Raw genomic sequence first — 54994 nt, 5'->3', positions numbered from 1 at the left:
AAACAGACCTGGTAATTACATGATCTTAAAAATGTCCAAATCTTTCCAGGATGCCACATTTATACTCATTCAATCAAGTTGGTCAGAGAAGCTGAAGTGATCCAATCAGCCACACAGATTCTTTGTAAAATATTTATTTGAACTTTAGTAGTTAAATAAAGATTTTTTTGCGAGGCACATAGAGGTCTTTCTAAGAAAAGGGCAATGAACTTGTGTTCTTTCGGAAAAGACAGTTCTGTCCTTCCACACGAGAATGCTGACCAAAAATATTGTCAAGATTAATAAAAATAAGAAATGTATTTTGAGCAAAAAATACAGCATAGTAGAATGATTTCTGAGTAATGACCACTGAAAATTCAACATTGGCATCATGGGAACAAGTGACATTTTAAAGCTATTTATATTTTAGTCTTAAAAAAATCTTACTGACCCCTTTTTTCATTATCATTAATAATTTTCCAAGTCTTGGTCTTTCAAGTTTGGTCATCCATCAAAATACCTCAACTGCTTGTTTAACAATGGCGCTTTATGAATACAGCAATTTTGTAGAAAGCCAAACATTCTTTGATTTACAGTTTGGTCAAAGTCTGTGTCTCCTGTGAAACAGCGGTTCATAAGTGCTACATATGTCTGATTGTCTTCAATAGCTTCCCTCAAAGAATAAATGATCAGAAAATGATAAATTACTATACAAATGACAGTCTAGGGCGACCCACACAGTTTCCCGATTGCCCAGATTACCCATCAGTAATGCTATACTAAGAAAAAATCCTTGATGATTTCAATTATTCAAAAATTAAAGGGAATAAAAAATTAAAAAAAGTTGAAAAATCCTCAGCACAACTGAAAATACTGCTGACAGGAAGTCACAGCGTTGAGTAAATCTCCCAAATTAATCATACGCAATACAATATTTGGCCTTTGACTTAATTTTACAGAGTAAACAAGCTAACATGGGAAGAGCTGCAAATTAGATAGCTATATTGTACAACTTTATCAATGTTGCTGCATATTTGAGAAAAAAAACTGCTTGTTTGGCTTTTTACAGTTAGTGCACACTGTATATATTGCTTTGGGACATGCTTTTGACAGGCCAATAGATTTGCAACATCTCATGAGAGACATTTAATGAGAGATTTATCAAAGTACTGTGACAGCACTGTTCATATAAGAGGGAAGCCACTGATGAATGAATTCTAGTTTCTAACTGATACAAACAGACTGGTTCTCCATTCATCTTAGATGTCATGCTGAGCCACAGGACATTTGTGCCTTACTTTATCCATTCCTTCACCCCAGTTTCTGCTTCCTCCTCCTCATCCTGTACTCCACTGGTGCTCTTTTCTGGCCCAGCCATCATGGGTTTGTATGACCATAGCCACTGATCATTCCAGCCCAGAGCATCACAACCTCTGATGGGTATGAATGAAGTTCCAACAAGTGTTTTTTCTGCTCTATTTCTTTAGGATTGCCAGCTGATCAGTCACAACTAAATGGAAAGCTTCCATTGATGTTAAAGGTTCTTCATGGAACCACAGGTGACAATGAAGAATCTTTATGTTTAAGAGTGAAGGTAGGTGAGCCTCACATTTGGTTGGTTCTTATCTGGCCTGTGTAATCTTGTTGATCCAGACTTGATCTGACACCCACTCCTCTGTATTGTCCTGAGTGCCTGTTCCTCTCCACATCACCGTCCAGGCCACTGAGCAGCACCTCAAGGTCCTGAGCAGTGAACTCGCTCATACCTGTGTCACCTGCAGTGATATAAGGTGAAGAGTGCTGCGGGGTGCAGCTGAAGGACACCGTGCTCAGATGGTTCCTGTGAGTGTGCTTCAGATCCAGAAGGGGCGACTGCAGGTAAAAGCATCCAGGCTGTTGGAGCTCTGGCTGGAAGAGAGGAGGAACCTGCTGAGCGGCACTGACCAGAACTTCAGTGAGGTTCCCACAAATCTGAGTATTTTTGAGTGTTTTACACTCCAGCAGATGGAGAGGTGGAAGGTATGAGCACTGAGACTGTTGGTTTATCATCTGAACTTGGTGTTTTTGGGTTGTTATGTGTGAAGTTTCGCAGTGTGTGATTCCTGTTTCGTTATATGGTTGAGACATTATGTGTTGGTGTAGCTCTGGCATGGCCTGCGGTTCACTCTGAGGTTGTATTGGTGTGAAAAGTTGTGTCCTTTGTTCAAGAGGTTCTGTTGTAGAAGTCATCTGCTGTTCTTGAGGTACTAATGTGGGAGGATCGCATGAATCCTGTAAGATTAATGCAGATGCTCGCTGTGGAGGTGTGAAGGTCTACATAGGCTTCCCGACGAGTTCCTTCAGACTGTCACCACCAGACATTATACAGTCTGTCTCCGTCCTGAGAGAGTGTTGTACATAGGAGAAGATGCCATCTGTGAGGTCTGCCACATCATTCTGACCACCGAGGTCAATCCTGAGGAACAGTTCATCCTGAAGGAACTTCAGATCTTCTGGTCCGATCCCTAAACTCCCCATGAAGTTCAGTATCTCACAGCTGTCGTCTCCTCCAGAGTTAACGACTCGCTCTTGTTTGAAAGGAGAGCTTTCAGAGAGTGAAAGGGCACTTTCTTGCCAGTTACTGGAGAAGATCCCACCAAGATCCTCGTTTTCTAAACCCTGTACTGATACAGAATGCTCATCTGCGGGACACACATAAATCGACTTGTCCTGCTTCAGCATGGAGCCCAGCAGGGAGTCAGGGTCTAAAGTTCCAGTGGATCTGGCTTGGTTATTGTCATCCAGAGCAGTGGTATCAGAAGGTATGGTGTTACTCTGAGATCTGGCCAGGTTCATGTCATAGAGAACTGCTTCTCCTGTAGTGAAGCTGAAAGGAAGCATCATAGCACGCTTTCTCAGGTTCTCCTCACCCTCCTCGTTCCTACAGAAGACAAAACGACTCAATATAAAGGACAAGACCTAAGAAAAATGTATTTGTTTGCCTCTTCTGACTATAGATTAAAAAAAATGACCTACCACAATTCATCATTCAAACAGATATAAGTATACAGACCAATCACAATTAATATACAAATATTATGATCTCTGAAAATTGCAAAGTGAGGGGAGTAATGAGTGAAATGGATATGAATGTGAATTTGTAGTCATTGGTCTAAAAAAGGGGGGGGGGGGGTTTAAGCAGGCTATGATTGGAGAAGTCAGTATAAGAACTATGTCCCGCCCTTTTTTCCCCTTTCTTTTTTCTCCTTTTTTCCATGATCCATTATATTCAAATGTATGTCGGAAGAAAAGATCTGTCACTACTTCAGTCTCACTGCAAATTTAAATATTAAAAATATTACATGCGTGGATTAATCAGTCACAAGAAAATCAATAATATACATTTAGAAAATAAATAGGGGTAATTTTAATTTAATACGGACTTTAAGTTAGATACAACACCCTAATTATTATATTATTTAAAAAAAGTACCTGTAATTACATTTTTACTATGAATATTGTCTTATAATAAGACAACAAAGAAAACATTCACAGGTTGTTCAACATGAAAGACAAAAGAAAGACACAAATAAAGGCATACGTGATGACTCTCTGTGAGGCGATGACGCAATCTGGTTGCCCATTTTTGTAGACAAGTCTGGCGTTGGATTGAACCCAAACCCAGATGTTCTGTTTTGTCAACAGTCTGAACACAGTCAACCCACTATCACCCGTCCTCATCACTGCAGGGGAGAGAAATTATTCAACTCATTTGAAAAATCAGCAACTGTGAAAATTAGAGTTGTGTGGACTTTAATGAAGTGATAAATGTGTTGAGAGAATACAAAACCAATCTTAGATCATTTGTGTTTTGAATATCTTAAAAGTTTTGGAACAACATGATTTTTAATTTTTGGGTGAATGGTCCTAGCCTGACTACGTCAGACTTCGTACTTCCACTCAATTTCAGTTCGCTTCTGTACTCAGTCTGAGAAAGCATACCATCTCCCAGATTTCCTCTGGCTCCACAACAGCCATCTAAATTACATTTAAATTTAAATGATAAATTTAAGCATTTAGCAGACGCTTTAAAAGCTACTTACATTGCATTCAAGCTAACAATTTTCTCCTAGCATGTGTTCCCTGGGATTCGAACCCCCAACCGTGCGCTTGCTCTACCACTTGAGCTACAGGAACACTAATCACCATCTAATCACCAAACAGAGGGCGGGCTGAGAGCCGTGGCGTAGACGCTAAGCTAAGCGTAAGCGCCGAATTTAAGATTGCAGTTAAACTTAGGGAAATCGAAAACGACCGCGGATATGGGATGCTATTTACTCAATATTCACTGCATTTGCCTACTGAAGCCCGAACAATAAGAGTGGTTGTTTCACATTTTGAATGGAGGTGATGTTGTGGCCCTACTCCCGACAAGCTTTGGGGAAAAGTTTAATTTATCAACTGTTACCAATCGTGCAGTGAGAAACTGGGGAGCCTAAAGTCCGGCAAGGCGATAATTGTGATTGTGTCCCCCTTGGTTGCTCTCACGGATGATCAGGTTAAAGAGGCAGCAAAACCAACTCGATGTTTTGTTTTTTTCGCAGCATACCTGTGCTTACTGCAGAAGTTTGAGGCGGCTGAGCCGGCGTATGTCACGTCATAACCAAACGTTATGTGATTGGCTCACAGGTACACTAATGATTTTAAACTTCAGACAAGTGCCCCCCCATGAGAAAGTAAACGCTTGTCAATTATGCCTTTCCAGACTCTGTCTACGAAGCAAAGCAAAGTAGTAGAGTTTGGTATTACCAGGCTAGAATGGTCCCTTTAGGAGCAATACATATATTTCCACAACAGTTAGATCTCTACTCTCTAAAACAAGCAATGTTGAAACCCCATGATGGGAGCGAGTGAGGCGAGTGTATTTTCTTCATCCACATTAGCCGCGTTTCCACTGTCGATTTCCACTGTCGGCGTTTCACTGCCGTTGGCCCCAAGGAAGCCCCGACGAAAACCTTGGGCCAAAGCGCGGGCCAGCTGGGGCTAGAGGAGGGGTTATGAACAAAGGCGGAGTTTCTCCACGTCTGGAGAGCTCAGCGCTGCAGATCATTTCAGAAAGATAACAGCTTTAACACCAGCACAAATCGACCACAAACTAATGGCACCGTTTTGGAATGATTTAGATTGCATGGAGTGGAGAGTGATGTCACTGTTTGTAAAAAGTTTATTTTTGTTATATAAAAGAAGCGGTCATAGTTACAGGGTTTCTTTTAACAGCACAAACCTGCACAAATCGAGCACAAACGAACGGCATGGTTTGGAAAGATTCAGTCCCCATGGGGTGGATAGTGACGTCACTGCCCAGAATTGTTTTAGTTATTTCTAAGAAGGAGAAATATATTTAACATTCATTTCAACAGCACAAACCGGCACAAACCGAGCAAAAACGAATGACACCAATTTTGTGCGATTCAGACGAACTGGGGTGGAGAGTGACGTCACGGCCTCCGTAAATATTTTGGTTATATCTATGGAAGGAAAATAGATACAGTGTTTGATTTAACGGCACAAATGGGCACAAATCGAGCACAAACAAACTGCGCTGGTTTGGAGCGATTTGGGCAACATGGGGTGGAGAGTGATGTCACACGGTCAAAAAAAAGAATGTTAAATATCTCAAACACCAAACCAGCACAAACTTTCATTTTTGCGGCACAAATCAGCACAAACGAATGGCATAGTTTTGGCAATTATTTCTTTTTATGGGGTGCGAAACTTCATGGAGGTGTATTAAAGACTTTATAAAATATGTTAAGCTCAAAACTCACTCTTAGTCAGCAGTGAGTAGGGGTGTAACGGTATGTGTATTCGTACCGGACCGTTTCGGTACAGGGCTTTCGGTACGGTGCACGTGTGAACCGAATGACGGAATGCAATATTTTGTGCGCGGAACATAAGTACATTTTCGTGTTTCCAAACGAACATTATACATTATTACATTATTACAACATTATTACATTACAAATATTAAGTGGCGGAATCCTCCGCGTTCAGCGCAAATCCCGTCCTGCAGCTGATTCTAAGGCCGGCGTCTCAGCTGCGTGGCGTGTCCGTTTTTAATTCGGCTCCTATGTTAACCATAGACAGTCCAGGTTAGAGCTTGCAGACTGCCTGCGTGAGACGCGCATCTCAGGCGCAGCTCGAGCCGCACGGAAAATGCGTGCATGCTAGAAATAGAACCGACGCCTATTTTTCACTCGACACGCAAGCATGTTGGAAGCGTTTCCAGGCAAAATAGAATAGGAAATATGTTTATATGTCATTTTGTACACAAATACATATTAATTCATGACACTTTGATGTTTGAAAGTCTATAGGTTGACATAAATTCAGATATAAATGTAATTTAAAAAATAAATTAATAATTATCGATTTTCAAATATTGCACCTGTCAAACATAGTATATTTTGCCGTCAATACTGTTGGCGGTGTCCTTTATCAGTAGGCTTTATATTTATGCTCAACATGAAGTATAGATATTGTTGTCATGAAGACAAGAGCCTGTTCTGTCGGCGGTCTGTCTGTCGGCACAGCAGTGCTTCAGGCTCGAGTGTGGAAACACTGCGCTATTCTGTCCTCGGTGCTACTGGCACGAGGCTATTAGCCCCGCCTGGCCCGTTTTAAGCCCTGGCTCGCACTGGTCCGACAGTGGAAATGCGGCTATTGATTTAAGGGAGTCTTACTCCGTATGTGGTTCTCGGCACAGTGGAGCATGTCAGCTGCGTGGATAAACTGATAGCCTGAGCCGCGGTAGCACAGCTCTTCCTCCGTGTAGCCAAGAACAATCTTCCCTCTGTGGAGAAACAAAAAACACATGACTTTGAATGTGAGAGATACTGATGGTGAACAAACAATGAGCAATTCCAGGAGTTTCATCACACGTATTGATAGGAGCTTAAACGTCTTACTTTGCATCACACGCGGTGGGTGTGAAATCCAGCTTATGCTTGGTTTTGAAAAAGCAGCTCTTGGTGCAGATCTCCAGTATGGAAGGCGGCTGCAGAGGGCAGGCCAGGGCAAACAGGGCCAACTGAGGAGGGACAGCTTTTCCATCTGCTGTCCTCTCATTCTGCCCATTCAAGAACTTCAAACGCCCCTGAAAGTTTATGGCCTATAAGAATACAAGCCATATATTTAACACATTTGAACCTATGTAAATACATTCCACAGCATTTAGCTAATTTTACCCATGAATTTACACAGAAAATGTGATTCTATCTGGGCCTTCTCGTGATATAACACAAGGCCTTGCTATCTTTTGATCACTTTCTGTATAAGCAAGACAGTGACCTCACTTTGAACCCTATATATAAATACATAATTTAAGAATAGTTGTTTGAGCTTAGTATAATAAAAGACTAAATTAACATGTTTATTATTAAAATGATTAAAGTCCTATTATGCTTTTTCACTTTTTGAATTTTAGTCAGTGTGTAGTGTGTATGTTTGGGCATAAAAAAGATCTACAAAGTTACTGTGCAAATCTCAAAGTCCACTCCAAAGGGAGATATTTTGTTTTTTAAAAATCCCTTTTCAAGAACTACAACGAACAGCTCGTTTGGACTACAGCTTTGTTTTCCGGTTTTTGTGATCTCACAAAGTGGCCCATTAGAATATCATTAAAATCATTCCCACTTATGGAAATTCGAATGGTTGGGGGGAGGGGCGAGGTCGTGGTTAGAACACTTGGTTGAGTGCATCAGACAAGAGGACAACAATAAAGAAGTGCTGCTGTAGCTCATGCACCCGAATAATTATGTATGCAAATATGTAAACTACAATTATGTGAAAAAGTTTTTTTATTATAAAATGCTGACAAAATTGGATGTCATTTTCATTTCATCTTGCATGTAATGTCTGATAAAGCAGCATTTGTGAGTGGAGCACTGTTTTGTGTACAGCGTTACCGGGGAACGATTAATTGCAAGATTAAGAATTAATCAAACTAGGGATATCAGCGCTTAATCGTTGATCGATTAATAGTTGATAAGAGATGAAACTGATTAAAGCTATCATGGTTGATTAACCTGTTTAATTTTGGGCTGTGTGCGGCTCATGTGCAAAACACGTGTGAACAGCTGTGAGTGACGGTGACTGTATGTAAATGTACAAATTAAGCTCATAATGTGATTTAAATTTAAAACGTGAGCAATAACCTCCAAATAAATCTAGCCAAACCCTCGCTCGCTCCGTCCTCGTCTGCACGCACGCGATCTAATGTACTGTAAATGCCGGGTTTTTTAAAACAAATAGACCTACCAGGACGCAAAAATTCAAAATATGACATTTTCCGGAACTGGATCCAGCAGGATCCAATTAAGTACTGGTCATAATGCTCACATAAAAAGGTTTGATGTGAGCAACAGTGTTTTTTGATCAGTTTTGATGCAGCAGTGCCGATGGAAGCAGTTCTCTGACTGTGCAGCACAGCCACACGCGCCATGTTTGGGATAATTTTATTTTAAATTCCATAATGTCAGTTAAATACGTTGCAACTGTGTTCTAAAACACAACAAATTGCATCACAAAACCATTGCATCCAGCGGTCTCAGTGCTGGAAAACAGTTAACAAAGTAAAATGATCTTAAAAAATACACCGTGCTCTTTTTATTTTATCAAATAATCATAATCAAATCTATTCATTTTATAATCCTGCTACTAGCATTTTATTCAAACTAAACCCCCTTTAATTCGGGTGAGAAAAAGCATTTTTATTTTATTTTTTGGTGGGTTTTGCATATCCTGTCACACCAGAGACTACGTGCTGCTCCAATAGATGCATTTTGCAGCAGTAAAGTTAACAATAATCGATTAATTGATCGTTAATTTAAAAGATGATTGATCATGGATATTATCAAAAATTGGCATCCCTAAATCAAATGATTAATCACGATTAATTGCATCAAACATAAAATGTGTCAGACTCACTGATCTATAATATAGATTCAAACTAAACCCCTATATATAATATAGATCAGTGGTCATACTCCGTTTTGTGTTTTGTTTGTTTTCCTCCAACCCACATGCTCCAGTTTTATTATTATGCCCATATTTGGTTTTTCCTGTTCCTGTTCCCATTTAGTTCTATTGATCCCAGGTGTGTCACATTTACTCCTGTGTATTTAAAGTGTGTTCTGCCCCTCGTTTCCTGTCCACTGTTATATGTCATTTTGTGTAGTGTCTTCCCGAGTGTTATTCCATGTTGGTTCATTAAAGACTGTTGCGGGGAAGTCGTGGCCTAATGGTTAGAGAGTCGGACTCGCAATCGAAGGGTTGTGAGTTCGAGTCTCGGGCTGGCAGGATTTGTAGGTGGGGGGAGTGCATGTACAGCGCTCTCTCCACCCTCAATACCATGACTGAGGTGCCCTTGAGCAAGGCACCAAACCCCCAACTGCTCCCCGGGCGCCGCAGGATAAATGGCTGCCCACTGCTCTGTGTGTGTTCACTGCTGTGTGTGTGCACTTTGGATGGGTTAAAAGCAGAGCACGAATTCTTAGTATGGGTCACCATACTTGGCTGTATATCACGTCACTTTCACTTTAGAGCAACTCCGGCCTCCTCGTTCCCTTACTCAAAGGGTGTGTGTACTATTTATTATGTATATATATAAAGACACATGCATACAGCATATATTTTGAAAATATTTACTTGTATGTAATTGTAATTGTAATTTAAATGTAACTTTTAAAAAAATAATATATATATATATATATATATATATATATTACATATATATTATATATATATATATATATATATATATTACATATATATATATATACGTGTGTGTATTTACATATACATTATAAATATACACAGTACACACACATATATTATTTAAACAAAAACTTTTATTTTGGATGAGATTAATCACGATGAATCATTTGACAGCGGTAGTATAGATCAATTCAACTGTATAACAGTTTCACTCCAATTCATGTTACAATGTTAGAACGAGGATAGTTGTCAAATAGAGTAAATGTCATCATTTACTCACTCTCAAGTTGTTAAAAACCACTGACTTTCATAGTATGGAAAAAAGTACTATGGAAGTCAATGGCCACTGTCAACTTTTTGCTTACCAACGTTCTTCAAAATATCTTATTTTGCGTTGTTTGTCAAAAGTCTGATTTGAGATAGGAAGTCTACATGTAGAAATGATCCAGCAGAGGCAGTTAACTGAGAAACCTCTCAACAGGCTGAGTCATAACTAAAAGCTGTGTGGAAGTCATGAACTAAAAATGAACTTATCCAAACAAAAACTGATATTATCTTAACAGATGCATCATTACAGTCTTACTATCACAGAGAACCTTAATATTAGTTCAAACAAAGCTAACAAAAGTATCTTTTGTTGTGTGTGAAATTACTTTGTATGTAGAAGCACAAGATAATTTCAGTAATTTCAGCCCTCATTCTAGATTATTACATTATCATTAGTACTCTTCAAAAAACGTGATGTACAATACAAGCTTGTTTGCAGCAAAAATACATAATTACAGGGTTTTTGAGGTGCACACTGTTTTAAAATTCCCTCATTGTTCATCATTTCTCACACACTTTCTGCAATGCATTCAGCTCAATGAAAAGACTCCATTCAAACATGTTTGTAGACAGTTTCAGCTTTCAGTCTGTTATGATATGCTATATAATTTTGATTTCTTAAACTTTATTCATAGGAGAGCTCTGACTAGACTTTGACTTCCTTCAAGCTTCGGCTGGTACTGTAAATAATGTCAGCCTTGCATGTGTTATCTATTCTTTCCTTTTCTTTATAAACTTGTTTACAGGCATCCAACATTAAATCTTCTGTTTTTCCATTATAAAATCTCGCATCACACTGTCACAGCATTCAGCACTTAAAATCTATCAGTAATAATGCTACTGTAATAAATATAGATTTTTGATGTAAAATTTAAAATGTTTTTTCCAGTCAAGCAAGCACTGGTGATGAATTCAGGTAATATATATAAATATGGTTACTTAAAAATTCTGTAAAAAATTTTAAACAACCTTCTTCATCAGTAAAATCTCTTAACATAATATATTCTATATTTTAAAGTCTATATTTTAATTTATTTATTCACTTTAATGTATTTATGATCATTTTCAACTTACAAGAAAGCCGGAGGAGTTGTTCAAAAGACATCTTAACCGGCAAACAAAATTTCGCTCCAGAAAGGTGGAGTTCTCTGGTGGCAACTGCTCTGGACTGTAGTATGTCTGAGGCAGCGGTGCATCCTGAGAAGCTTGACGAAAACAAAACAGAACTTGAATATAGGGAAAAGAATACTGTAGTGAAATACAAAACTGTTTAAAATTAAACAACATAAAAAAAACAGCAATGGTGGCAGGATTTTGGCCCCTGCTGTGTAAGCATTTATATAACTCATTGGTGGTAGTGTTCTTGCTGATGGCTGGATTATTACTAAGAGTGTGCGCTATCTGGAACAGCTGTCCTATATGTATAGTTCCGACAATAACAGGCCTTTCAAACTGCCATGTGTTAGATCTCTAATGAAAACTGATCCAGCTTGGTTGAGAATAAAAAGCCCGGATTGAAACCAGAGCAAAGTGGCACAGTCTTTGAACACCAGCCGTTAGAGGCTGTTCACATACAAATCTGAATCTTCAGAGCACATATATTCTGAAATCTAGTAGGGTATTGGTTAAAAACATGGCTCATGATGAAAAAATAATAATAATAGTCTTTCAAAAATAATAATGTGTCTCTCTTATCAAATTGAACAATGACGAAGTTAAATAAAAATGTATTATTTTTATTGTTTTTAAATCATGTTATGCATGAATTTATTTCCTGAAAATTCTAGACTAGGATGTTTTGTCTCTCACAATGGAACTTTGTCAAACTTTGTTTGCAGACACACGCAATCCACCTCCTTTACTCTTTGTCTTGATAGAATGGGGACAGAATCTTTCAGGCACGATGCCCAGGTCTGCTCATGGTCTGTCTGGAGAGATGTTTAGTTATTTTCTACCTTGCATTAGCTGTCCGGTGTCTGGGGGGCAGCTGGGTTTGAGCGCCCAGTGAAGCTGCCTCTGAAACTCAGCCCGGTCTTCAGTGTGAACAAGCTCATAAACACTCTGATGGATGAGATCCGACTGCAAAACAATCACATTGACTTCACTCTAAGTAGATTCACAGCTGCTCATTACAGTTAGAAAATGACTCAAACTGAATTAAGAAATCTGAATCTCAATATAAAGTGACTGAAAGCCATACTCAAGTAAAAGTACAGATATCTTAACAGAAAATGACTTGACTGTAGAAGTTAAAATCACCATTTAGAATATTACTTGAGTAAAAGTCTTAAAGTATGTGATATTTACTGTACTTAAGTATGAAAAGTATTATTAAATATTATATATCAATCAAATATTATATATAAATATTACATAATATTAAATATTATATATCAATATAAGTATTGAAAGTAAAAATACAAGTATGGAAAAGGATATATATATTTTCATTCTAACATAAGGAAACATTTCTGGAATCTGCATCTGAAGTGGCATTTAGACGCATTTACACACTTAACTTGCAGTTACAGATGCATAAATAGGTTGAATGTTTTGTTTTTAACATAAAACATTGAATATTGGTATTTGAAATAATTAAAAACATGTGAAGTCAAAATGTGAAATAAAAAACAAATAGGTGACAGCAAGTTGCTGTTAATGAGTAAGACATGAGATTCAGTCGATTCAATCAAACGGCTGAATCATTCAGGAACAAAGCATTTGACTTTTAATGAGTGAATCACTGAATCATTTAATCAACTGATTTGTTCAAAAAGCTGATTCATTCAATAAGAAAACACCATCCATTTCTCAGAGATGCAAAACAGTGCTGTGGTCTTTGTTTGGAACTATTTTCGTTGGCAAAATTGAGCAAAAACAGGCAATATCGTGACTAAAATGTAAGTCACTTAATGCTTTATCTCAATATTGAAAAATTGACACCTTAAGACTGGTTTTGTGGTCTAGGGTCACATTTTATCTTGACAGAATCGATCTGCTAATCTGCTGCTGCTGCGGTAGAGCAAGTACCATGCCTTGCTACTTCCAAAATATCCACAACATGTCACTGTGAGCATGTAAGAAATACTGCTGCTGCAAATATAACATATGACATAACCCCCATATAGCATACATGAATCACCCCATAGCAGATCTATACAGGTGAAGCTGGGGAAGGTGGAGGATTTCTGAAACGCACTGCAACTGCATCATGTTTCACACTAGAATCATGTTTGTTGGAAGACGATGGAATTTCACACATAATAAATTCTAAAGCTGCAACAAGGAATCTAAAAGACTGGTTAAGATCTCTTTCCACTGGTTTTTCACTAAAACAACTGAATCATCAAGTAAAATGTGTTAAATCAAGTGCATAATGCTTAGTGTAATGAACCCTAAATGCTTCTGAGAGAGTAGATTCACTAAACGGAGAAAAAAATAACATATGAACAGAACATAGATTGTTTGTTCTTTCTCGAATATAAGGTGCCAAAAGATCATTTCATAAATGCATAAACCATTTGGGCTGCAGATCCTTTTACCTGCACAATATATGCAAACCAGTACAAACCTGATGGAACCCCAAGTAGTCCTCAATGGTAGAGGAAGCATAGAAAATTGTGCCATTGGAGGTGACCACAAACACAAAGCCATTTATAGCCTATAAAAAAATAGAATAGAAATAGAGTTCTAAATCCATTTTGTTTTGTTTTTGACTCTTCTGTGTTGTTTGATTCAAACATTAAGATTTCACGGGACACATGAGCTCACCTGTAGCAACAATTCTCCCTCTGGCAGCTCCTGAATGTGTGGTTTAGTGTTATTTGCTAGCTGGTTGGAAGTCTTTGAGTTCAGGGTCACTGCAACAGCAAACAAGCATTAAAGTGGCTCCGCACAATAGCTAGAACAGATAATAATCATTCTTTATCAAAGACATGATGAGGAAGTTATGGATAGCAATTCATAATATGTAATATTATCATATGAGGCTTGATGAGGCATAATCAAACAAGAGAAGAACATCCTGTATTAAAAAGAATGTCCTGCATCAATAATGATTGTGAGAGGGAAATCTGAAATAATGTACAACAACAGCAACTTGAAACGTGGAGCTGTTGGCATCTGAATTACCAAAAACTGAAAGTAAATTACAATGCCCTCTGGTTAACAATACACTTGTGTTTGGCACTCATCACATGATATGTTTGCACATGGAGTGGTTATGCAAGGGCAATGAGAAGGCAATATCTGTAAAAACTCAGACATTGGGTCAATAACAAATAAGAGTGCCCATAATAATGAAGAAAATATTTTTAAAAATCAAGTTAAGCACAGGTGCCAAGTACTTAGAAACAATCATTTTGTATTCATGTTAGTTTCATGATAATTCTGAAAAAGGTTTTTTTTTGTTTGTTTTTTTTACTATTTTCAAGAAAATCTTTAACTCTATATGTCATCAAGTTAAAAAAAGGATATATATTTTCTTTACAACTGAAATACAAGCTAGTGTAAGTTTTCATTAGTATTTTGAAAAAATAAAACATCTATATTTTATGGTAAAATAAATTATTGAAAAATAATTTATTAATTTAAAATGTGTTTTTTGTTTCTTGATTATGATTGTATGACAGTTATTTCACCCTGGCATAAAAGATGAGCTGTATTCAACCTATTTATTTTATAAATCAAATAAATATATTTTCGAATAGATTAAAAAATAAAATGCATTTTAAAAAATGGGACCTGGTTATGTGACAAACTAATTCATTAGTAAAATATATCAATTGTGAACTTAGATTCTTCAAGGGTATGAACTGTACATTAACTCTTAATGATGGCAAGAACACACAAAGGTACTCTGATTCTTGCAAGGAAAACTCATTTATATTGAGAACAGTGAATCTATCCACTGCCAGCATTTACTAGATGACAGTAATGGATTAAAAGGCAACTAATAGTCATTGTGTCAACAACCCCCTGGATTTGGAAGTGTGTGCCAGTAAAACATTGAGATCATATCTCAAATGGTGTTCCTGCACTCTTCTCATGCAATCTCTGTCAATGTCTGGCCCTAAAGATTCCCACACACTGGTTCCCATCAAACCTTGGCAGGGTCTTTCATGCTACACACACAGCACCTCAGGTCAAAGTCTGCTGCTGGAGTCAGTAACTATCAAATATTTTGTTTCGTAACATTTCACCAAAGTCAAGAGGTCAACGAGTCTGTTTCAATTAGTCACGCAAACCCAGTCACGCAAACCCTGCACTGGCCCCCAGACAGTAGAAGTAATTACACACAAAATGCACAAACAACGACCAGCACTCCTGCTTAGCCTGTTTCTCATGGAATTCCTTTGATACTGACCACCTCACCACACTTCTGCATTAGTCAGGATAGAGGGAAGAACCTCAGTAGGTGTGAAACTCAGTTCATTCAACCACTATTCGTGGCCTTTTATATATATTTCATATTGCTCAATTCCCTGGAAAACAGTTCTGGGTATTTTTTCACTTGACAGCTTATTGCTTAATAAAACTTTGACTGTTGCCTTTGTAAATCTCAATAAGGATGTACAACTGCACCCTTTAGAGCATAACTGCAAGGTTTGTCTGAAATACATGCATGCACGACATAAACTGTGATATTTAACTCTATAAAAGTCTATTTTTGGACTCAGTCAAGCCCACCGACCACGTCTTTCACCCCAAACCTAAAGGGGAATCTAAGGAGGAGAAGGCTGTTGGTTCTAGTCCCTAGGTCCTCTCCAGTGTCGGCTCCAGTCCCAGATCTCACTAAGGTGTCGGCTCCAGTACCACAGCTCACTACAGCTCCAACCCCTGAATCCAGCCCAAAGAGTGCTCCTGTTCCTGAGTTTAGCCCACGGAGGGCTCCTGTCCCTGAATTTAGCCAATGGAGGGCTCCTAACCCCCGACTTTAGCCCGGTAAGGGCTCATGTCCAAGAGTTTAGCCAAGAGTGGGACCCTGTCCTCAAGTTTATTTAGCCCAGAGAGGGCACCAGTTCCCAAGTTAGGCCTACGGAGGGCCTCTAAAGATGATATTCTCCCCAAGGATTTTTTTGTGGGGGATAGTAGGGGTACATCTGTGGAGGCCGGGCCGAGTGCAGTGGCAAGGCTCCCCGAGCTCCCTGCTTCACCATGGCCTCCCGGACTGTATGCTTTGCCATGGCTTCCTGAACTGTCTGCTTCACCATGGCTTCCTGAACTGCCTGATCCACCATGGCTCCCAATTTCCCTTTGCTGCCATGGCCTCCTAGTCTGGCTGATCCGCCATGGGTCCCGGATGGTACCACCCTGGAGGCTGTCCATCCCTTTAAGCCTGTCCTGAGAGGCCTAAATATGCGATTTGAGGGAGTGTCAGAGGGAGTGTCAGCCACATTAAAAAAGTTAACAGCTTAAACCATTTGTGGATTAATGCGTATTGGAGACGCGAACCATTTAAAACGATTCAGTTCGATTTGGTGAACTGGTTCAAAAAGATTCGGTTACATCCAATGATTAGTTCGCAAACCGGATATCACAAACTGCTTTGTTTTGAACTCTCTCACAACAGACACGGAAGAGAAGACAATGCTGAATAAAGTCGTAGTTTTTGCTATTTTTGGACCAAAATGTATTTTCGATGCTTCAAAAAATTCTAACTGACCCTCTGATGTCACATGGACTACTTTGATGATGTTTTTCTAACCTTTCTGGACATGGACAGTATATTCAATGGAGGGACTGAGAGCTCTCGGACTAAATCTAAAATATCTTAAACTGTGTTCCGAAGATAAACGGAGGTCTCACTGGTTTGAACGGCATGCGGGTGAGTAATTAATGACATAATTTGATTTTTGGGTGAACTATCCCTTTAAGTGTCTCATGAAGTGTCCTGAAAGGTCATGTTTCCACAACAACAACAAAAAATAATAATAATATTTACAATATTTTTACAAACTACTGTATTTATCAAATAAATTCAGACTGAGCATATGGAATTATTTTAAAAACATTAAAACATCTTACTTATAAACATGAGCCGCGTCTAAAAGGCAAAGGGGGAGGTGTTGCTTCAATGTATGACAACGTTTTCAGGATTTCTCAGAGGGCAGGCTTCAAGTATAACTCGTTTGAAGTAATGGTGCTTCATATAACATTATCCAGAGAAACAAATGTTAATGATAAATCCCCTGTTATGTTTGTACTGGCTACTGTATACAGGCCAACAGGGCACCATACAGACTTTATTAAAGAGTTTGGTGATTTTACATCCGAGTTAGTTCTGGCTGCAGATAAAGTTTTAATAGTAGGTGATTTTAATATCCATGTTGATAATGAAAAAGATGCATTGGGATCAGCATTTATAGACATTCTAACCTATTGGGGTTAGACAACACGTTTCAGGACCTACCCATTGTCGAAATCATACTCTAGATTTAATACGGTCACATGGAATTGATGTTGACAGTGTTGAAATTATGCAGCCAAGTGATGATATCTCAGATCATTATTTGTGCAAACTTCATATAGCCAAAATTGTCAATTCTACTTCTTGTTACAAGTATGGAAGAACCATCACTTCTACCACAAAAGACTCCTTTTTAAGTTATCTTCCTGATGTATCCAAATTCCTTAGCATATCCAAAACCTCAGAACAACTTGATGATGTAACAGAAACTATGGACTCTCTCTTTTCTAGCACTTTAAATACAGTTGCTCCTTTACGCTTAAAGGTCCCATGATATGGATTATTTCCTTTTCTTTAAATGCTTTTTAATGTTTCCTTAGGTGTACTTATATTGTTATTAGTATGATTTTTACATTTAAAATTTAGAAATAAAAAGCATTTTTATATCCTCATATTAGCCCTCTGGCTTGATTGCTCTGTTTGAAGGGGCGTGTCTGCTATGAGACTCCGAGTAAACGACAACTGTTGTGATTGCCTGACATCTTTGCATTCGAAATGCGTATTACATGTGGAACCCCTCTCAAATATATTTATATATATTTACTATTACAGCTGTCGAGATTAACGAATCGTGGAAGTGTTGATTATATAATTATTTTTTCGATCTTTTCCCATCACATGAAAGGCTGCAGTGATGAGCATTGAGGAAACGGAGTCTGTTTATCGCGTGAATGCAGTGATCTCGTCATTATTGCATTCACGCGTTTTCACGTTTTCTCTCACAAATTGCTTTCACCACAACTAACAGCAAACCCATGAATACACCACATGAATACAGTAAGAGCTTTGTTGTGCAGCATAACAGTGTCATTCATTGTAACGACAGTTTAAGCAAGTGTGCAGATATACTCGCGATGTGTGACAGTTCCGAAAAAATAAAGGGAGAGTTCTTTGATCGCTCTCTGTAGTTAAATCAAAATTTAAATAACAGATTTGTTTCATGCTACAAAGAGAAACAATGCGAAGCTGATCGTTTAGTCACTGGCTTGATTCACTGATGCATAAACAGTATTAAACGATTTAGAAAGAAAGTCTGTGTGAACTTGAATAATTAGCTACACATCAGAAATCACTGATCACAGTTCAGGCAATAATGAACACGGTTACTCACTATCACAGATCATAAAAGTCTGTTTTTAACGCCTGTGCTGACATTGCGACTGAATTATAGGTAAATATTTGGGCGGGCAAAGCAGAGAAAGGGGAGGTAACATTTCTCCTTACAACGTCACAAGGAGGAGATTCAAGATCAGCCCGTTTGAGCTTTCATTTTCTCAAAGGCAGAGAAAGACAGCAAAATCTCGATTTACACCGATTAAAATTTCTAGAAACTTGGGGACCAAATACAGGCTAGGGGAACTAATATTAATGTTAAAAAACCTCAGAAAGTGATATTTTCATGTCATAGGACCTTTAAGGAAGGTTAAGGAAAACAGTTTGACACCATGGTATACTGAGCATACTCGCACCCTAAAGAGAGCAGCCCGAAAAATGGAGTGCAGCTGGAGGAAAACAAAAATAGAGGTATTTCGTTTTGCTTGGCAAGAAAGTAACCTATCCTACAGAAAAGCATTAAAAACTGCTAGATCCGATTACTTTTCTTCTCTTTTAGAAGAAAACAAACATAACCCCAGGTATTTATTCAATACAGTGGCTAAATTAATGGAAAATAAAGCCTCAACAAGTGTTGACATTTCCCAACACCACAGCAGTAATGACTATGAACTTTACTTCTAAAATCGATACTATTAGAGATAAAATTGCAACCATTCAGCCGTCAGCTACAGTATCGCATCAGACAGTGCACTATAGACCCCCTGAGGAACAGTTCCACTTATTCTCTACTATGGGAGAGGAAGAATTGTATAAACTTGTTAAATCATCTAAACCAACAACATGTGTGTTAGACCCTATACCATCTAAGCTCCTAAAAGAGGTGCTTCCAGAAGTCATAGATCCTCTTCTGACTATTATTAATTCCTCATTGTCATTAGGATATGTCCCTAAAACCTTCAAACTGGCTGTTATTAAGCCTCTCATAAAAAAAACACAACTTGACCCCAGAGAACTAGTTGATTTTAGACCAATCTCGAATCCCCCTTTTCTGTCCAAGATACTAGAAAAGGTGGTAACTTTACATTTATATTCCTTCTTAGAGAAAAATGGTATATGTGAGGATTTCCAGTCAGGATTTAGACCGTATCATAGTACTGAGACTGCTCTCCTTAGAGTTACAAATGATCTGCTCTTATCATCTGATCGTGGGTGTATCTCTCTATTAGTTTTATTGGATCTTAGTGCTGTGTTTGACACAATTGACCACAACATTCTTTTGCATAAACTTGAACACTTTGTTGGCATTAATGGAATTGCATTAGCATGGTTTAAATCGTACTTATATGACTGCCATCAGTTCGTAGCAGTGAATGAAGATGTATCATATCGTTCACAAGTGCAGTATGGAGTACCTCAAGGCTCAGTACTAGGGCCGCTACTCTTCACGCTTTATATGTTACCCTTGGGAGATATCATCAGGAAACATGGTGTTAGCTTTCACTGTTATGCTGATGATACTCAGCTCTATATTTCTTCGCGGCCTGGTGAAACCAATTTGAAAAATTAATGGAATGCATAGTCGATATAAAAAACTGCTAAATTCTGAAAAAACAGAGGTGTTAATTATAGGACCTAAAAACTCTGCTTGTAATAACCTAGAACACTGTCTAAGACTTGATGGTTGCTCTGTCAATTCTTCGTCATCAGTTAGGAACCTAGGTGTGCTATTTGATCGCAATCTTTCCTTAGAAAACCACCTTTCTAGCATTTGTAAAACTGCATTTTTCCATCTCAAAAATATATCTAAATTACGGCCTATGCTCTCAATGTCAAATGCAGAAATGTTAATCCATGCATTTATGACCTCAAGGTTAGATTATTGTAATGCTTTATTGGGTGGTTGTTCTGCACGCTTAGTAAACAAACTACAGCTAGTCCAAAATGCAGCAGCAAGAGTTCTTACTAGAACCAGGAAGTATGACCATATTAGCCCGGTCCTGTCAACTCTGCACTGGCTCCCTATCAAACATCGTATAGATTTTAAAATATGGCTTATTACTTATAAAGCCCTGAATGGTTTAGCACCTCAGTATTTAGAAAGAGCTCCTTTTACATTATAATCCTCTACGTTCGCTACGTTCTCAAAACTCAGGCAATTTGATAATACCTAGAATATCAAAATCAACTGCGGGCGGCAGATCCTTTTCCTATTTGGCGCCTAAACTCTGGAATAACCTAACTAACATTGTTCGGGAGGCAGACACACTCTTGCAGTTTAAATCTAGATTAAAGACCCATCTCTTTAACCTGGTTTACACATAACATACTAATATGCTTTTAATATCCAAATCTGTTAAAGGATTTTTAGGCTGCATTAATTAGGTGAACCGGAAACACTTCCCATAACACCCTATGTACTTGCTACATCATTAGAAGAATGGCATCTAGGCTAATATTTGTCTGTTTCTCTCTTATTCCGAGGTCACCGTAGCCACCAGATCCAGTCTGTATCCAGATCAGAGGGTCACTGCAGTCACCCGGATCCAGTACGTATCCAGAACAGATGGTGGATCAGCACCTAGAAAGGACCTCTACTGCCCTGAAAGACAGCGGAGACCAGGACAACTAGAGCCCCAGATAGATCCCCTGTAAAGACTTTGTCTCAGAGGACCACCAGGACAAGACCACAGGAACTTCTGCACAATCTAACTTTGCTGCAGCCTGGAATTGAACTACTGGTTTCGTCTGGTCAGAGGAGAACTGGCCCCCCAACTGAGCCTGATTTCTCCCAAGGTTTTTTTTTCTCCATTCTGTCACCGATGGAGTCGCCTCTGACTTGCTTAGTTGGGGTCACTTCATCTACAGCGATACCTATTATGATTGCTTGATCATTACTTGATTACTTGATTGCAAATAAATGCACAGACACTATTTAACTGAACAGAGATGACATCACTGATTTCAATGATGAACTGCCTTTAACTATCATTTTGCATTATTGACACACTGTTTTCCTAATGAATGTTGTTCAGTTGCTTTGACGCAATGCATTTTGTTTAAAGCGCTATATAAATAAAGGGGACTTGACTTGACTACTGATCAAACTTTTTAAATTATTATATTCATTTAATATTTACTTAAAATATTAGTTTTGTTAATGCAATACTACTCCTGGGTTTTTGAATTGCATTAATAGCTGGAATTATTTTCTAAATTTAAATTAGTTTTAAAATTAAAACTTCTGAATTAATATACACAATGCATACACATAATGTTATAACATTATGAAAAACACGAATTATCTGTTTGATGCTTAACTATCATAGCACTGGAAAGCTGATCCGATATTTACATGGGTCCTTACTTGTTCCACAGACGTTTTCGATCCACCATGTCTATCTTTCAGTCACTCGGCTTGGCTAATGTCCGTCCTCTGCACTAAATGCTCTATCCTCCAAATCATGAGTAGATACACCCCTTACTGCTGATGCGCTACAAGTTTGTTTTGCTACTCGGCCCGAATCAGTTTTCTAAAGCGTTTTTGAAAAATCACTTACCCCAACTTTAATGTCGATCGTGGATTAAATTGATCCACCATGGCAAAGAGCAAATATTTGTGCCATTTAATGCATTTGAGAGATTGTGTCTTCCTCAATGGAATAACTGACACGTCACAGGTATATTTTCCATTTGTAAATGTTAGAAAGTCATACAAATATTAAATCCATTTTGCTGTCAGGAGTGGGCGAGGGTTACGTGAGTTAACGAGCGCTGCTGCACGCTAAACAGATGGAATGCAATAGAATGATGCAATAATAGTGCAATAATTCTGAATAAAATATGCATTCTCCTAAAATATTTGTTGTTAGACATTAAATGTGACGTGTATTTGTATTATAGCAGTAACTGCAATACAGCCCTAATTACATTTGAGCATATGATTACAAAATTATATTTTACTTTCCACACGATCTCACGCACCCCAGTGGCATCCTGTTATTTGAAAAGAATCCCTTCTTTCCCACTGAGAGGGAAATATACCGTAAACAGCCTCGAGATGTGGCAGACACTCATATAAGGAAACAAACATGCACACATTGAGGTTCTTTAGAATTAGGGGCTGGTTTTTTTTGGTTATTCATTTTAATCAGTCACAGGGGAGAAAAGGTGTTGTCTTTGGATGTTGTCATTAAAATGACTGTAGTCCACAAGCTACTAGAATATGATAGAACTTTGTAGAAAACACAATAATCTTTCAAATTAGCATCAACTAAGTGAGACTACGGCATTCCATAAATTTATGCACTGTCAAAAATTGGACATCAATATCACACTGAAACAACGGCAACTTCTGTTAATCATGCATTACCACTGAAGTGACTTTTGGCCCGCAGGTAGCTCACACTTAGCCTCAGTATGGTGAGCTTGTCCAGCTTGGATATAACTTCCTGCGGGAAAGGAAGCTGGCTGGCCAACCCGTCCAACTCTCCATTTAGCCGGTCTCGATGTCGTTTGGAAGGATTTGATTTGACACATTCAGGAGGAGACTGCTGCCCACTAAAAAAGGAGAATATATTCAGATTTACTGCCATTTTCATGTGACAGGACAACCAACCTGTCAGTTAAAATTTTTAGAAAGTTTTCCATTTCCCAGGAGTGTGTTTACATTACATTAAGAAGAGATATTTTTTTATCATTCACGTAGTGAGTACTAAGTACTGTCAAACACAGTTTGACAGCAAAATCAGATAAAAACCACACCTACAACTGATAGCAAAGTAAGTATTGAGTCTTGGGAAGGAAACTTGACCTTAAGTAAACTCAGACCCATATCATATCAGCTAGTGAGTACCTAATGAGTAAAAGATTTAATGCTTAATTTGCAACTTTGTTACTTGTTTTGGTAGGTTAGTTTTTTATTTGACATAACACAGTCAAGGTTTCAGACCACTTGCGGACAACCTCTAACCTTCAACAACCACCTTCCTGCAGAGTTTAGCTCCAATCCTGATCAAACTCACCTGTCTTTACCTTTTTAGTGATCCTGAAGACCTCAATTAACTTATTCAGGTGTATTTGATGAGCGGTGGAGCTAAAGTTTGCAGGAAAGTGGATCTCAATGGTCAGAGTTCCCCAACTCTGCTTCAGACTGTATTTAAGGGCCAAATTGAATAAAAAATACATTTAAACACCTGTCAACGACCAACTTTGAAAAGATTTTGTCAATAATACTTAATTCACAATCCTGTTGCCTAATGTGGTAATTTTTTATTTATTTATTCATAATTCTCACAAACAGGTTTGGTAAAGTAAAATTAAATTTTTTTAAAAATATGAATATAAAATAATGTTAAACACCTATATCTTTATACAAGCTGTAATGTGTAATTTCGCACGTCTTACACACATGAAAAAATACTATAGTAGTTTATAGCAAATACTAGAGTGTTTTTAAACCATACTATAGTGAAGGACTTTGTTGTGGTAATTCTATAGTTGATGTGGTAATATAACAACTATAGTAATATAAACAAATTACTTTACCCAGTACTGTATTAAGTTTATATTTTATATTATACTACAATACACTACAGTTTACTGTATTAAAACTAAATTATACTATAGTATTTATTCCAGTTTATCAGTCCACTATAGTGAATACTAGTATACTGTAGCATTCATTAAAAGTATTGTAAATACTATAATATATACAGTATAATACACTTTACTATAGTAAGGTTAAATAAAAAACACTACAGTATTTACTATAAGTTACTACAGTATTTTTTCATGTGGGACTAATTTGAGCGGAATTAAATTGTTATTTTTATTAGTCAATCATTCTAATCCGAATTAGGAAATCATTACATTGCAGCCAAAGATACATTTAGTATGTTTAGATATGTTTAGTTAGTTTGTCACGTGGCAGATGCAAATAACTTAAACTAATCGTTGACAGAAGTCGAAACACGCTCACGCACAAACACGACGTCTAATGCAGCTCACTCGCTTTCCTAAAGAGCCTGACTAGATATAGGAGAAAGTGCAGCGATATAACATCCTTTCACTTATAGAGTACAATATCACTATTAATAAAAATGCACTACGCAATGAAGGTCATTCGTCTGCTTTATATTGTTAGGTCTCTAGATAACCAGGCTAACGTTAACTGACAGTACTGTAAACTAAATACATAAGTCAAACTAAGCATCTAAGGATGGCCTTAGTAAAACAATGATTTAATACCTTTTCTGGACAGGTTTCCTCCGTTTGCGACTTGCATAAATATTGCTGGTGCTCATAACTCCCACAGAAACAGATTCGTGGTTAGTCAGTGGTTTCACTCTGTGCTAGCAGGCTAACGTTAATCTACCTTGGGTTAGAGGTTAACTTTTTGCTCAAATATAGGCTACAACGCTTACAAACTAACCATTACCCGGCAGTGCTATTTAAATCTGAACCATTCACCTGCGTTAGTCCACAGTCAAAGCCCAGTGGTTGACATGAGAGAGGTATAAACACGTCCCTGTCATGACTAAGCTAAACTGACAAGCTATCTGTCAAACTAAGGTTAGCTAAGTTTCGTCAAACTTTCTAAAGCTCAGCTGCCACTCAACCAAAAGCACATTTTGCTCTCCGGAATGTTCTTATAGTTAGCTGTCATACACTAATACTAACTAACATCCTAGCACTAGTCCTGGCTAACTTAGTTTTACAGCGTTGCTCCAACTCAGTCAATAAACTACAGAGCAATGTTATGACAGAGCCCCTCCCTCACCCACTAACCACCTGCCAACCACCTACTATTCCCTTTCTGTCCTGAGGCAGTGACCTACTTTATCTAAACTGCCCAAAACATATAAACCAAACTAAAATAGACCCAAGTGGCATGTAAGTAGTGTTATTACTTTTAAATATAATGCTTCATAGGGTTATTCAGTAATGCCATGTTAGATGTGGGTTTAAGATATTTACCAATTTACCAATCTATCTACCTGTATGTATATGTATATATAATGTAGGCTATACATTATTCTGCACATTCTGAACTTACAAAGTTAGCCTATATTTAAAAGTAAATACACACACTGTTCTTTAGGGAGGCATCTTTCTTCCCCATCTTACGTGCACGTGACACGTTTAATTGACGAGACTGACTCCAGTACTTGAGTTCATTCGCTTTCTGGGTTCAGCCTCGTCATTTACACTTTTGTAACCGCAGATGTTGCGGAAATTATTAGCCTACCTTACAACAACAGAACTGCGGTGGATTAGGCTGTTATTTTCTAGAGAGAAAGCTGTGAAATTTTTTACTAAAATTAATGTTATTTAATAATTAGCCTATTTAAATGGTTTAAACGCGTTTATATAAATGTATATAAATACTTACACATATAAATAATTTGTATAAATACATGTTTATATATATCGCGAGTAGATTAACCCATACCAGGTATTTACTTGTCTATTTATTTAGCTGAATGCGGTGCATTAGATACAGGAGAACAGCTATCCCACTGAAGTAGTTTCAAAGTGAAGTATTTTACACCTTTAGCGTCATCTGGTGCGCCACAATGAAATTGACTCTTTGTGCTTCGATTATTTAACGCTCATCTTAAGTTTAAAGCAACTCCAACCCCTCTTTCAAGCCTTGTTCAGTCCAAATCAATGAATATGCATGCCTATTCCCTTTCTGTCTCTTTCTTTATTGGGATATATATATATATATATATATATATATATATATATATATATATATAACTAAAGTTTATATATATAAAACTAAAGTCAAGTTGCTTTATCTAAGTTTTTTTTTAAGTTTAAACAGGATCTACCTATAATTTTTTATCTAATACAACTTTCTATCACAGTCTTCACTTTACTATAGCAGCTATCAGTTGATGAGCTGTTCCTTTTAAGGAACAATATGAGTAACCGGTTTCATTGTTTTCTGTACAGAGTTATGAAAACATTTCTATGTATTTCCTGTAACACAGTGAAGACACAATGAGGAAAAAGGATAAAATAATATATTCCAAGTGTACTGAAATTTGAGAGTATACATTTTACATTTGGTTATACATAGGATATAACAGAATTGAGTCACTTGATTACAATTTGACAGTTTTATACTGACATGCACTTTTAAACCTATATCTAACAGTGACATTTTGTTTGGATTATAATGTTATCATTAAATATACTGCCATATATTATAACAAATATATTTTTTTCATTATTTTGTTGACCATTTAACTCTAGGAACAGAAGGGATGTTTAACAATTTGTGTGTGTAGAAATAGGAAAGAGGGAAATAAGAAGCGGGTTTCTCGCAGCAGAATGATCATATTTGGGGTCCTTGGCATCAAAAAGTGTTAAAACTCCTGCATCAGTAATTTTCTATAATTAATACAAATAGAAAATGTCAAAACAACTGTGTAACACTAATATAATCTCAATGAAGCATCACTTTTCATCACATTCAACAACATTGTAAAAAAGTGAAGTGGAAGTCACTATGTTATAGGGAAACACGTATTTCTTCCTTTACCGATCTGATACCTACTGTAAACTGCGACGCGCGCACACATCCCATGAAACAACGTTTCACAGTCCACAAGCAAGCATCTCCCTCATCTGAGTTTTAGCCAATCACCGTTCTTTGTACTGTCGCTCAAACCACCGTCTAGCCAATCATCGTCCCCGTTCTTTGCGAGGCAGCAGTGGCGGTAATGTTATGGAGTTTTCTACCCTGCTCGTTCGGTGGCAAGTAGGAAACCCCAGGCCTACTGCAAACGCTAGATCTACCGACAACAAAACATCAGTATTCAAGTGGCAGTGGTGGTGAAAAATATCCGGTTAGTTCTGCATGAGATCCAAAGAGAGCATCGAAACATGGTGGTTCTCAAAATTAGAGACCAGGTGAGTGATGTCAGAAACAGCTAGCCGAGTCAAGCTAATAAGTGCTAACACGCCAGTGAACGACCCAGCAAGCTCACAGACGACTGAACTGTCCAAAGCCATTTAACTAAAGACGTTTAAGAGGTCGAATATGTGCTACACTGTGCTAAAAGCAAAAAAGAAAGCGGAACGTAATTTGTGGGTATTTGTTATCTCGTGTAGAAGGAATGTAGCTAATAGTTGCTAAGCTAAATTTCCGCGAGCCACGATATTAATATAACGCTTGTGACCGATGAAGTGTACACTTTGTTTCCAATAATCTGTTAAGTAATTAATACATCGCACAAGTCTTCTGTTCCCATGTTATCCTAAGCCTCGGGCAACAGTTGGTCTAGTGAGGTTAGATGGTAAACATATTTTTTTACTGCTGGCTATGAAAATGCTCAGATATCAGAGAGCTGGTTTTGTTTATGGATTTGAAGTTGAGAGTCATATAAAATGATTACATTAATATCAGTCTTTATTAGCTGACAACTTTTTCTGAGTGCACGACAGGTGTATGGTCGACTATCAGTGACGAACAAGCCCAGTCATCCATCGCAGCTCTAAAAAAATTTGGGTTTTACAGATGATCTTAGTGTTATGTAAATTCATTCGCTATATATATATATATATATATATAGAGAGAGAGAGAGAGAGACAGACAGACAGACAGACATTTCTAGCGTAGAGGAGATTCAAGAATAGAGTGACTTTACAAGTGGGCCAAAGATGCCAAATACTTTGGACATCTGGCCTTCGTAAAGATGACACTGCCAGAAAGGTTTATTTAAATGAGTGATGTCGTAGATTTCACCTGTCACATTACTTTCTCCCTCAGGATAACTCAATGTTAAGAGAAAAATTTCTACTGTTATTCCTGCAGTATAGCTTTTTCTTTCTTTTCTTTGACATTTAGTGTTTTGTACGCGTGTAATTTCTGATTTTCAATGGAATGTTGCACCCATTGACATATATGTGCGTTTTGCTGTCAAAATTGCATTGGCTCGGCAACAAAAATAAATAAATAAATAAAAACAAAAAAAGACAGAGGAAATAAGTGTGTGTATATATATATATATATATATATATATATATATTTGTTGTGTTTGACCCATGTTACCTAATAAATAAATACAAATTGAATGAATAAGGTGATGACACTTCCAAAATTCCAATGCCAATTTCAATACCCCAGCAAAAATTACTAGCCTAACTAATGTAAAGTTAAAATCGGGTTTGTACAGCAGATTCGATCCTGTTACTGCTAACTTAACCTAACTGACTGTTTATGAAGATACTTGCCTAGATTATTGACGTAAGTGTGTAATTGTCTGTTCAAGTGTGTTAAGACATGCAAGAGAACGCAGTTTTCTTTGCTGACTTTCAAGTGATTCAAATGCTTAAATTTGCTTGAATGTTTAACATCATAAGACCGGTGTTCTCTGGAAGTCAAACCCATGACTAGGGCTGTGCGATTAATCTAAATCGAAATAAAATTGCGATTTGATTTAAAAAATCGCATTATAGCACGATTTTCTGCAGCCCCGACCTCCCGCAGTATATTATCTGAACCAATCAGGATGCAGCAGACCTAAGTGGAGCGCGAGAACAGAGCAGACTGGGCATATGCCTAACTGGTTCACACACTCTGTCGGTGATGCGTAGTCTTTTTTTTTGGGCCCATGTTAACGGATCAGAACGTTCACACTGCACGTGGTAAAAGATGAGAACAGAAAATGTTATAAATAGAAAGGTGCAAAAAGATTTATTATCTTGCGCATGAGCACAGAGAGAGTTGTGAGTGCACAGGAGTCAGGACACAGGTTGAGCGAGAGGAGACACAATGTAAGGCTGCGTGTATCTGAGCCTTATACATTTAATGATCTGAGCACGCGCATTGGGTTTTGTTAACAGAGCAAAGAAAATCTGCGTGCGAGCGGATAGATTTGCGCTCGTGCATTATTTTAATGTGCTTTCGCGTTACAATAATGCGCTCTCGTTGCTGCTTCTGAACCGTGTACACGTAACTTACTGTATACGCACTGCAGACGGAGTACGTATGAACCTTGGGCAATAAATATATTGGGCAAAACATATAAAACCTGAGGCACCACTACAGTGAGCTTTATGACCGATGCATGGCAAAAAAACAAAACAAAAAAAAAACATCCCTGAACACGGGTTTTATTTTATTTTTATTTTACTTTTTTGCCATATGTCTAGATTTTGTTTGACATCTTTACTTAGTGATTATTTTGACTGTTCTAGAGACATGTTACAACTTTTTGATAAAGCTCTCATTGGTTTTCTTTTGGAAATATGTTTCAAATTTATACTGAATGCATTTATGACTGTAAAGCATGTCTGTGTGTGTCGCAATCGTGATTAAAATCGAAATTGCAAAATTGATAAAAAAATCGTGATAGGTTTTTTTTGTCCATATCGCACAGCCCTACCCATGACCTTGATATTACCGGTTGACCTCCATAACCAGACAGAGAGTTCAGTATCGTGTTGTTTTAGTGTTTGTACATGTACACATGTGTTTACATCACTCAGGCTCTGGTTAGGAAGGACGAGGAGATACAGAAGTGCTCATCTCCATGGTGATGGCATTAACTAGAGGAGCTCATTAAAGGAGACCGAACACGATCGCATCGCTTGAATAGACGATTAAACCTGTATGCATGCAGTAGAGCGCAGGCCACATGTGACAAACAGAGCCTTGTCTCGGCTTAGAGTTACTGAAGGAGCCTTTTCAGATCAAGCTTTCTTCAAGCACAAGTGCTTGCTTATGTTCTCACGACTCTCAGTGTGAGCTTGTCCTTCCGCTGACAAACTCAACTGACACTATCTGGTTTAGATAAGCCAGAGAAGATCTAGCAAGATGAACTTTTTGTATTAGTGATTAGTTAGATTTCCTTTTTCTTATTGTGCTTTCCAAAAAAAAAAAAAAATTAAATTACACTATCTAATATGGCGTGTGATTTCCGAAACTTCTGCGTGGTGTGAAACCTGAGGCAAATTAACACTTGGCTGTCATCAGAATTTTCTGCATCCCATTTCACAACACTCAAGAATGTGTGACTGAACACTTCCTGTAACTCTGGTATAGTGCACATGCTTCCCATGAGTCATAGCAAGCCTGTACTGCAAAAGATGCGGAAGGCATGTGCATTGTTCTCAACCGCAGTTTTTTTTAAAGTGATGACAAAGTTTGGAATATCTATAGAGATGAATATGGAAAGGAAATGGGTCTCTGCCAAGGGGAACTGGTGTCAGAGGTTTTCTTTGATATGGATGCACTCATGGTTTTTATTTGTCTTCTCTGTCACCCGTTGGAACTGGCATTCTCTTTGTTTGTTGAAGTTGGCTAAATGTTTATTGATAAACATCAAATTAGCTGTTTGTGTCCTTGATAAACCAGTAGCGCAAGCTAAGCTGCTGGGAGGAAGAGTGGTGTCCAGTATTAACTCATGGCAGTTTGGAGCAGATCTGCACTGTCTGCACCATCTGCTCTATCCAGTCCATGCTGGCGGAGACCTCCATGATTTGCATCCATCTTTGAGTTAATGATGAACATATTTTCTTATTCTATTATTCTGAGTCTCCTCACTGGTTGGGATTCTCCTTTAGGTTTAAAACAACCCATTTATCTAATCATTTGTTTTTATATTTCATTACTTGAAATCTAAAATTAACTGTTCATCCTTGTTAAAAATTTACCGTATTTTTTGGAATAAGGATCTGAGCATGGTTTTGATCATCCTCCTAGTGGATTTTGGTTCAGTATGTAAACCCTCAATTAATGATTTTAATTAGGGATGCAACAATACCATTTTTTCAGAACCGATCCGATACCGAAAATCTTGAGTGTCTGCCGATACTGATCCAATCTGAGCACTGTTTTTTTTTTTTTTTTTTAACAATGTATAATTTCTATACTTGAATTTTCTGTGTTGACCTGATCATCACTCTTTTGTGTGTTAAACACAATCTACTACACAAACAACTTCATTTTAATGAAAAATAACAATTGAAAAAATATTTAATCATAATCTATGAGAAAAATACTATTATAAACCAGGTTAGTGGATAATTCAGCAACAAAAGATACTCTAGATTGTAGAAAAATCACGGGTGCGCAATCATTTGATAAAATCTGGTGAAATATTTTATTTACAAATAAAAGGGAATAAGTCTTAAATCTGGTAAAATGTTACACATTGCTCTTTGTATTGTTGTAAAATACATTCATGAAAAAACAAATATATACATGTATATAGAAATATAAAAGACGTTTCTTTTAAATGCATAGCACAGTAATAAAGGCAGCAACGTGATCGGACCGAACAAGAAAGACTATTAATACTCTTTGATTGTGCAGAAAAGTATTCTAATTCTAAAGGCGCCCATATAGAGCAGCACAGAGCGCTTATGCACATCCTGTGCACAGAATGATGAGCTTGGAACAACACGGAGTCACACTGCGCAGCTGCGCAGCCTTCTGAGTCCACATAGAACAGTTAGTACACAAGCTGCTTTGCTCGAGTTCATCTTCAGTTCTCTCGTCACAGTTCAGTCAGTGTACTGTTGGTTAATGTCGACTCAGAGAGTGTCAGCACGTCAAAAAAGTGAATAAAGTAATTTGAGAGTATTGGGAAAGATGGAATCCAAATTGTGAAATTCTGTGATGAAATACTGATTAAAGAAACAAAGTTCGATGTTATAATAATCGCTCCTTTAAAACATAAATGTTTGTTTACTAGAATGAAAGCATGACGTTTTTTTTTTTTTTATCATTGTAGGGAAAAGAAAATTGACCATTGATTAAAGATTGATATGTCAATTTGCACTGCAGCTCAAAAAGCCATAGCGAGGAGGCAGAGGGTGGTTTTATTTAGAATCACTCCGGCACTTGAGGATGCATTTACATAAGCAGTACACAGGCAGACTCATGACAACACTACCTCAAGGTGCTGCTGCTTCAGTTTGCTGTCAGAAGTCTTCAGGGAAGAGAGTCAACCATGTTTTCCCAGTTATTGCAAACAAGTTATCAGACTCTGCATTTAAGTTCACTTGTCAGGGCACAGATAATATTAAACGATAGCGATTTGGCCATGCTTCTCATTGTCAGTTGTGTGACTTGAAGTGTATGTCTCTCTGTCTTTCAGCCTGCCCTGCTAAAAGCTATTTTCAATGTTGATCCGGATGAAGTACGCTCTCTCGTTTTCAAGAAAGAAGATGTGAATGTACAAGTAAGAAAAAAATGCCTGGATTTTAAATCGATCCACTTTATATTTCGAATTGGTTCACTTAATAATAAACTACTTATTTCAGGACAATGAAAAAAGGACACCGCTGCACGCAGCTGCTTACCTAGGAGATGCTGAGATTATAGAGCTCTTAATATTATCAGGTAACTGCATCTGGAATAATGAAACTAATTTTCTGAAGCTTCTCGCATCTCCTCCCTTTGATTCCAGGTGTCTTCAAATGTGGCTTTGATGTATTGTCATACTGTTATTCATGTTTTGCTTGTGATGTAGGGGCGAGGGTGAATGCCAAAGACAACAAATGGCTGACTCCTCTGCACCGCGCAGTGGCATCCTGCAGTGAGGTATTACAACACACAGACACACACTTTGATTCTGTAGGTTTTGCTTAAACTTTGCTTCCAGAATTGTCACAGTACCATAATTTCTGTAGGCAATACCAAAATAGTGACACAGATTCCGACAGCACAGCAAAGGCTAATGTGCTTTTAAAACGAACAAATATTTTATATCTATAAAATTTTTTACATATTTTGGTCACACTTTAAGAACCCATTCTTCCTATTAACAAACCATTAACTATGAATTTTGTCTAAAACTGTGTAGGATTAGGGATGTAGAATATGGTCATGCCAAGTACTAATAAAGAGTCAATATGTTAACAATAAGCAATTAGTTAATAGTCAAAATTGGTCCTCATACTAAAGTGTTAACTATATTTTATATAAATATTTTAAATGAAAATGCAGTGTAGTCTACAGTTGATTAAGTAAATATTCCATAAATTAAATAAACACTGCATCCAGTAATGTGTGTTCACAGTGTGTGTGTGCACTTTGGATGGGTTAAATGCAGAGCACGAATTCTGAGTATGAGTCACCATACTTGGCTGAATGTCACTTCACTTCACTATTATCGGTAATAAAAAAATGAAAAAGAAAAAAAAAACAAGCAAAGGAATAAATAAAAGCAAAAAAGAAAATATATAAGTAATGTAAAAGCTTCTGTTAGGTTTACAGGGTTTTTGTGAGTCTTAAAAGTCCTTAATTGCATGTTTGCATGAATTGCAGAAAATGCATATAGTTTCCAATACAAAGAATCTTAAATGAAGAGACATTTACTTCAAATGTAAAATCTTGGATAAACTGAACAAAATTAAGTGAGTTTATGCTTTAAACTTATTTCCATATTCTAGTGGTTTGGAGCAGAGCTATTCAAGCTTTAAACTATTTTATTTTGTAAATTGAAAAAGTAATGGAGATTTGTTGGATGTTGTATTTTTCAAACTTTACAACTCATTGTGTGCTCACTAGACATTCTCATTAAGAGAACATATTGAAGTGTTGTGTTCTCTTCAGTTAATTCCTTCATTTCTTTTTTACTTGGTATTTAAAAGGTCATACATTTACCCTCAGAAAACCTGCAAAAACCCTGTATCTTAAACTTCAGGCACTAATTGACAAAATGTGACTTGCTTGAAGTTGTGGAAGTATGCAACAACAAATTAAGGGAACAAAATGAAAAGTAAGGCTTCAGATAATTGATCCGTCTCTTCCTGTGACCTTGTGCCCTGCAGGAGGCGGTGCAGGTTTTGTTGAAGCACTCTGCCGATGTGAACGCTCGCGATAAGAACTGGCAGACTCCTCTACATGTGGCGGCTGCTAACAAAGCGGTCCGCTGCGCTGAGGCATTGGTGCCACTGCTTAGCAATGTTAATGTATCAGATCGGGCTGGACGCACAGCTCTGCACCACGCTGCCTACAGTGGCCACCTGGAGGTCAGTCAACAGCCATTTGCATATGTGTGGGTTTGTTGAAACGATGGTTCAGAATTCATAAAGTACTTGGAGATACAGTTGAGAGATGTATGTTTATCATTATTTTAGTTCAGTTTTTTCACACTGTTTTATTGTCCTACATGTGTAAAGTGTAATTACATGTTTTTCTGCTGTCAGATGGTGCGGTTACTGCTATCCAGGGGAGCAAATATAAATGCGTTTGATAAGAAGGACAGAAGGGCGATCCACTGGGCGGCACACATGGGTGAGACGAAGCGATTATTTGTTTTCCAGCCTTTTGCACAACTTTATGTGGGGTGTTGTAAATTCAAAACCCTTTTAACCCGTCAGGTCACATGGAGGTGGTCAAACTGCTGGTGTCTCATGGTGCTGAGGTGACGTGTAAGGATAAGAAAGCTTACACACCCCTCCATGCTGCAGCCTCCAGTGGGATGATCAGTGTAGTGAAGTATCTGCTGGACCTAGGAGTGGATGTGAGTGTTCACATTGTCATACTTTCTTAACATGCATGTCTTTCTACTGGGCGATATTTAATATGTACATTATAGATTATAATAACCATTAAGTTTTATAAGAAAAATTCTTCATAACAATAATGTTATGATTCTTCCTTGATTTACAGCTTGTAAATAATTGAGGCATTTTAAGTAGTAAACTGCTTTTATTATTTTATACTATCTTCTGAGGTCTCCTTATAATGTGATAAAGATTTTTCCATCAAAAAAACATCATATTGAACTACATTTTGAAGTAATAGTCTATTTTCTATTTTCTTTATATTGGTGTGGCAAATTGTGGACTCAGTTGTGTGTATTTGACAGGCTGCATCCTACACATATGGACATTGCTGTGTTTTAGTTCAAAAATACATAAAGACTTGGTGTATATCAAATGATCTGTAATAAGACAATCCTATGCACTTTATCGTGCAGCCCTAGTCAAATTGTTCCTTGTTTGTAAACAAATCTGCAGTAAAATCAATTGATCAAAGTACCAAGTCCTTAATGATGCGGTCTGGATCTTCATGAAGAATAAAGTTCATTCTCTCTTTCCTAATGCTGGGATTAGAAGGAAGGCAATGCAAATACTTGTCTTCAGAGCATGTTTATTTTTTGGTTTCTGCCTCGACATGTGTTTGACTCTCTTGTTATTTACACTATGTGCACAAGTCAGTGGGCAGAGCTACACAGGCAATGATTTAGAAGCAGCGTTGATCTACTTCTGCGGAGGCGGTGTTTAGCCACACTATTATGACATATATTGGCACATTCCACATGCTGTCGTTTTGGCAGTAAATGTTGGATTGGTGTGTAAAATGTCATTTTGTTTTAGTTAAAACATCATGAATATTTTAAACTAGATTTTTTTTTTTACAATACATACATCATTATTCAACACATTACAGTGCGTCACGATATCTTAATTGAAAGACAGATTCTCATGTGAATCTGTAGCACAGTTTCAGTCTCTCTCAAGTGGTTTGCTTTACTTCATTCCATTGCTGCATCTTTTATAGTGTAATGTAAAATGGCAAATTAAAATGTTATGTTTTTCATGGAATTCAATGCCAAACTTTTCAAAAATGCTTATGTGCCTGTTCGTATTGATTAGCGCTAGTGTCACATGATGTTAACCATTTTGGCAGTGAGCAAGTTTATTTTAAATATTCAGTTTGGCAAATGAGCAAAGTGGCAATCTGTTTGATTGACTAGAACATAATAAAATGCTTGCTTTCACACAGTCATTTGTACTCTTGTGGGCAGTTCGGTCCAAGTATGGTTCAGACGGCATCATGCTAACCTTTTCATCTAGAGATCCGCTTCAAAAGAGCTAAAAGTGTAGACTGCTGTGCTTATGAAGAGCACGTATAACTAATTGGGCTACTGCACAATGCTTACATTGGTTGCGCACCTCCGTTCAGTCTCATTCAGTCATACAGTAATTAAACCACAGTGTGAATGTCTGAACATTTGAACTATGCACATGCTTACAGATGAATGAGCCAAACGCGTATGGGAACACGCCCCTGCACGTGGCATGCTGCAACGGTCAGGATGTAGTGGTGAACGAGCTGATCGAGTGTGGCGCGAATGTGAACCAGGTTAACGAGAAGGGCTTTGCACCCTTGCACTTCACCGCCGCCTCAAAGCACGGAGCGCTCTGCCTTGAGCTGCTCGTGGGAAATGCAGCCGATGTCAATATCAAGGTGGGACCTTTACTATGGCTACCCACGTGTGACAAAAATCACAAGTGTATTCCGTTGTCACTTGGTTATTTATCTTTTTGCAGAGTAAGGATGGTAAGACTCCTCTACATATGACCGCAGTCCACGGGAGGTTCTCAAGATCTCAGGCGATTATTCAAAACGGTGAGTCTTGAGTTTTGAAATTGTCCATTACTCATGTGCAAACCTGCAGTATCTGACAGCGTCTTGTCTGTTTCGTATATGTGTAGGTGCTGAGATAGACTGTGAAGATAAGAACGGAAATACTCCTCTGCACATCGCGGCTCGATACGGACACGAGCTTCTCATCAACACACTGATCACTAATGGAGCTGATACAGCCAAGTAAGAATTCTCATTCCCATGTGCCTGCTAATTACTCAATGTAACAGATTTGTTTCATTTATGCATTAACTGTGGAAATATAGATGAAGGCAGAAATTCCAGAATTTTTTAATTGATTCCTTGTGCGTATACAGCGAGATGCTCCTGTCTGTCTGGTTGTAACTAGGGATGTAACGATATTGACGATATCGCGCTATCGCGGTGGTAAACGTGTCTCGATATCGTCGTGGTTGGGTTACAATATTAAAAGGACAGGTGTCCGTCAAAAAGCAAGAGGAATAAACACAGTCCCGCGGAACAAATCATTGTTAACTACATAGACCATGATCCTTTGCGCTGCGTCGTCACAACAACCGTTGTTAAGCCAATAGGATTGCACGCTGCACGCTGTCCACACAAGCTCACAGCAAGCCAGCATGGCCGACAGCGATACTTGTAAGGATGAAAACAACAACCCCGAATTTGAGATTGTGCCAGCCCCTGCAGCTTTTAAATCAGATGTCTGGAAACATTTTGGTTTCGCCGTGTCAAAAAACGCAAAAGGAGAGAAGGTGGTGGACAGACAATGGACTATGTGCAAGCACTGCCACAGTAAACTGCGATACAACACAGGAAACACAAGCAACATGCGAAGTCATCTGACGACCCATCATCCCGAAAAGTTTGCAGATTCTCTCACAAAGAAAGTCCTGTCCGGTCAAAAAACCCTGAAGGAGGCATTTTCAACAACTATGCCACACAACAGCGCAAGGGCTCAAGAAATCACGAGGTACATCGCAGAATACATAGCGTGTGATTTACGTCCCTTTTCTGCAGTAGATGGCAAAGGATTTAAAAGGTTAGTGGCCAAGCTTGAGCCGAAGTATCAAATGCCGTCGCGGGCTCATTTTAGTCAAACTGTGTTCCCTGCTCTTTACCGTGAGACAAAAGAACGTGTCATGTTGAACCTTAAACAGTCCGAGTGCATTGCTATTACCACTGATGGGTGGACTTCAAGAGCGACTCACAGTTACATCACTATTACGGCACATGTTTTGACGAGTGAATGGGAAATGCAGAGTTACGTTTTACAAACTAGACAGCTTAGCGAATCACACACTGGCGTAAACATAGCTGAAGTCCTTAAATCTGCAGTCAAAGAGTGGGGGCTGGACAAGATTGGAACAAGGATCGCTGTTGTTACTGACAACGCAAGCAACATGCGAGTAGCAGTAAAGGAAGCCGAACTGTCCCCTCACATACGGTGCTTTGCGCACACACTAAACCTGGCCTCCAAAGCAGGTTTAAAGGTCAACGCAGTGAGCCGCCTCCTCGGTAGAGTCAGACGTGTAGCAAGTTTTTTTCACCGCAGTTCTACAGCCACAGCCGTGCTGACCACCAAACAAAAACTACTCAATCTCCCTGTACATAAACTCATTATTGATGTAGTGACAAGATGGAATAGCTCTCTGGACATGGTGGAGCGCTATCTTGAACAGCAACAAGCTGTTGCTGCAGCCCTACTGAGTGATGAACTGAGACACAAGTCACGTGAAATTGACACTTTGGACACATCTGACATTGCAAATGCAGAGGATCTTGTGAAGATTCTTTTACCAATAAAAAAGGCCACAACTGTTCTCTGTGATGAGTTGCAACCAACAATATCTCTCATTTCACCACTAAAACAAATGATTCAAGACAGCATGGCCACAGATAATCATGACTCAAATGCCATTGCTCAGATGAAGGTAGCCATTCTGAAGGATCTTACTGACAGATACCAAGGAGAGTATGAAAAGTTCATGCAGGAGAGCAGTGCGTTGGATCCACGCTTTCGGACCTTGCAACATCTAGGCAGTGGAGAGAGAGAGGACGTCTTTGAAAGAATAAAGTTCAAAGCATCACAGATGCAACAACAGGTAAAAAATGTTAAAGCTGTGCCATAGAGAAAATTGAGAGAAATACAATAAAATGTAACAAAATGCTGATATAATGTATTTTTATCATTTATGAACCAGGACCAAGATGTGCTGCCCAGGAGCCCACATCCAGCAGATCTGGACGACAGCAGCGCGAGCTTTGTGCCTCCTCTTAAGAAGCATGCCCTTGAGGACCTCCTTGGCTCTTCTTTTAGCAGTAATCAAGTCACAGGTGGAATTCAGGCAGAAATTGACTCTTACTGCAAAGAAGCATTAGTTTCACTGTCTGCTTGCCCTCTTAAGTGGTGGAGAGACAATGCAGGGCGGTATCCTATTCTGTCTTCATTAGCAAAGACCTACCTGTGTATACCCGCTACCTCAGTGCCCAGTGAAAGGGTATTTTCAACAGCAGGGGATATTGTAAATGCCCAGAGGTCTCTTCTTCTCCCTTGCAATGTAGATCTTTTGATTTTTCTAAAGAAAAACTTGAACATTAGCTAAAGAATAGTTCAGTGTTTTTCAGAAGGCTTTTTGCCAGACAGTTTAAGGATTTTTTTTACTGTTCTTTTTTTTTTTTTCTTGTAATGTAGATATTTTGATCTTTCTGATGAAAAACGTGAACATAAGCTAAATGATAGGTCAGTGTTTTTTTTAAGGCTTTTTGACTGACTATTTTATTTAAGTTTAAGTTATGTTTCTAAATACCAGTTTTAAAAGGCTGTCCTTATTTGCCTTGCACATTTAAACCTGACTTAACTTGATCTTTGTTTGCACTTAAAGGGAATTGCCTATTGTTTACAATTGTTCTAGCTGCTTCTTAACTTGAACATTGCACAGAAGAATCAGTTATGCAACCAAATATTACTATACAGAATATTGATGTTCCTGACTACAACTTGCACTTTAAAAGCACTATGTGATCAGTGTTTTATGTTGTCATGGATCCATAAATACAACAATAAATTGCCTGTTGACTGGCAAAAGCAGAATAAATGTCGGTATTTTTTCGCTATTATCATCACAAACACTATCGTGGGCTATTTAACAATACCGTGAGCTTTTCCACAATATCGCAATAAATATCGTACCGTGAGGTCAATATCGAAATTGTATCGTACCGTGAGATTTTGATATCGTTACATCCCTAGTTGTAACATTGGATCTTTCTTTTAGGAGGGGAGTTCATGGGATGTTTCCACTGCATTTGGCTGCCCTCAGCGGCTATTCAGACTGCTGTCGTAAACTGCTGTCATCTGGTAAGCTGTATCACTGCTCAGATAGTCAGCCAGGGCACTCTTTGTGCATGGATTACATAATTAATTGCAATGTAATGGCAAGTTTCTGTCTTCCAGGCTTTGATATAGACACCCCTGATGACTTTGGAAGGACCTGTTTACATGCTGCTGCTGCCGGCGGGTGAGATTATTTTCGATTTTATGGTCGATGATGACAGTTTTTCTTGGTTCCAATCTGTTTATTTATTTAAAAAAAAATATATATATATATATATATATATATATATATATATATATATATATATATATATATTGATATTGATATTTTGTGGGGCATAAATGTCAGAAGTATACAAATATTAAAAGAATGCAATGTTTGAAAAGAAAAACTGAATTAGTTATTATCTTATTTGTTGCTTTAAAATATTTGAACAAAAAATGTATACAAAGTAATGTCTTCACAAAACAAGACTTATTTATTTTGAAACAACACCCATAATTTAATGTCTTAAAATATCTGATGATTTAACCTTTTGATTATACGTTTATGCCAAGGTTAGTTCATATTGTGTACAAATGTAATGTTATTTCTAGTTGATGTTTGTATAAAATACCTTTTAGATAAATAATTTAAGACATTATTTTTCATTTAATTTTGATATATTTTGTACATGGGAATTCAGTGTGCATGTTAAATATTATAAAAATAAAGCTAAAATATTTACTGGTGGTTGCAATACAACATAATTACATTTTCATTTAAATGGTATTAATGTTTTTCAAATAATATGAAACCAGCGTCAATGAGTGTTTCTTAGAAGCTGACATGACTAAACCTTTAACTTTTTCAGTGGTGAGTTTAAAATATTCTAGCGCTCCCCCCAGAGTGAGGTTTTTTAGGTGACCATTATTTTAGAATGTTTCCCCTTACTATTTCCATGGCGACACGTCATGCTTGTCACATGACACACCGCAGTAACACTGAATGACAGATGGACCGCTTTTATTTAGTTTTTCCTTTTTTATTCAAAATATTCATAAACTTGCTTACCCTGTCATGAACAATCTGATTTTCTTATTCACAAATGTGTAAATGAATGTTTTGTAGTTCAAAAACCTTTCTAAATTATATTGATCGTGAAAAATACATGCAAATAAGTGGCAGAACTGGGAGAAGAATAGAGTGAACTTTATAGTTAGTTACACTGTGTATCTGATATAAATAAAACACGTCTGCAAATTATATTGAGGTTAAAAGTATTTTTTTTATTATTATTGTGAATAATTTATCTGTGCCACTGACCAGTCTAGTGCAACCCATTTAATGTTTCATTCATTTAGCTTGAGTCTTTATTGCTGTATCTAATTAAAATGTGTTTTCTACCACAGGAACCTTGATTGTCTGAATCTTCTCCTCAACACAGGGGCAGATTTCAACAGGATGGACAGCTTTGGAAGGTGTGGTTTCTCTGCACCTAGTCATTCATTATGCATCATGATATTTTTGATTGTGAGGTTTGAGCGTACAGTCTCTTCTTTAGGACACCTTTGCACTACGCAGCTGCAAACTGCAACTACCAGTGCCTGTTTGCTTTGGTGGGTTCAGGAGCCAATGTCAATGAGCTTGACAAGAGGGGCTGCACCCCCCTGCATTACGCCGCTGCTTCTGACGCAGATGGAAAGTAAGTTACTGTATCCCATACCAGCGAATGGTGTGCATAACTTATTAAATGACAAGTATTTACCAGTCTCTCGTTCCCTAACTAGGTGCCTGGAATATTTGCTGAGGAATGACGCCAACCCAGGGATCCTAGACAATCAGGGCTACAATGCAGTGCATTACACCTCTGCTTATGGACACCGCCTGTGTCTGGAGCTGGTGAGATTACTTAAAATCATGTGACTAGGTCTATGTTTTTGTTTTTTTCAGCTTAATATATTTCTGTATTCTTCATCAGATTGCGAGTGAAACTCCTTTAGATGTGGTAAGTGCTGTGACGCTCAACATAAACCTCTTTAAGACTGTCGCAGAGTGATGAGACCTAATTAGATCTGGTCTCTTGTTTTGAAGTTAATGGAAACCTCAGGGACAGACATCCTAAATGACTCTGATGTACGTGCTCCTGTGAGCCCTCTCCACCTGGCTGTGAGTACAGTCTCCATCTGGTTTGTGCACCAAATGTTGGGAAACACTGCAATTCTCTTATGCTTTCTGGCTTGGGTTCTTCTCCGATTATATTTAACGGTTGTTTTAACGCATGTCCTCAGGCATATCATGGACATTACCAGGCTCTTGAGGTATTGGTTCAGTCTTTGCTGGATTTGGATGTGAGAACAGCACAAGGACACACGCCGCTGGACCTGGCTGCCTTCAAAGGCCACGTTGAATGTGTGGATGTGCTCATCAACCAGGGGGCTTCCATCCTGGTGAAAGACTACACGCTCAAGCGCACCCCCATCCACGCCGCTGGTATGGTGTACAAAGACTAATGAGATTACATGACGTTCAGTTATTTGCATAGTTTTTGACCAGACACAGATTGTGATTCAGTTGGAAATCTGAATGACTTTTATTGGTTAATTTAAAGGAAAAAGTCACATTTTATAATAAAACCAAAGACTTTAGATATACAATGATGGTTCATTCTTATGAATGGCCGCTGAGTGAACAGACTTTCATTGAAAGGGACTTTAATAAAACTCAATCTAATGAAAGTGAGATTGTATTGATAAAAAAAACAAAAAACAAAACATTGGAAACAGAATATGCTTCTATTGACAAAGCTGTTAACACAAGACAGAGCTAACACTTCTGTTGTTAATCAGCCAAGCTGATATATTTTTGTCACTGGTACTGAAGATCTGCAAGTCATTAACCATCGTCCTCAGTCATCTCTCCTTACACCGTGTCTAGACCAGATGCGACAGTGGTCATGTGGCACCGCGCTGCATCAGCTAAAGACTGGACGCAACAAAGCGACCGTTGAAAATAATTTTAAATATGTGATAGCACGTCATAAATGGAACGTGGCAGCAGTTTACTGTCAGGGATTTGTGGTGTCACACCATGCCGCGCCTCATCCCATGTAGACCGCATCACGGATTATAATGTGTTCTATTGACTTATATAATGGATCTCTATTATAGAACGGTGGTTCTATAGTATTTTGTCGCGCCACTCCCATTCAGGGTAAGACACGGTGTTAGGAATTGTTTTCCCTCATAAGCAGGGGTGCACATAATTTTTTCAGCCTGGTTCTCATAAGAGAACCTGGAGATTTGGTTTGGTCCTCACACTTCATATAGCGTGACCCATTAAATGCAACAATAAAGAAAATTAATAATAGTTATAATATTATTACACCTTATTTATTTAGTTTTTTAAAAATAATAGTGTGATAATATTATTAAAAATAAAAAGCAGTCCTAGTATTAAATACAAATGCATTTATTTTATAGTAAATAAACTTAAAAATAAAATGTTAATATTTACTACTACTTTGTTTATTTGCCTCTTTAAGAAGAATCGCTTTATGTATTCCCCAATTTTAATTCGTTTTGGAAAAAAGCGTCTAAAAATAAATAAAAGCGTTTTCATCATATTCAAACTTTCATCATATTTTGGCGGGTTGCCGTGAAGTAAGTATACGCGCTTCCGGATTTAGCGCCGCTGATTAAAGAGCGTCAGTGGATTAATGTCACAGTTTTGTATTGTGCTTTGAAAACGGCATGACATAGCCCAGATTTATGCTTTCAGGTTGAAAATAAAACTTATATAGTACAGTTTGTGATCTAAAATGGTAATTGTGCATTAAAAGCTGTCAACCATGTCTGTACGCAAATGCAATGTCAGAACATATTTCTATCATATTTCATATTTCTATTCACATAAATTCTAATGCATTTTTTATTTTGGTCGTGCATGCGGACCTGCGGACCACTTATGTGCACCCCTGCTCATAAGAATTCAACCACCCCCCAAACCCCAATCCCCTGATGTCATCATCCATTGTGATGTTTCACTTTAGACAAACCATAACACCCCATGAATGTTTAACTGTAAGATTGGTAGTCAAATCAGGCTCCTCCTATTGCTGCATCGAATCTTTAACTATTCGGGGTCACCCCTACTCTCATGACACACGTGTCTTCTCTCTTGCCTTGCAGCCACAAATGGTCACTCTGAATGCCTCCGTTTGCTCATCGGAAATGCTGACCTGCAGAGTGCAGTGGACATTCAGGATGGGATTGGCCAGTAAGTACATGAGACTATTTTCCAGTTTCTTCTTGTAGAAAATAATAAGAGTCATATATATGGTTTCAGGACGCCTCTGATGCTGTCAGTGCTGGGTGGACACACAGACTGTGTTTACTCCCTTATTAATAAAGGAGCCAATGTCGATGCCAAAGACAAACAAGGCCGGACTGCTCTGCACAGAGGGGTAAATCACGACTGATTTTCTTCAGTATTTCTACTGATTCTGGCTCTCGCCTGTGCTAGTGCTTCAAAGCGTGGCTCATGGCTGTGTGTGTTGTTCCATTCAGGCGGTGACTGGTCATGAGGAGTGCGTGGAGGCCCTGCTGCAGCTCAATGCCAGTTTCATGGTACGGGACTGTAGGGGGCGCTCTCCAGTGCACCTTGCGGCCGCCTGTGGCCACGTTGGGGTTCTGGGGGGCTTTCTGCATGCTGCCCAGTCAGTAGAGACCATTCCTGTCATCACTGACCACCAGGGCTACACGCCCCTGCACTGGGCCTGTTACAATGGTGAATAAACACACTTGCCAATCACAGATCGATGCACCCTACCGGTTTAAAGGCCTGCTTGCACCAAATCTGATGAAAATAATACAGGGTTCCCACTCTCATTGAAATGTCAGGTTTTTTTAAAACTGGTTTCCAGATAAGGAAAAGTCATGGAAATTTCTATAACCATTTAATGTAAATTAAATTTACTACTTTGAATTTCTGGTTATGATCTGTTTGAAGGCTCCGGAAGTCAAAACCTCTTGAGCTACATTCAAATTTAACTTGTTAAATTTGACTTTCACTTACTCTCATGCATAATTATTATGCATAATCTTATTTTAAGGAATAGTTCTTTGCGTACAAATAGAAATCCTCTTCAGCACTCATTGTGTAATGATGATAATTTAGTAATTACGATCGACTGGACAAGTCATGGACATTCATTGGTCAGAAAGGGTGGGAACCCTGTAAATGGCACTTTGGTGTCTGTTTGTCATTCGATGCAAAATGTTAAAACTGAAATGAAAGCACGGTATTCTGAAATATACAGAAGTCACTTGCATTAATATGACAAATAACTCCTGTATATCTATTTTAAATAATCTTGGAAAAAGACAAAACTTGTTGGCAGTTCATAGGAATGCTTTTTTTTTTATCTCTTTGTTAAAATCTCAATGTTATAGTTTGTTGTGACTAGACCCGACAAGGTGGAATGCCAACCAGCCCAATCACAAAATATGATCGCCATGTCTTGACTTTTTTTTTTTTCTTTCTCTTTGAGCAGGACTCTAGAAGCTTGTTAGATAAACTGTTGTTACACCAAATTATCTCTCTGCAGGTCATGACACATGTGTTGAAGTGTTGCTGGAGCAGGAGTTATTTCATAAGACTGAAGGGAACACCTTTAGCCCGCTTCACTGTGCTGTGTAAGTGCATTTGGTTTGGGTTGGTATGTGATTGTGTTTAAAAGGGCAAAATATTGAAGCTGTTTTTTGTTATGACCTTCAGTATAAATGACAATGAAGGAGCTGCTGAGATGTTGATAGACACACTTAGTCCTGCCATCGTCAACTCAACTGATTCCAAAAACAGGTACTGGTCCTATTGTTTATTTAGTCTTTTATCCATTAAGATCGATGTGGCTTGTGAGGACACTTTTTCTTTTCTTTTTTTAAATAGTATGTTTTAAGAGTTAATAACGTTCAATTTATTTAATGTTATATCAATAGTGACAAAACAGTGCTGTTATTAAGCAAAACTAAATCTTTTAAAAATAATTTGTTAAAGTTGAAATAAAATAATACTTAGAAATGTTGGCATCTTGAAAGTTGAAGTACTAAAATTACTAAAACTGGAAAAAATATATATATCAAAATATTAATAAGTACTATAATAGTTTTCAAATAGTGCTAAAATAACACCGATAAAGTCTTAACTGTAATAGTAAATATCACAATTTTGCTAATGGAAATTGAACCAAAACTGTTCTGAATGTTACCTAATGTCGTTTAATGTTCCTTAAATCTAGTAAATGTAATGTCACATGTTTTTCTTATTGAAATGAATAGATGCAAACCAAAATATAGACATTATGGAAACGAATTATAAATGATAACGTTAAACATTTGATTTTGGTAACACTTTAGAACAGGGAAGTTTTCCCTGAACAAACTCCTAATTTTCTGCTTGTTTATAGTTAATGAGGTAGTTGCTAAGTTTAGGTATGTGGTAGGGTTAAGAGATAAAAAATATGTTCATGCAGAAAAAGGCATCAGTATGTGCCTTATAAGTATTAATAAACAGCCAATATAATAGACATATGTATGCTAATAAGCAACTAGTTAATAGTGAGAATTAGTCCTTAAAATAGTGTTACCTTTTTTTTTTTTTTTGGTTGAGGTCCATTTTATAACCTTTTTCCTCTGTGACAGGACTCCTCTTCATGCTGCGGCATTCACGGATCACGTGGAGTGTCTGCAGCTTTTGCTGGGTCATAACGCACAGGTGAACTGTGTGGATGCTGGAGGCAAAACCCCACTCATGATGGCTGCTGAGAACGGCCAGACTAATGCAGTCGGTAGGACTTTGACACTCAAACCTCAAATATTTTACTTTTTTTTTAGTTAACTGAGTTTGTGTTTGTTTTTTGATGTGTCATGATGTCTGTCTGTGTTTGGCAGAGGTGTTGGTGAGCAGTGCAAAAGCAGATCTCACGCTACAGGATGCCAACAAAAACACTGCTCTCCATCTGGCCTGCAGTAAGGTACGAAACACTCTGTTCTCTCATGTCTTAATTCCTCATAAGTTATACCCATCTAGTATAGATTGTGATGTTCTCATAACTGTTACTGTATTGATTTTCATTTGATCTCGATAGGGTCATGAAACCAGTGCCTTGTTGATCTTGGAGAAGATCACTGACCGAAACCTCGTTAACTCCACCAGTGCAGCATTACAAACGTAGGGTCAACACACAGAAATTATGCACTTACACCGATGTACAAAAATATATTAAACTAATAAATATATATTAAGCCTAATATTAAATTGTCATGTTCCAGGCCCCTGCATGTGGCTGCCAGGAATGGCTTGACTGTGGTTGTCCAAGAACTACTAGCTAAGGGTGCTAGTGTGCTAGCCGTTGATGAAAATGGTAAATGCTGATGATTTCTAATCTTATCCTGACTATAGATTTTCGTATTTATTTAAAATGTTTAGAGATGAGCAATATGTTGTGGATGATTTTATATATATATATATATATATATATATATAAATATATATATAAATATATATATATATATATATATATATATATATATATATATATATATATATATATATATATATATATATATATATATAATATAATATATATACACACATATGTGTGTGTGTATTTATTTGTATGTGTATGTATTAGTTGTATTAACATTTTTCCGATGTGTTGACTGCGTTGAAAACCGTAACGGTTCAGCACACATTGCTCTCATTCTCCCTCTTGTTCGTTGTTGTCGTTTAACAATTCTGTCTAATACAGATAGAAGTCTTTTTAATAATCAAATAGAACGGTTAAACAAAGGAATTAAAATGTATACAGTTGTGGCCAAAAGTTTTGAGAATTAAATAAATATTAGTTTTCAAAAAGTTGGCTGCTAAACTGCTTTTAGATCTTTGTTTCTTTGATGTACTGAAATATAATTACAAGCACTTCATACGTTTCAAAGGCTTTTATCCACAATTACATGACATTTATGTAAAGAGTCAGTATTTGCAGTGTTGGCCCTTCTTTTTCAGGACCTCTGAAATTCGACTGGGCATGCTCTCAATCAACTTCTGGGCCAAATCCTGACTGATAGCAACCCATTCTTTCATAATCACTTCTTGGAGTTTGTCAGAATTAGTGGGTTTTTGTTTGTCCACCCGCCTCTTGAGGATTGACCACAAGTTCTCAATGGGATTAAGATCTGGGGAGTTTCCAGTCCATGGACCCAAAATTTCAACATTCTGGTCCCCGAGCCACTTAGTTATCACTTTTGCCTTATGGCATGGTGCTCCATCGTGCTGGAAAATGCATTGTTCTTCACCAAACTGTTGTTGGATTGTTGGAAGAAGTTGCTGTTGGAGGGTGTTTTGGTACCATTCTTTATTCTTGGCTTTGTTTTTGGGCAGAATTGTGAGTGAGCCCACTCCCTTGGATGAGAAGCAACCCCACACATGAATGGTGTCAGGATGCTTTACTGTTGGCATGACACAGGACTGATGGTAGCGCTCACCTTTTCTTCTCCGGACAAGCCTTTTTCCAGATGCCCCAAACAATCGGAAAGGGGCTTCATCGGAAAATATGACTTTGCCCCAGTCCTCAGCAGTCCATTCACTATACTTTCTGCAGAAGATCAATCTGTCCCTGATGTTTTTTTTGGAGAGAAGTGGCTTCTTTGCTGCCCTTCTTGACACCAGGCCATCTTCCAGAAGTCTTGGCCTCACTGTGCGTGCAGATGCGCTCACACCTGCCTGCTGCCATTCCTGAGCAAGCTCTGCACCGGTGGCACTCCGATCCCGCAGCTGAATCTTTTTTAGGAGACGATCCTGGCGCTTGCTGGACTTTCTTGGACGCCCTGAAGCCTTCTTTACAAGAATTGAACCTCTTCCTTGAAGTTCTTGATGATCCTATAAATTGTTGATTTAGGTGCAATCTTAGTAACCACAATAACCTTGTGGTTATAACCTCCACAGTAACCTTGCCTGTGAAGCCACTTCTATGCAACGCTATGATGGCTGCACGCGTTTCTTTGCAGGTCACCATGGTTAACAATGGAAGAACAATGATTTCAAGCATCACCCACCTTTTAACATGTCAAGTCTGCCATTCTAACCCAATCAGCCTGACATAATGATCTCCAGCCTTGTGCTCGTCTACATTCTCACCTGAGTTAAGAAGACGATTACTGAAATGATCTCAGCAGGTCCTTTAATGACAGCAATGAAATGCAGTGGAAAGGTTTTTTTGGGATTAAGTTAATTTTCATGGCAAAGAAGGACTATGCAATTCATCTGATCACTCTTCATAACATTCTGGAGTATATGCAAATTGCTATTATAAAAACTTAAGCAGCAACTTTTCCAATTTCCAATATTTATGTAATTCTCAAAACTTTTGGCCACGACTGTACAAAAAAAGTGTATCATAATGATTGCTTTTATATTATTGGTAGAAAGGCAAACATTATAATACTTTCTCATTTGCCATCAGCAAATATGCATTTATATAATTTAAAGAAATCTTTGACTAATGAACATTTAATTTCACAAACCTTGCAAACTTAGTCGAATCCAGATTTGAGATCTTGTGAAGTGTGCATTTGTTTATTGCCTGATCGAGTGTTCTCTGCGTGATGGTCGGGCTGTGTGAATTGAACACGGACGGGAGAGTTGAGCGTCAATGGAGATGCATGATCGACAAACTTAAAACTCGTGATTTCAAACTGTGCCGTGCTTTATCCATTTCCCCACTGCCATATGTAATATTCTCTGTGTGTAACATGAATGTTAACCTGGCTTTATTTGAAAAATATTATTCCCAGTGCACACAAACTTCCCAAAATACCTGCTGGTTACAGTGTTTACTTCCTTTTTAGTTATATTTGTATTAAATATTTATTTATTTGTGAAAAATACTTTGCTTATTTTTGAATCCATTTTCAAATTATAAAAAAATTCTCAAATATTAATCAAAATGATATCGGACATCGGCCACCCTGCTTTCCAAGATATCGGCAACGGCTGTAATGTAAAAAATAATATTGATCCACCAGTAGTATTTATGTAACAGGTCTGTTTTTTTTTTATTAATTCTTTTATTCAGCAAGGATGCAATAAATCGATCCTAATTTAATTTAAAATTAAATTGTTAATAAATTAGAAATAGGAAACCTTTCTTTTTTTTTACTGGTATTTTACAGGTTACAATGACATTTAGGAACTCATGGAAATTTTGAAACCGTGAACTATGATTATAGTTTGGTTTAGGTTTGAAAATAAGCAAAACAAATTATTGATCTCCCAATTCATATTTCATATATATATGTGTGTATATGTATGTATATGTGTGTGTGTGTATATATATATATATATGTGTGTGTGTGTGTGTATAATGTATGTATATGTATGTATGTATCTACAGCATAGGTTATATTTGGAAATAATTATCATAATTTTTTTTCTCTAAAAGGCTATACTCCAGCCCTGGCTTGTGCTCCTAACAAAGATGTGGCAGATTGCCTGGCGCTAATCCTGGCCACCATGATGCCCGTGTCTCCCGGCGGAGGAGTGGTGCCCAGCCTCACGTTCAGTGCCATCAATCACTACACCAGCCCCACCAAAAGCGTCACGTTCGACAGCCTGCCCATGCTCCGCTCCGAACACAGCTCCTACTGCAGTTTCAACAGCATCGGTCGCCATGACGGCTTCTACAAGGACGACGAGCTAAACGACTCTGACTCAGAGACGTACTGAGGAGAAGGAAAGGAGAGGCACACATTTTGTCTTAATTACCAGCGGCCAGCCACTCCGCAGAGCCTTAAGAATCTCTACACACACCACACACAAACAAACACACGTATGAGGCGCAGCAGGCAGGCCCTCCCAGCCCCCTTATCCATCAGCTCAGCCTCTGCCAGCACATCTTGCCATACACAAATATGACGGATAAGTTGGCGGACCTCCAGACATGGCAATAAAAGACAAGAATCAGCAGCCTGGGAGCAACTTTTGCACAAGCAGTTTGATACTGTCGTAGTGCAACTGGGATTGGACGTTCAGATCCTCCCTCGCGAAAGACTGGGATATTTGTGATGCTTTCAACGGTTTCAAGTCAGTGTGCACTTCTGAATCGGTCATTTACATTTACTTGGAAAGAAATGATTTATTTTTTAAAATGCGATTTTAATACCTGTCTATTTCTCTGTCCCTCTGAGGGGGATAAAATAAAAAATAAAATAAAAATAGAGTTTCAGTAGTTTCAAAACCGCAAATTGAGGACATGAACATCAGCATTGTAATGATTTTGGCCACAAGCATGAGTGATGTTAAAATGCTAACTGTCTCCATCTTCAGTTTTAGGATAAATTATTCCTTTTATCTATGGTATTTATTTTTACTTTCCATATTTCATCATCATTTTGTGCCTTCATAAATTACTGTATGGAGGGAAGGGGCAGCTTGAGAGAACAAATCTGCGATGCACAAGAAGTTCAACACTACGTCTGTGAAAAGCACTGAAAATGAAGAGGCAAACGGCTCCCAGCATGCTTTGCTCCAGAATGAGGAACACAGTGTAAACCAATGGTAGAACAGCATTCGATCTCTTTGTATGTTGATATATAAATATTATATTTTTTCTGGCTCTTATTAACATGACTTTTTTTGGCAGATATGCTCGCTTTGATTTAGCAAATGAAACCATTCGATCCTTCTGTGATGGCCTGTCAGAAACCTGTGTTTGTCTCTTTTCAAGCTTTGATTTTGGAATGATTGAAACTGGAAATCTGTTCAATACAGCTTCCCGGCTGAGAGGGGATCAGCGGGGATCTGTTTCCTTTTCTGTCCTTTTCTTTGGGGAAAAGGAGAGTGATTGGTGCGGTCGATGGCCGCTGCTGTCCCCTACTCACAACAAGAGATTCCTGTATATTTTATGGTTGATTAAATAAATGAGTTCAGTACTTTGAATCATATTTTTCTTATTCTCAAATGTTTAAAGCTGCAGTCCGTATCTTTTGTAAAAAAAAAAATAAATAATAATTATGTAGAGTACATCAAGAATCCATCACTGCGGTACACCTAATAAGTGTTTATATTCAGACAATTTTAGATCAGTTCTGGTAGGAACCCAGCATGTGTATGATTCGTCATGGACATAAACAGATAGAGGTAGCTCCAATGTTCTTGCGCAGGATGTGCGCAGTTCTTTTTATTAACCTCTAGAGCACTAAAAGTTGTGGAATGCAGTATGGGTGGGAATCGAAAATCAATTCCAATTTCCAGTTTGGATAGTTGTAAAACGAAAGTTTCCTAGCAATTCCTGTGCGTATCCTTTTTATTTATTATTTAGTGGCGAAAAGAGGCTGTTAAAATTGTATTTGTCTGAATCATTAATTTAAAAAATGTATTCAAAAACACTAGCTGCGTTTAAATGGACACTACTAATCCGATCGTAATAGGACTAGAAGCACAATCAGAATAAAAAAGTCACATGTAAACACGTCAATCGGATTGAATTGGCCAGATCCGACTAAAATTTTGATCTGATTAATAGGGGTGGTTTATTCCTTTTGTAATCCGAGCGAGAGGACATGTAAACACTTGATCGGATTGAAAACCGAAACAAAACTTATTCATAAATAAGTGTCCTGTCATTATAAATCTCCCCTTTCACTCAGCGTATGTGAAGTGGAACAGGAACACGTTCCACCAATCCTTGTTTAAGACTCTCATCAACAGATGACTAGTTTTGGGTGCGGGAAGGGACACTTTTACAACTTTTTTTTTAAGTAACGTTAAGCAGCACAACAGTTCATGTGCTGGTCATCGCCTAATTAGGACCCGAAGTAGATAAATATGACTTGTGCTTTTTAAAACAGCATGCAACAGCAGCGGGAAACTCTGTATATTCATGCAGTGTGCGCATGTCAAAAGGGTAAATCCAATCAGAAGCTTGTGACATGTAAACGTGCATATCAACTCGATCACTTTATTCAGCATTCATGTAAACACTATGTTCGGATTCGTCAATCGGAATGAATTCAATCCGATGGAAGCAAAAAGTGTCCATGTAAACGCACCTACTGAAAATGGGAATCGATAAGCAAAATTGGATTTGGAATTGATCAAATTAAAATGAAACCCAGTCCTAGACTACAGCTTTAAGAAAACTATTTACAGGTCAAGGAAATCCTGGAAATAGTATGGAATTGTTACGTACAGACCTATCTTAAATCAGATCACATGAATGTTATATTGTATTATGTATTCTATATGTGTGTGTGTGTGTATATAATATGTATATATATATATATATATATATATATATATATATATTTTTTTTTTTTTTTTTTTTTTGCATTTATATTAAGAGCAATTATAAGTCTTAATATTATTAATAATAATAATATCACATTTCTCCTTCCAGTTTTGGTAATGGTCTTTTAACAAAATCATGTACAAGTCATGGAAAATATGGAACCTGGAAATATCACAGAATTGTAGGGTTTTTTTCTGTCTAAGCAACCTATATATTTTTGTAAGATTTATATAATTGTATAGTATTCATTGATTTATTTATTTTTACTTATTCTTACCAATGGTTTCTTAATATCTCCCACCAGTATTTGAAATGTGAAATGTTATGTGTTCTAAAATTGTCTGTAATTTCTAATGGTTCATGAAGGTTCAACACATGCTGTCTTTTTGTTTTCTGGCTGGACCGAGTGCAGAAGAGTTCAGAGCTCATCTCAGTTTAAACGTACTTTCACTGAGAGCTGTTCTCCTGCAACGATTAGCTGCGAAACATTTTCATATAAGTGTGAAAGTAACGCGTTTTAGTTTCAGTACACTTATGAGGCATGATACTCTGATAAACCATTTATTACATTCAGACTCTGAAAGTAATTATAATTCCTCAGTCAAGATTTGAGTAATATTGATTAACCCTGGATTAAAAATCAGTTGTTTCTCTGGGCCAGAGTTATTATATCCACTAATCTCACCTGTTTGGACTGAGATGATGCTGTAAAACAGGAATCGTCAAACCTCTTAAAGCTTAGGACAGCCAATGATGATCCTCTAATTCTCTGAAAATACCAATTTACTGTGTCAAACTAATAAAGTAAAATAAAAAGGTTGGAAACCTGAAAAGAAGTTTTATGTAGACTAAAAATAGGTCTGTAAATTTAGTTCATTTAATTTTTTTTTTTTTCTTTAATCTTTAGAAAGTATTTATAAAGGTGCTGTATGTAATTTTTGACTCTACTAAAGCATAAAAATACCATAATGTGATTGCAGAAATTTAAGAAACATGCTAAGTAAGCATACTTGTTTATCTGAAAAACAATGCTACAGTCAGTTATTCTTCTTTGAAAATGTGCGTTCTGGGCCGGATTGTCTGTCGTTGTTTTGGTTTGTGAAACCCGGCCACTGCCAGTTTACCCAATTGTATTTCGGCACCCCGGGTTGTCAGTTGGTGGAAAACACAGCATATTTCATTTCATTCTTGGTCGAGTGTCCTCATTCCAGTTTGTGAAAAAAACCCTCTCCAATATTTTTGAATTTGGATTGCAATACCTCAGGTTTTTGGATGCCACTCAGCGGGTGTTGCACTGCATCGGTCCGTTAGAAGTTTAATAGAAAGCTCATCCATTGAAGAAAAGTGTCTCACACGGCTCC

General features: G+C 37.7%; 3 protein-coding genes across 4 annotated transcripts; 2 read left to right on the top strand and 1 right to left on the bottom strand.

Annotated features, from left to right (window-relative positions):
* Positions 1–256: 256 nt before the first annotated feature.
* On the bottom strand, positions 257–25340 carry ahr1a (aryl hydrocarbon receptor 1a). The gene is made up of 10 exons (XM_059567493.1): positions 24833–25340; positions 22956–23143; positions 13834–13922; positions 13634–13723; positions 12018–12141; positions 11137–11267; positions 6927–7129; positions 6702–6811; positions 3560–3701; positions 257–2899 (listed from the first exon to the last, which is right to left on the bottom strand). Exons 1-10 carry the CDS (start codon positions 24886–24888, stop codon positions 2293–2295), a joined length of 1740 nt encoding a protein of 579 aa, XP_059423476.1. The 5' UTR covers positions 24889–25340; the 3' UTR covers positions 257–2292.
* A 1870-nt stretch (positions 25341–27210) lies between these two features.
* Positions 27211–52282, top strand: ankrd28b (ankyrin repeat domain 28b). Of its 2 annotated transcripts, XM_059567492.1 has the most exons (28): positions 27215–27508; positions 32704–32787; positions 32870–32948; positions 33079–33149; positions 34382–34582; positions 34760–34847; positions 34934–35076; positions 36597–36809; positions 36893–36971; positions 37058–37172; positions 40247–40329; positions 40426–40489; positions 41698–41766; positions 41850–41990; positions 42076–42187; positions 42267–42293; positions 42380–42454; positions 42577–42778; positions 44476–44563; positions 44633–44750; positions 44854–45073; positions 45894–45981; positions 46064–46147; positions 46987–47132; positions 47236–47318; positions 47433–47515; positions 47617–47708; positions 50787–52282. In XM_059567492.1, the coding sequence occupies exons 1-28, from the start codon at positions 27482–27484 to the stop codon at positions 51068–51070; spliced, it is 3159 nt and encodes a 1052-aa protein (XP_059423475.1). In that variant the 5' UTR covers positions 27215–27481; the 3' UTR covers positions 51071–52282. The 2 variants fall into 2 exon arrangements, with proteins under 2 accessions (XP_059423474.1, XP_059423475.1); XM_059567491.1 differs by having other exon boundaries at positions 27211–27508; positions 40247–40489.
* LOC132157709 (E3 SUMO-protein ligase ZBED1-like) lies at positions 38954–39619 on the top strand. The gene is made up of 2 exons (XM_059567011.1): positions 38954–39073; positions 39173–39619. Exons 1-2 carry the CDS (start codon positions 38957–38959, stop codon positions 39572–39574), a joined length of 519 nt encoding a protein of 172 aa, XP_059422994.1. The 5' UTR covers positions 38954–38956; the 3' UTR covers positions 39575–39619.
* Positions 52283–54994: the final 2712 nt, after the last annotated feature.

The sequence above is a fragment of the Carassius carassius genome, chromosome 15 (genome assembly GCF_963082965.1).
Source record: "Carassius carassius chromosome 15, fCarCar2.1, whole genome shotgun sequence".
NCBI lineage: Eukaryota > Metazoa > Chordata > Actinopteri > Cypriniformes > Cyprinidae > Carassius > Carassius carassius.
Note: the sequence above shows the minus strand (reverse complement) of the source record. Positions and strands in the feature narration are given on the sequence as shown.

Bases quoted from the DNA above. Each gene is read 5' to 3' on its own strand.
- ahr1a (XM_059567493.1), bottom strand. From the start codon at position 24,888: ATGAGCACCAGCAATATTTATGCAAGTCGCAAACGGAGGAAACCTGTC. The intron at 12,142-13,633 runs GTTTGTACTGGT...ATTGTTTTGCAG, and splicing joins ACTACTTGGGGTTCCATCAG to TCGGATCTCATCCATCAGAG. The intron at 2,900-3,559 runs GTATGCCTTTAT...TGTCTTCTGTAG, and splicing joins GCCTCACAGAGAGTCATCAC to GAACGAGGAGGGTGAGGAGA.
- ankrd28b (XM_059567491.1), top strand. From the start codon at position 27,482: ATGGTGGTTCTCAAAATTAGAGACCAG. The intron at 36,810-36,892 runs GTGGGACCTTTA...ATCTTTTTGCAG, and splicing joins CAGCCGATGTCAATATCAAG to AGTAAGGATGGTAAGACTCC. The intron at 47,319-47,432 runs GTACGAAACACT...TGATCTCGATAG, and splicing joins TCCATCTGGCCTGCAGTAAG to GGTCATGAAACCAGTGCCTT.
- LOC132157709 (XM_059567011.1), top strand. From the start codon at position 38,957: ATGCAGGAGAGCAGTGCGTTGGATCCACGCTTTCGGACCTTGCAACAT. The intron at 39,074-39,172 runs GTAAAAAATGTT...TTTATGAACCAG, and splicing joins CATCACAGATGCAACAACAG to GACCAAGATGTGCTGCCCAG.